The following is a 72,089-nucleotide window of genomic DNA, read 5'->3' on the forward strand; positions in this document are numbered from 1 at the left end:
TGGCTTTCGATTTAGCCGAAGAAGTTGGTGACAGTGATGAGATACCTGTAAGGCTGTCACCACCCAAATTCAGAGACAGACTCGTCTCAGGAGTTCATTATTTTTTAGATGAATTGAAAGCGTGTTGTATGGTAACAGATACTGATAATTTTCGTTGCATAGTCGAGATAGTACCCACAGTATCGAGCTCTTTCATTTGGTTCTGAAGAGCTTGGTCTTTATTCCCAAGCCAATGAGCCATGTATGTGGAGGTAAAGCGAACAGAAGCACAGTGAACAGCTAAATAAACTCAATCTAGTATACCTTTTGATGAACACTGAGAATTCAAGGGCATTCAAGACCACTGAAAGTATAGCAAAACCACAAAACGCCGGTTCAGACTTCAGACTTCAGACTGCGTTATCTTTAAGAAAGTAAAACTGAATATAGTATATCTCCTTCCTTAGTTCCTTTTCTGTACCTGCTTCCTTGAAATTTGTCTGCAATATCAACAACTTCCTTAGGGCCTTTCTGAACCACTTATGTGAATTAATAGAGAATTAAACATGACCTGTACGTATCTGCCATCTGCCGAAGAAGAAAAGTAAATGGTTGATACAAACTCACCGCAGCCATTGTTCACCGGAGCAGTTACAGAGAATAGTAATCTTACACTGGAAGATTCGTGACTTATTCATTGAAGGCAAATAGATTTCATTCATGTCTAGTACCTGGTCCGTTGATTGGTACCACTTGCACATTGCAAATTTTAGAGCTAGAGCTACTTCTACGAAGTTAACGAGCATGTCTTGGACATCACTCATCAGCCGTTTATAACATTTACATTGAATAGGTTTGATTTTACTATAGATTTGTATAAAAGGGTCCCATGCGGTCTTCTTGAATATGATGTGTAGTAAGCATGCTTTTGTTCTATGTACTTGTTTCTTCGTTGTTGATTCATAATTTGCAGTAGAGTGAGATGAATATGATTCTTAACTTTATTATGATTAGTAGTTTATAAATTGCGTATGTTACAAATATCTCTCATTGCAGATGAAGAGTTAAAATCATACCGATAACAAAGAGATTTTCTAAATATTAGGGTTTGAGGACGTGGGATTCAGATGGTGGAAGAGAAGTCAGGAACGATGAATTACTAGGCACAGGCAGGAGCAGCGAGATCATCCTCTTCCTTGTTCTCTTGGCATCGTTTTAGCAGCTGAAGTTGCCGTCGAAGATGCACTACCTGTAATTACCCCAAATTCACCAATGTTACTCATCTGCTTCACATATTTTAGCTGTATCCTAAAGATGAACTCGAAAATAGTAACTCTCAGTATAGACTTAGGTTTAGTTTATTGTTGCTGCTCCTAAAGATTCGTATATATCCTCAGGATTAAAAAGATCTTATACATGTTCCACTAGAGATAGAACCGTGGCTCTTGAACGAAATAGAATTGGTAAATAAGCTACCTCTTCTTGAAGCAGAGTTGGGAGGGAAGCCACGGAAATGAGCTGCTTCATCTCTTGCATCAGAGCTTGGTCTTTGATCCCTGACCATGTCTGTGGAGGTAAAGCCAACAGAAGTGCAGTGAACACATCGTTTCCTGCTGGATAATTTGCTTCCGGACCACATTCACAGTCAGTTTTGGTTGATGGCACCAGTAGATCTACCTTTTGTTCATTCCCGTCACGCACCACAACTCCGGTCACCACGGTGCCTTCATCGTCACCAGGACCTTGATAGGGAAACAAAAATTAACAGCTGAAATTTCATTACTAGTTCAAGTCCGGTCAAGCCTGATCTAACAGGAACGTAAAAGGTCAACTTAGTTTAAGAATCAACATAGCGTGATAGCGACATACCTTTGATCTTCACACACGTTTCCCGACAACAGAACTTCTTTGATGAGCATCCGGATAAGATTTCAGCTCCTTGGCAACAGGCCATTGCAGCAGTATATGTCAGACTGTCTTCATAACACACTGAGGATAAGAACTTATTGATGTGTTTGAACAGTTCAGTTTCGTGAACTTCTTTCAGCACCAATTCCTGCAGTAGATTAACTTAAGATTAGACGATTCAAAGTCCAGAGCATCCAAAGAAGAGGAAAATGAATCAACGATCATATTTTTAGAGGAAAAAGAATGCGTCCTACTTCAAATAATGCGTCACACAAACCAAAAATTCAGAGAGATGAACAAAAGTGCTAATCATCAGTGAGGAAAAGATACACTTTTACTGTAATTGTATCACATATAATAACCAACAGCTCTATGCAAAACAAAGTGCAATGATATACTCTTTTCCATATCGTCATTTTCCCATTAGTCGGTGTTCTTCAAAGGGATGAAGGGTTATTTTCATGCAACTTTGGGTTTATGTGACCTGTACATTGATGAATCTATACTACTGAGTACCTTTAGGTTCAGCCTCGATTTCTCCTCTGCGCTGAGATGTTTGTTTGAGTCCTCTGTAATTCGGATCTCAGCCACCCATCTTATGAATTGGTTGAAATTTGATGGAAGTGACTTGAACACAACTGATATGATTTTCTCCACAGAATCTACATCCTGTGAACTTACAAGACGAGGAACATCTTCCTTCAAATACTTGGCTGTGTCGATCCAGCTTTCATCCTTGCAGCTCTGGTATATATAAGCAAATTTATCACCAATCCACAAGGTTTTTATTACCAATACCCATGATAATACAAAGACACGAAAAAAGAAAAGAAAAACAAACTATTAACAAAACACAAAGAGAACCATATTGAATTCAACATACCAGAGTATACAGTAATCCGGGTTCTCTGTGAGGCCTAGATATGAGCATGAACCTGGGAACAACACACAAAAACATCAGACCAAATTCTATAAAAAAAACAATTACATCCATGAAACAGTTAAAAACTTAAGAAAAAAGATAGGAAATGACTATGTACCCTCTGTGTTTCCCTGTAGACTTATCAATGCTGTCCATAGCTTCCCAAAGAAGTTCAAGAGGAACCCAGTGAGGAGGATACTTGAAACGAGCGGTATCAAGAATCAAAGCCATATCTCTCTCAGCATTATAGCCACCAATAGGTGAAAAGTGACCAGACCCAGTCTGCGAAAAGATTCGTTAGAAATCCTGAATCAACATGGCAAGATCACTAAAAACTGTCACAGAAGTTACCTGCTTAAATACGCCTCTGTGATACGTTGAGATCATATGACAATTCTCAGAACGAGTGCATTTCTCGACCAATTCACGGAATTCGTCAATGCTGCTCTGACTCGTTCGGAAAGCCTCAACTTTAGCTCCAGAACAATGAGCCAAACAGACAACTTTCCCAAACGAGATACCCTTTTCCTTAACTACTTCAAGTGGCTCGCAGCAGTCAAGCATTGATTCATCAAACCACCTCCAAGGCCCTATTCTCCATATCATTAAACTAATGTGAGTCATTTCATCTACCCCTACAACATATCATGCTTTCTCTAATACAAAAACATTACTAGTCTCTATATAGTCATACCTTTCCATTTACGACCAGGATCAATAGAAAGAGCATTCAACACGACTGCAAGGCTAGCCAAACCACAATACGCAGGTTCAGACTGAGTCTGGAAATAAGAAATCAACCTGAAAAACCCTTCCATGGTTCCTTTCTGTAGCGCTTCATTGAATATTAGCTGCCGCCACAAATATAATAATCACAATTTCATAAATCGAGATTGGGGGATATCGTAACTAATCGCGAAAACCCTAAATTTACAATCCGAATCCATGAAATACAATCGATCTCAGTAGACGAACCTTGCCTTCGGCGGAAGAAAAGTCAATAGCCGGAGGAGAAGGAAGTGATCTACGATATAAACTCGCCATAGCCATTTTTGCACGGATTGGTTTAGTCTCTCTCTCTATATATATATATATGTACAGTACTGAGAGAGAGAGAGATATTTACAGAGAACACAAAACACTTTTGTTCTGGAAGATTCGTTTAGTGGATGGATGGATTCGAAAACAACAACAACAACATTACCAACTCTCTCTCTCTCTCTCGTGTTCAAACTTTCGGCGTTGTGATTCGAAATTGGTACGACGATCCTTTTTATATATAATAATAATATTCCAACTCTCGTGTGTCATTTTGATTTTTGATGTCAATGCTCTTTCTCTCTCACTCACTTGGTCAAATCAAAACGTGCAAAAGCCATTAGTGACCCATCAAAACCATCTTGTTCCACTCGGTTCGGTTCAGTTCGGTTCGGTTCAGTTCGATTTCGTATAATTAGTATATTTGTATATATTCGGTTCGGTTCGGTTTGGTTTTTAGTATGAAACCGACATAAGGTATTTCTTCACATTGTATGAATTGGTTTGATCACGCTATTAGTATTTTGAGTGGTATCCATTGCCGTGCTAAGGGTAATTGTGGCTCAAAGCTGTGTGTAACAAAACTAGATTTTAATCTGTTGTACATATTTTTTTATAATAAATAAAAAATATTCATATTTTATATTTTTGAGTTTGCTTTAGTTTGTAGTGATTAAAATTTAGATTCCATCATTTTTGTTGGATTGTACTTTTTGTGTTGGTTTTTGAGTATGTTTTATAATAATTTAGATTGTATAATTTTCGTTTGGTAATAATATGTGAAATAAATAAATAGGTAAATATAACAAAAGAATACATAGATTAATATTATACAAGTAGATTATGACCCGTTATACATCGCGGAATAATTTTTTTTATTTTTTTTGTTAATATACTATTTTAATACTAATTTTGCTAATATAATATTTTGTTAGTTTTAGTGATTTATTATATAAACTTTGGTATACCGCACAATAATCTTTGTTTACTACAATCTTAATTAAATCAGTTTGATTCGACATATTTTATATTGGTGTTGTTAAAACATTAAAATGAGGATTTAACTTGTAATGAAATATCATATTATTGATAGTTTATTTTTTAGTATTATTAATTAAATCATGTAATGTCATATAATCCGTCATGTAATATAACTCGTTTGTGTAATTTTGAAGATTTAATATGTTTAAATATTTCTAATTTTAAACTTTTTACTAAGTTTAGATATATCAGTTATAGATTATAAACTTTTTAAATTTTTATAATTTACTACATACAGTAAATTTACTATATATGTATGTTGAACACACACTTTTTATATTAATTGAGTAATATATGATTGTTTTAAAAAATTTAAATCACAATATATGCAGAAAAAATACACCTTTTTATTAATTTTATGTATTATATGATGATTCACTATATTTAAATTTTAAAATCAAAAAGAGATGATAGGAGAATAATTTTTTTAATCTGGAATAAATCTTCTAAATATCTATATTAATTATAGAACATTATATATATATATGGATATTTAAAATATTTTAATTTTGTTTGGTTATAAGGATAGTAGAGAAAGTTAACTAAACTTGTTTAGATATGAATGTAACCATTAAATAACATTCAATGTAAAAACTTTCCAAAAAATATTTTGAGCAAAAACTGTTGCAAAAATACTAGTATAGATGTATCATTTTCAAAACCTAGAGAATGACCTGTGGACAGTTATTTTATATAATTAAATGGAAGTATATATGATTGTGCATGTACATATAGATAATGTTGTTTATCGTGATTGATTTTGTAAGATTTATAATTTTTTTGGCAAATATCAGTTTCAGAAAATAACTTAACTGTCTTGAAAATATTAGTGAAAAATATACAAACTATCTCAATTGTATGGAAAGTTTATTACCTACAAAGAATTCTCTTCTCAAAATGACTTGGTTATCCTGATGCTACCATAATAAAAGCCAAAAAATATGAATAGAGTATTATAGGAAAATATGACATTAAAACGAAATTATAGGAAACAATTTAGAATTTTATAGAGTTTTCTTAAAATAATTGAATTCTCTAAAATAATTATATTCGTAATCAGGTTATCATTTTGCTTTAATTTCGGGATTTTAGCTATCACATTAACTCTCTTTTGTTATAAATCGTCTAATTTGGAAATTAAGAAGTTATAACCATAAAGATTTTAAGTGTAATTATCGAGATTTTTATAATTAGAGATGTTTCTCACAGCGTGTTCCAAATCACCATATCCTGGTTGCTACGGCGTTGGAAACTTCGGAGGAATGGATAAAGCAACAACATCTGATCGGGTTAGCTGAAATCAATGAAGTTCAGAGAGGGAGAAGTGTCGTACAACGATGGTCTAGACCGGCTCCGGGTCATCTTAAATGCAATCTTCACTCATCTTGGGTGAATGATTCTTCGTTGTGTGGTGGGGCTTGGTTGTTACGGGATCATGAGGGGAATGTGTTATATCATGCTAGGGATGCTTTTTTGCCAAGATCAAACAGGATTTCTGCAGAACTGAGTTGTATCACATGGTGTCTACAAAGCTTACATGCCCTTCATATTACTTCATGTGAGATTTGGTTGGACTATCATGCTGCGTTGGATGCGATTAAAACGCCTGAGGAATGGCCAAGGTACCGTTCTGAACTTGACAACATTTCTAGAGGGATACGGGTGATGGGAGAGCTCTGTTTTAAGCTCTCTTCACCGAAAGCCAATGAGTTGGCTAGGGCGATTGCCTCTAGTGTCACCAAGGATGGACGGTTACAGTCATATCTTGCTCTCGGCGGTCCAGCATGGCTTCATGAGCGAATTTAGGATGAACGACGAAGATGAGTCAGTACTTTAGCTCTTTATGGTTTCATTTGATCTGTACAGTTTGTCGCTATTCTTATTTTTTGGTGATTCTACTGTACTTTCATATTATTTCATTGATTTATTGGAAATAAGTTAAAAAAAAAAAAGAGATGTTTCTTATTGTCAACAAATTAAAATGTATTTTAATATAGATAAATAATTATAATTATTATCAAAAATATAAAATAATTTGAATATTATTTGCATGAATTAAGAAAAAAACAAAAAAAAGTATAAAGACGAAAAGTAAGAGTTCTCTTGTTCATGTTTGTGAACATATGTTTTATACAAACCAAACTATTTGTGATCTTAAAAGCATTAAACAATAAATAAACGATAATTTATTTTGATAAAGTAAAATAAAAAATAAGAACTTAACTGTATAAGAAAACCTTATATTTGAGAACTGAAATGAAAACCATTACAAAAAAAAACTATATTCTAAAATTTCAAGTATATGATATTACAAAATATTGTGCTCTTCAACCAAAAAAAAAAATAGAATAACCACTCCATTGTTTCTCAATCATTATCTTTTTCTTATAAAGATTTCCAAGATTTGGAGACAGATTCACAAGTCAACATATGTTAACGGAGATCTAAAAATGATGAACAAAACAGTGTTTAAGGGTTTTCTTAAGGATTATGTAATTCTGATTGCTGATACATAATCGGGATTTAGGTGTATAGTATTTATTGGGTGAACGTTATGTTGATATTTGATTTAGTAACTAATTAGGGAGTAGATCACTGTAATCTGTTTTTTTTAAGAAACGGTAGGGATATGATATATTTTGGTATTTAAATTTGTTTATTTAATTTGATTGTTACATATATTATAGTGGGAAAATAATCTGAAATCAATGTTTTGAGATCAAATATCTCGGCTAATATTTTAGCAATTAATCGATTATTTATTAGGCAGATTTTTTTGGAAATTTGGTTAAGGTGGAAAGTTTGTTTTAAAAAATCAGAATCTTAATATTATTTAAATTAATTACCAAATTAATATTTAATATTTAATGCCAACAACATTCTTGTAAATAGGTTCCAACTCATAGATTTATTTGCTAAATGTCTCCAAAAACGTATATATATGGATATGGCATATGTTTTTAAAAATATTATTTCAAAGACAACAATTACCATAAGATGAAAAAAATAAAGTCTAAGCCACGATTTTTCTATCTTTTTTTCCTAAAAAAATATAAGCCACAATTCTAAACACACGTTTCCTTTATTCTTAATTATCTCTTTTACTAGAATTTGTACCCGCGCACGCGCGGGATTTTAATTTAAAATATTTGCTATTAATAAAAAATTTTGAGCTCAAACTTTTGAGTATAAATCTATATTAACACATTTAAACTTTTGAGTATAAATCATTTAAACTTTTGAGTATACATCTATATTAACACTAAACTTACTTTACTTGTTATTGTTGAAAATAATGTTTACTTGTTATACCTATTTGCGTGGGAGTTTAGTTTAAATTTTTTATCAGAATCATTGAATATAAATATAGTTATTTGAAAATTAAAAGATAAAATCTATATAAACGTCATACTTATTTTACTAAACTATATATAACAGATATGGTTTACTGTCACAATAATGTTTTTTCTTGCAAATTAACAATATATCACCTGGTAACAAAAAATAACTTAAAAATCTCACTGGAAGAGTAAACAATATTGTCGACAATCTCTGACCTTTTATCCTTAGAAAAGTTCATTCCATATTAATTTCTCATGAAAAGATATTTTTAAAGTTTTAACGACGAATGTAGATCGTTGACCTAATTAAATAGATTTTTAATTTTAAACATATTGATATCCTATAATAAATGCAAATATACAAAGTTTAATGAATAGTTTTATTGCTATGTCGCTACAACGGGGTTGTTCAAGTGCATCACCTGTGATAATAGAATTTTCGACCAACTCAAGAATGCTTAGATGGTGAAACGGTTAAACCCGCCAATGAATATCCGTTCACTAATCCAAATTATATATTATTCTAAAACCTCATATGTTATTTTCATATGTTAAGTTTGTGATGCAATCTCCGCTTCGTCCTCTTAAAATAACATAGTGTACTTTAAATATGTTGTTTCTGCCAATGTTTTGGGTTAAAAACATTTAATAAAATTGATGAAATCGCAAGCTTATATATATATATATATTCAAGTTATAGAATTGTAACTCCAATTGATAATATGCCTTTTGAGATATGATACACACACAACTCATATGTCACTTTTTCTAATGGTTTACATATCACCTTTTATATATTTTGTGACAATTGATTTTTTTTTTAGATGGATTATTTTTTCAAAAATTTCATAGCTTTTCCAAACAAAGTGTGGCCTTTACAATATCTTCGTTTTAGATCAAAACTTTTAAGTTGAGTTGAGTAATTAATCTTTTATTTTTTAGGTGAAATTTAATAATAAATCTTTGTAGTATATGTTTCTTAGAAACTAATGTTTCACTTCAATTTTATTTATATGTTTAGACTTTTATAAATACAATTACATAAATCGTTTTTTTACTCCATCATGCATTAAATTCTTAATTCTATTCTAAAACTCATTAACCCATCATAAATTTTGGAATATGATCATTTTTGGTTAAAATTTGAATAATAACATTATTACTAAAAAAATTCATAGTATTATTTTTACTATTTAAATTTTTATTTTCTTTTACTTACTTCATTTTTGTATAGTTATTATTTTTATTATTTACTAAAAAATTATATTATTGTTTTTACTATCTTAAAATTTAATTAATTTTACTTAATTTGTGTTTTTATTTATATTTTACTATTATTGATTATAAGTAATAAATATGCAATGAATGAATATTTAAAATAGTATTTTTTATGCAAAACAATATACAATATTGTTTAGGTGGATGTTGATTTGGAGGAAAGAGAAGAGAGAAAAGTTAACTTTATATATATAGATAGATTAATTGTCTTCCATTAGTGGATATCGAGAGGGAGCCACGATTACTCTTTTAAAAGCACTTGCTGAAACAAATGAATGGATACATGTTGTCAAACTGACAGACAGAAATTGCAGTCAAACTTTGATGAATGAAAATTCATCATGATCACCACCTACTTCTGCTGTGCTTAAATGTAACTTTGATGCAGCCTACGATCCCATTAGTCATCACACCTCAGGAGGATGGATAATACGAAATACTTGGGCGACGCCATTGTTTGGGGAGCGACTAAACTATCTCTTTCTAACTCAGCCTTGGAGGCGGAAGCAAATGCATTATTATCAAGTATACAACTACTCTGGATTCGAGCTTATGGCTCCAGTTCGATGATCTGCGAAGGTAATTGTGATAATCTGATTAATTTAGTCAGTGGTCGGCTTCATAATGCTTCACTCACAAATCTTCTCCGAGATATACAGTTATGGATTTCAAAATTTCACCATGTTTCTTGTATCTTTACAAATAGGAAAAATAATGTAGCTGTTCATTCTTTTGCTAAGATGGGTTGTCAAACTATGGATTGTTATGTTGAGTCTGTATCAAAGCCAGATTGGCTAATTGAATCTCTTTGTACTAATTTTGGTTAAATTAATATAAATCTATTTGCGTAAAAAAAAATTTGTCTTCCATTAATATTACTATTATTACAATAATTATAAAACGTATTTATTTTATGTGCAGAAATTTTCTTATACATAAAACATATTTATTTTATTATAATGTCATGGACTTCTCAAACAAAACATCCATTTTACATACAGATTTATGTTATCAACTTAACTACATAAGCCTAAATACAAATAAAATGTGGCCTAATAAATTTAAAAATTTTAGTCGCTTAGGGAAAATGCCCATTCCTCTTCACCTTAAGCACGACACAGGTGGTATCCTAGCAATCAAAAGCTAAGGACTCAGCTAGATTTTTCAATCTTTGATTATATGTATCAAGTAGAAATATTGTCCAAATGCATGGACATGAAATCTTTTAGGTTGCATTTTCGGAAAACTATATGAACAATTTTATTGAGAAATTTAATATTTTGCATGTAACTTTATTATTTAGTTGGACAATTCTTGGGTTTACCCCTAGGGGTGAACCTTTCTTATTCACCCCTTCTTAGTTAAGGAAACAACTTATTGATTAAGGAAACAAATTTTGTATATCAATTAATTTTAAAATTATTAATTCTAAACATTATATTATAGTTTTAAATGATAACATCTAAACTCAAATCACTCATTTTATAAGCCCAAATTAAAATACAATTTTCTTTAATTATAAAATCTAAACCCTAACTACTATCTTTATAAACCCAAACCGACATATAATTTTGTTTAATTGTAAAATCTAAGCCCTAAATTCTAACCACTCTTTTGTAAACCCAAACCGACATATAATTTTGATAAATTGTAAAATCTAAGCCCTAAATTCTAACCACTCTTTTGTAAACCCAAACCGACATATAATTTTATTTAATTGTAAAACTAAAACCTAAACTCTAACCACTCTTTTGTAAACCCAAACCGACATATAATTTTGTTTCATTGTAAAAACTAAACCCTAACCACTTTTTTGTAAACCCAAACCGGCATATGATTTCGTTTAATTGTAAAATCTAAACTCTAATCATTATTTTATAAACCTAAACCAACATAATTTCCTTAATGAAAAATCTACGGAATTAGTTTCCTTAATTTGTTTTGTCTTTTTTTTTTTTAATTTTGATTTATTTTATAAATATGAAATAACATGACAGTTTGTTGTATTTTGATTGGTTAACTAAGAGAGGGTGAATAAGAATGGAACCCAATAATTTTTCTTATTAATATTTTGTTTAATATTATTTTAATGAACATTTGTATTTATTCATGAAAGCTGTATCATCATCATAACAAATTAATGTTGATTATTGAACTAACGTGTGAAGAGCTAGGGAGCTAAGATTATAAGTAAAATATAAATCCTTTCAACAGCCCCGGCCCAAAGAAATTGAAAGGCATTTCGGCAAAAAACTTTAGGCCTTCTATCACTATAATTTGTTGTTTACTATTTTTAATTAAATTTTGGTGTTTTATTATGTAAAAAGAAAATAATCATTTCCCATATAAATCATCCTAAAAAAGGAAGATATTTATTGCCACATATATATATTTATTTCCCACATATTGCATCATCTCTGTTTTGCTAAAGAAAAGATGGTTTGTTTTAGATAACCAGAAAACATTAAATCCGCCATGACTTAAAGACATTGTAATTGGTTATATAGATTAGATAGATGATGATTGTATCATCTCTTTAGGCGGAATTGATGAGATTCTTGTGGGAAAAGGAAAAAAATTAGTAACCTGAGACATTTTTGAACTTTCTTCTCATCAAGTTGTAGAAGTTATTGAACATCCTCGTCAGCTTCCCCTATTTTTTCAATTGAAGCTGAGTACCGTAGATTCCCCCGACAATTTTAATAAATAGAAAAATAATGCACACTGAAACACTGCAATGGGAAGATCTCTAGATGAAACGTCTTCTTGGTTACAAGATAAGATCTTGTTAGAAACAAGAATTTGATTACTCATGATTAGGGAAGGTTATCGAGTCGTCGTTGGTTTTAGGACTTTAATGGTTATAAGCTTCTCTGTTTATATATTCCTATTGTGCATCTACTGGTGTTTTCTTGTTTTGCTTCCTTCATGTATTCATTACAAATTCAATTAAATTTTCTTCTAATTTATAAATTTCAAATACTACAATTATGAAGTAAAAATAATATTGTGCATAGACATATATATGTATGTATATTATATACCCAGCCTGCTGTACTTAGAACCCTCTATCCCAACCAATATGGGCCACAATGTTACATATTTGAAATTTGCAGCTGGCTATGCTATAAACGAAAATTTTCAAAAATTACAGATTGAACAAAAATTAAATATAAGAATTTAAAGAACTCACCAAACCTTGAGGAAATGTACTTGGTCGTCAAACATAAATCAGCAACAACCAAAAAAAAAAAAAAACAGAGTATATTTTAACAAAACGTTCAATTAATATGAAAAGCTTGAGTTAGAAAAATCAGTGAAAAACGAATGAAGTAAGTGTTTTTTTTTTTTCGTACAACAATTGAAGTTGAAGAGTCGTTATTAAAACTTTGTTGACCTATAAATCAAAGAAATGGTCAAATGGATAAACAAAATATTAGACCTGACTGGTTTGATGATTGCAGTTAACTTCAATGCCGTGAATTACATACGATGGACACCACAACGATCGAACAGAACCAAACTCATCGCTGAGGTTAATACCAAAAAAACACGAAACGTATTACGTATATAAAATTTCATGTTCTTGATTTTACCCAACCAGTATTCAAGTATTGGCCTTTCAACATCATCATCCTCACCCACCCTGATGCGAGCTTATTGAGATTTGAAGCATCACACACAAATTAACCATTTACTAAAAATGGAAAAAAAAAACAATTAGCAAAAGCAAATGACATTATTACATAAACCACATCTAAAATGTTCATTCTCTTAAATGAAACAGACACAAAAAAAAAAAGGTCTCAAAATTTTCCTAATTCCTGTTTAAGATTTCTCATGAAAAGTCTCAAGTCTTTAACCAAATTAGCAAAGCAGAGATTAACACAGTAATCAAAAACTTTACAAACTCAAAACAGAGATTGCTTTTTTAATCAGTTCATGCAAGAAGAATCAAACTGTGCCAGATATATTACCAAAGGGACTGATGAGAATCTCAACTTCATCTCCTTCTCATTGTCCAAACGAATCGGATCTAAAGATTTTATCATTGATCATGTTTGTTCATCATAATAAAGATCAGTTATAACATCAAAACAAATAAACGAAAATTTCAGAAAAAGAGGTTAAATCTGGATTCAGATTTTCATATTTTAAAGCATAGATTTGGCTAATCAAAACCATAACCAGATTTTACAAAATTCCAATTAAAAACCCTAAACATATTTCTGAGTCAATTTCTTTACATTGAAAAAGAAAAAAAAAAGAAAAAAGAGTGAGAGAGAAGGGGGAACGTTTCTGTGTTAGCCCGTCATGTTATTTAAAAGACAGACCAATCACATAGCTCCACATGGATTTACGGCATCACGATTTAAGGAAACGGGCAAGCTGTGAAGGGTTGACGATACCGGGCAAGTGTGCGCCATCTACCCGGAGTATGTTAGCAACCTCCACATATCTCCTCCGTTTATGATGATGATCACTCGGCTCTACTACATCATCATGGCTCGGCTTAGTTTTTCTCGTCTCAGTTAATTGGGCCGTAAATGAGCCGGCTTGGGCTCGAGCCGGATTCCAGACTTCTCCGAAGAGTGTGCCTTTGTTGAGAAACTCGTGAGCCAAGTATCCGGCTAAAAGCTGGTTCGTACAACCCGGCTCGGCTATGGTTTCGGCTACGGCGGTGGTTGTTGGAAGAGGGCTGACCGGAGTTTTCTTGAGGATAGATTTAATCGGCGGCGGTGGTGGATTTTTCACGGCGGTTACCGTTTGTTGCCCGGCTACGGCGCCGGAGATAGCTCGGCGTGGGGGAAGACGCATCGTTTTTGTATTCATGGCTGTTTCCTATTGGGTGCATGCCACGTCAGCAATGAATTTTAAAAATATACTTTTACTGCGGTGAAACAGTAATTTATTCTTAAATAACAACGACAACCCGAGATAGCTTTTTTATATATTTATCTCTTTTTGTAATTTAAGAAATAAATAAAATTAGAGAAAGAGAGAGAGAGAGAGATTAGACGATTTGAGGGAGAGAAGAAGAAATGAAAGGACAAGGGGATTTGAAGTAGGGTTCGGACAATATATAGAAGCCTGACATTTAAAGTACCCTTTAGAATCTCATAAATTACAGCTAAATACCATCTATATGGAAATGACTTCTTTGTCCTTCCTTCTTTACCATATCTTCTAATTTAGGTTACCAATGGAACAAGTAAGGGAAAAACAAAAAATTAAAGAGCTTTTTGGGGTAGGGAAAAAAAAAAGAATCTCCTTTTTTGAATTTTTTTTCTTTTAATTCTCATAAATATGAGTAGATTAGATTCTGATTTTATAGGTTTTCAATTTCATTACCAAATAGTTAAAGTATATAATTATTACACAAGACCTAATATAAGTCATTTTCCCTGTTTTCAACTGAATATATTATATTGAATTATATTAGAAAAATGTATGAAATTTTAAATAGTATTCCAAATATTAATTTAATATTTTATTGGATTAAAAAAATGAAAGACTGGATTTAGAGTGCATGCACTCCATCTTGCAATACAATTTAATTGTATATTACATCATTAATAAAAATAAAATTTAATCATATACACTTAATACCAATGGGTAAGACTTAATAATTTTCATATCAAAATAATCTATGCATTATATCAATATTATATTACTTAATAGTTAAAAATAACTGAAAAAAAAATAAAATGTAATTCTCAAAGAAAAAATGAAAACTAATATTATCTCATATTTGAAAAACTAAGACAACCTCATAAGAAATTATTTTCTTAAAAAAAAAAGCTTTAACCATAGAACAAAGTTTAATTAATGGTGGTGTAAATGAAGAAACAATTTTGTTAGGAGACAACTCATTCATTTATATAGAGGTAAGTATTTACAATCATTTTTATTTCAGGGTTAATAAATTTATACATATTAGAATCATCTTTATATATTTTACAATCATTTAAAATTCTTTATAGTTATCTTTATAATTTTTAAACTTGTGAATATAAAACTTGTGTATTACACATGACAAAATCTCTAATCTATAAAATTTGACACGTGTCAGGATCACGTGACTTACTAACTTTGAAAATCAAGCTTTATGTAATAAGATAGTTATAGATTTATAGTATGTTAATTGATTTATGTTTAATATATACTATAACAATAAAAAATGAGGATTTAAAATCATCTAGTTGTACTATATGATAGAATATTGACAAAAATTGAAAATATACTAACATTGAAAATATTGACAAACCCATTTCATCTCTCATCGATCAAACATTATAACATTTTAGGAGATAAACATGAATCTTCCTTACCCAATTCTCAAATATACCCACTAGAAGCATCTGCATATACCCAATGTCCCACACAATTTTTGTTTCAAAGAGAATTACCCTTTAAAATACACCTTTTATATGCATTCATGTTTTTAAAAAAAAAAATTTGACATCTTCTCTAACTTGTGCGATAAAAAAAATTATTGTAAAACCACCACTTTAATATTTCGTGATTAGACGACAAAAAAAAAAAAAAAAAAAAAAACACAANCGTGATCATAACGGTTTTCATTGATCGATCGACATGTCAGACATACATGATGCATCCTCAAAAATCAAAATAGCAAAACATCGAACACTTTGACATGCGTAGGATTTGTTGTGCCAGTGAAAATATTGTCAATGATACATTTGAGCGAATGGAACCCCTTATATTTACCATTGTGCCAAGATATGTGGCAAGAGAGTTATGGCTGCACAAAAATATGCAACAAGTCATTATCCACAATAAACCTAGTCGGTTCGCAAAAGCCAAAAGCAATTAAACCTTAACCAAAAAGTGTCATGCGACAAGGTTCGAAAGCATTACACCATTAATCATCAACAAACATCCCTCGAGAATGTTTGAGATGCATAAGGTGTAAACCTAATTAAGCAAAATAACCCGCAATGGCTTTCCATCATATAGTCGACAGAGATATGATTAGATATTGTAAAACCACCACTTTAAAATAATAGTTTTTTCTTTCTTTTCTTTTCTTAATTAACCTCAAAAGAAAAGAAAGAAAAAACTAAACATGACAAAATTTAAAATTTAATATAAGTGTTTTTCAATCAAAAATATAATAATTTTCCCGATAATATATGTCCCTTAAGTAAGTTCTTATATTCACATGACAGTGACACTCAACTGAGAGTTGAGACAATTGAAGATGGAATTAATCAATTCACATATTACTTATTAATATTGGGGCCTGTGGATACACTGATGGACAGTATTTATATGGATTACTTTAATAATATAGAGTATATAGCAAACAAATGTATTGCAAAACTATGATAGCAAATCAAAGGATAGTTTTTAGATTTATACAAGAAATCATTAATCTCGGGTAGTTAGGCGTCAGTTTGCCAACTCAATTAGTTTTAATTTCATCCAATTGATTGATATAATAATAATGTCAATAGTTTTTTTTTTTCCTTTTTCTTTGTGACAGCAAAATAATAATGTCAATAGTTAAATAACAATAAACACGAAAAATGCATGCCTTTAATTTACTTCTAAGTATAGCAACGGACCTACTTTAAGGGACCATAACAATTGGTTTCGCGAATCCCTCATATCAAACACATGTTCAACCAAACCATGAAACACTCAACACTTGGGCTATTACACCAACTGAGATGTTGTGTTCTCGTGTAAAAGTTATTACATGTTAATTAACAATCGGTGTTTATAAAACTTATATCTTGTTCAATGTTTATGAAATGTTTTGTCAAACAAAAGAATAATAAATCAATTTTAAATTAAACAACTAAGAAATTTTTGAGTCTAAGAATATTCTTGAACCGGAAATTCGAACATGTAAAGTAGTCTATATATGTTTCTTGTCAACCACAGATCCACGCGTTGGTGGGTGTGGCTGCACTAAGTAATATACAGTTTCTTTTACACTAGTTAATATAACTAAAATGGTACAATGGTATGAAATGCACCTACTTAGATCATTTCTCGACGATCGTCATTTTCAACATTTTTGCAATATTATACATCAGGTCAAAAAAAAACTTTCGGATCATTAGAGTCTGTCTGTAATCATTCGTTTCTAACTTCTGTAACTACAGTTATAGTATTATTCCATTCGTAATTAATACATTAATTTATATTCATCATATTCAATAGAATTTTTAATATGATTTCTAGTAATACCGTACGTACGTGTGTTTATTTTAAAATATGATTAAAGTGAGCCTCTTCTAAATTTCTAGTTTTGTTATACATATATATATATAGCCGTAGAAAACTTCGATTCATCTATTAAAATCTCAGGAAACTTCCAGTCTATACACATTTTTTTTTCTAAATATGAAATATTGTTTAGCTAAAAGAAGAAGCATATAGTGTTTGTCTTTATTATCTTTTTCGTTATCTATGTAAATGGACTAAGCCAAACTATTATGCGCGTCGAATCTCCATTGGTAGTATTTAGTTAGTTTCTTAGAGTTGCTTAATAATAAATCTGATTAATTTTAATGAAAACAGCAAAAAAATGTTTAACGATCGATGCAAAATATAAGATGTTTTAGAATCGATGGTAACCAGATGTGTGTCAATAGCTGATTGGCTCCGGAATAAAGAAGAAAAAAAAAAGCTTTTTTTTTTTTAGTTCTTCCCTATTCTTCATCGTCTCTCTCTGTTTCGCGATTGTTTTAACGGCGAAGGCTTCGGAGATGTTCCATCGAATCGAGAGGTGAAATCGGATAGTGAATTTGCATGGACGGAATTGACCGATTCAGCGGTTGCATGTGACAGGCGGCGGGTTTGATCACCAACGCTGACTCGATTGTGGTAGGGCGGATTATCGGTGAATTTTTCCGGCGATGAGAGTCACAAGAACAAGTGTTAAAATCTCCCGACAAAAATTTCCCGGTGGTTTTTTTAAGAGAAAGGTTAAGTTTGTCTGTCTCCACTCTTTATCAGCTTCAGAGCTTTCAACTTTGGCTCTATCCATGATCAAACTCATTTTGATATTGGTATCCTTCGCTTTGTGCAGGTTCCATTTGTCATTGTTGAAAAGGATCAACAATCGCAATAACTTTGATTTTCATACATGAATCTACACCTAATTCTGAGCTCGTTAAGCATCACAAGAGTATTATCATGGTAACTTTGAATTTCATACATATTGATTTACATTGTAGTAAAACTTGTTCCAAGAATCTTAAGTTTTATGAATTTGGCTATGTATCATCGTTTCAAGGTGGTCCAATCTCAGTAGCAGAGTACATGGAGGAAGTTTTGACTAATCCTAAAGCAGGATTCTACATGAATCGTGATGTATCTAGAGCTTAAGGTGATTTCATTACTTCTCCAGAAGTTAGTCAAATGTCTGTTCATGTAATTACTTAGCATTTATTGATTATTGATGATAAGTCTAGAACATGTGTTGCTAATGTTTAACTTTCAAGTGGTTAATTTGTTACTTGTTATGCGTAATCTTGTTTATTTGCCACTCATTTAAGATGACACTCATAATGAGTTGACAGTGAATGAGTTTAGTCAAGATGAAGTTATCAGAAACATGATTGTCCCTATGAATAAGTCTTCCTTGCAGGTTGGTTTTAAAAACTGCAGGTTCTGTTTTGAAAACTTTAAGGTTTTGGTTTTTAAAACTGCATGATTTGTGTTTTAAGTTCTATGTATCTATAAGATGTGAAATTGCAGGTTTGGTTTTGAAGTTTCAGATTCTGTTTTAAGATCTAAAGGTTTTGGTTTTGAAACTGCATGATTTGATTTTTAAAATTACAGGTTCTGTTTTTGCTCATGTAGGTTTTGGTTTTAAAAACTGCAGTTAATACTTTCAGATTTTGTTTAGGATCTACCATTGGACTATGAAATTTAGCAGTTTCTTAATAAAATTCTTAACTTCAGTTTTTTCTAAAGTTATAATAAAAAAAAGACTTATTAAGCAACTTTGTTAACCATCTACCAATGGAGATGCTCTTAGGGGCGTTATATGAATAATGCCATCAGAAAAACGCGTCACACTATATAGCTATTTATTTTATAGTATTCTCTCTCTCATATTCTTTGAATTTGTCTGCTTTTTTAAAAAAACTAAAACTGTTTGTTTGTTCTCCACGTATTCAATTCTTTCTTCTTCTGTTAACGTACGTCGAAGTGATTAGTGTGTGGTATTTGAATTTGTCTCATGGGACATGCAAAGTTCTTTCTATTGTTTTCTTTACAAATTCTTTACTATTCTCTTTTGTTATATATTTCTTCCTGACACGTCAATGTCGGAGAAATCACAACACGTTTAGATGTTTAATGAATGGTTCGATGATTTTGGTTTGGTCAAATAAGATACATCTTCAGTTGGTTCTTTTTAGGTTTCCGCAGTTAATCAATTCATATATACATCATAAGTTGGTTATTATTTTTTTTTTCCGGCGAATGATCTTATTTGTTTATAAATTAGTTGGCGGACATAGGATACGAAGAAGTGTACGCGTAATTGATAATTCTTTAATTAACTAGGTTTTGAAATCATGCGCGGTTTATTTGTTATATTTCAGTGAAAATTTTATATGATTGATGAAGTTATGAACTATTTTTTTATAAAAAACTTAAATTACTAATTTACTATTAAGACAATACTTTTACTTCAGATAGTTGTGTTAAAAAAATCAAATCTAGGTTTTGGTCTCTCCTTATTCTCTCATTCTCTCATATTCACCTTCTTTTACTATCTCATTTTCACATTTTCTCATTTTCTTCTACAATACTTCAAATCATTTTTTGTTTATTTATTTATTTTGATTTCTTATTTTTGTTGTATGGGTTGTAAAAAACAAATGAATATCATTGTAAATTTTTAATGCTAAATATTAATTTTAGAGACTACATGATATATATTTTACATTGTTCTTATTTTAAAAGATTCATCTCCATTATCTAATTTGGATTATTATCTTATAAGTAATCATTATCTCCTCCTCTCCCACCAATATCAAATGTTGTTATATCTCATATGTGTTGTAAGAGTTTGATTCTATATTTTAATTTAGAAAGTATTATATATATATATATATATATATTTTACATTGTTCTATTTTTTAAAGATTCATCTCCATTATCTAATTTCGATTATCATCTTATAGTAATCATTATCTCCTCCTCTCCCACCAATATCAAATGTTGTTATATCTCATATGTGTTGTAAGAGTTTGTTTCTATATTTTAATTTATAAAGTATTATATATATTTAACATTGTTTTCAATTTTTATTTTATTTATATAAAAATAAAATATTTCTTTTATATTTCTTGCCTTTCTAATCTATTCATATTTATTTTTTAAATTTGCATAGTTAAATTTAAATTCACATATGTTGGTTTTAACAAAAAAAATAAACTTTATTTGAGAATTAGATGTTCATATTCATTTTTAAACGATCAATGTGTAACATAATATATATAAGCATTTTGTCTTGCTTATATATAATTCAATCATTGTGAGTGTAATTATTACTTTGAAAAACCTTTACATTGAAGTTCATAAAATCATATAAGAAAACTAAAATACTATTTCACTTCAAATTTGGAAGGAAACACTTGGTATTCATTTTAAAAAAAGTCAAGACACATATAAAAATTAATTAATATTTAACTCACTTTAAAGGCATAAAAGATCATTTAACTCAAAAATAACTTCTATGCAATAATTCCATAAAATATATATATATATATATATATATATATATACAAGATATATGTTCAAGATTATATATAAATATTACAGAATTTTTTAGTTAGGTAAACTTATTGTCACATATATACAATATATATATATATATATATATATATAATAATTTATATTACTTATTAACACCATAATTCGATCCATTATTTGCTTAACTCAAAATTGCTCTCAAAGCCAACTAAAGAAAAACAGAAACGATCTTATTGATATTAGACCAAAACATGGGCACACAAACATAGTCACTTACATGGATGATAATTTAAAAATAATTTATTATTGCAACATCAACGTATGAAGGGTTTACAAGAAGTTAATTAGAAAATCTAAAATACCATAAATATTTTGGGAACAATATCAGTCAATGATAAGATTGGATCCTCAAAAGCATACAACAACATCCTCATAATTAAAAAAAAAAATAAACGCCATAATTGTACACATCTAAACGAAATGGTATAAAGATATAGAGTATAAATACAAGTGACTGCGAAGCCCATATATGCCTAATTAAAACGAAATAATATAAAAGAGAAAACGAAAAAAACCAAAAAAATAAAATAAGAAAGTGCCAACTACACCACAACCCACGCGTTGCGTGGGGAAGCACCTAGTACAATCAAAAGAATCATGAATTTTGTAACATCCACGAATCGGAATCCCGGTTTGGGATGTGCATTGATTGATGCAGGTGTTGCATTGGTCGATGAATGGTCGGTTCTCGCATAAGTTAAACGCGTGTTTTGGTTGCGTTTTGGGTTAGGAAACCCTTGAGTTGTGTCTAAAAGGAGGTTTTGTCGTCTTGTGGCCGAGTTTAGCCGTTTTTGAAAGAAAGAAAAGAGAGGAAGCTGTTCTTGAGGATTTTTGGGAGTTTTGTGGCTGTTCTTGGGAGATCTGTAGCTGGGATCATTGTAGGAGCTTGCTAGGAGTGTAGATCTGTCGGTATTGAGTCAGATTTTTATTTGGCAAAGGTGAGTGCAGGACCATGACTTATCTAAGCTTGAGATTTCTCTGATTTTCTTGTTTATGTGTTGTCTGGTTGATTCTTTGACTTGTTAGAACGTTTTGAGTCTCAAGCGGCTTTGAGAGGCTTCTTTGTGGCATTGGATTGTGTTTTGGTGGTTTAGGAACAGAGATCTGGCGAGAGCCTTCGGAGAAGAACAATTCTCGGCATGTGCGTTGATCGATGCACTTTGTGCGTCAATCGATGCAGTGCGAGGATGACGTGTTTTGACCTAGGAGCATCGGTCGATGCCATGTGAAGGTGTCGATCGATGCAATTAGGGATTTCGTGTAATGTCGAACATGCATCTGTCGATGCACTGTTGGTGTCGGTCGATGCAGTTGTCCTGGTTTGTTTGTTGATTGTTGTATGTTGGTTAGAGTTATCTCAATTGCTTGTGTGTATAGCCTAGTAGATGAGAGGATTGCCTCACTGAGTGTTTATAAAGTACTCACGCATCTCATATGTATTGTGGTGCAGGTAAAGACAAAGTGTGATCATGGAATCAATGCGATGAAGAGGAAGATGTTCTAGTGGCTTGTTGTTGTGGTCTGACTTCTGTTAGGTTGCTAGGGTTGAGTCATTAGAATGTTGCTAGGTTGCTGGTTTGATGTTTTTGACTCTGTTGGCTTGAATTATTGGTTTATTGTTTATTGATTATTGGTTACCGGTTAATGTATCTTTTGGTTATTTTCACTGTTTAGTTGATTGTGGTTAGGAGGCTAGTGAGTATGAGACCACTAGTTAATTATTTTATTTAAAGAAATGGCTCGATAGATTCAAATTTAACTGGATTTAACTGGCCATTCAGGCGAGGAGGATCGAACATTCAAACTGGTTACCTTGCATATACTAAACATTTTCTTTGACCACCAGACAAACTAAACATTTTTAGAATCATGAATTATACTCGTTTTCTGTTTGTCAAAAAAAAAAGAATTATACTCGTTTTCTCATATTTAATTGACCACCACTATATATGTTTTCATGTTTTTTTTCCACTGTTTTCTTATCCTTCATATTCTTTCTCGTAATTTTTATTGTCAAATTTTCATGATAATTGCCATCATTACTTTTACCATCCCGTTCTTCGTTATACTCTTATTCTTCCTCTTCTTCGTCAGTTTCTTCACATTCTTTCCACTGAATAATTATTTAAAACTTTTTTTTAGACTATCACATAGCTTGTTAACCCATCAAACTCTAAGACCAAAATCATTGCCTCTTTTCTCGTAAAATTTCATGGATCATAGTCACCACATGCACTCAATTATTGATACTTTCACTCGTATACTTACTCAGTTTAAGATCCACATGTATTGAAACTTCTCGAACCAAAATCTTTACTACTACAAAATTGCAAATTATTTGTAGAGAAGGTAATATGAACACATGTATAGCTAACAAAAAATGTGTTTGTCGTCGATCATTTTTCTTTAAACCTCAAAAATTAATTCAAACGACGTAAAATCAAGGTCTTACGACGTCAATCTTTCTTCCTTAAACCCCAAAATAATTTTTTTTACTGAAAAAAAAATTATAGGTGGACAGCATGCTTATAGCTTCTACTTTATTTTGTATAAATATTTTAATATAGAAATTTTACATAATTTCAAAAAATGATAAATAGTGAGGGTTTTGATTTCAATTGGTTGTTTTAAAAATTTTAATATAGAAAATTCTGAAAATTTTAAAAATGTTAGTCAATGACATGTCAAATCCTGATAGGTTGTTTAAAATCTTATGTAGACGCCTTAAGGAGCTTATAGCTTTAACTTTCTATGAGAGTATTTATAATATTTTTAAACATTCTATAAAGTTTAAATATTTATAATATTTTTGAACCTTTTAAAAGTGTCATTAATTGTAATATTTTAAGCTTTTTAAATTTTTAAATTTTTAAATTTGGACGCCGGATAAATCAAGCTTCCTGGTCATTCGTAGTTGGAATCATATTCGTCTTATTTATAATGGTTTCTAGCCATCGTCTAAAAAATTTCTAACCGATGTGGGACGTTGTGAATACATTTATTTATATGTATTTTAATATAGAAATTTTACATAATTTCAAAGTTGTTAAATATTAAGATGTCTTATTTCGATTAGTCGTTTTTAAAATATTAATATCGGACGTTGGAATCATATTCGTCTTATTTATAATGGTTTCTAGCCATCGTCTAAAAAAATTCTAACCGATGTGGGACGTTGTGAATACATTTATTTATATGTATTTTAATATAGAAATTTTACATAATTTCAAAGTTATTAAATATTAAGATGTCTTATTTCGATTAGTCGTTTTTAAAATATTAATATCGGAAATCCTGAAAATTTATAAAATGTTAATTAATGACAAATCAAATTCCTATTAGTTGTTTAAAATCCTATGTGAACAGGTTTAGGAGCTTATTTATTTAGTATAGATTTTTAGCTTGTTAGATAAAATAAAAATGTTTTTAATTTTCTTAATTTTCATTTACGGATTGAACCAACTACACATCATTAACATCATTAGTACATGAAAACTAAATAAATATCATCATTAGTATAAAAATAATGACATATCGAATTCCTATTAGTTGTTTAAAATCCTATGTGAATAGGTTTAGAAGCTTATTTATTTAGTATAGATTTTTAGCTTGTGAGATAATATAAAAATGTTGTTAATTTTCTTAATTTTCATTTACGGTTTGAACCAACTACACATCATTAGCATCATTAGTACATGAAAACTAAAAAGAAATATCATCATTAGTATAAAAATAAAATAATGACATATCGAATTCCTATTAGTTATTTAAAATCCTATGTGAACAGATTTAGAAGCTTATTTATTTAGTACAGATTTTTAGCTTGTGAGATAATATAAAAATGTTGTTAATTTTCTTAATTTTCATTTACGGTTTGAACCAACTACACATATTTAACATCATTAGTACATGAAAACTAAAAAGAAATATCATCATTAGTATATAGTGTCCGTTGCACTTGCGCAATTAAAAAAAAAAATCTTTAGAAACAAAAACAAAACTTTAAAAATGTGTATTGGAAAATTAAACAAATTCGTTTTATATACAAATAACTAACCAAGTCAATCGATTTAGTTGCCACACACACAAAAAAAAGAGTTAATCCATTGATAGAATGGTTGAGAAAAAAAAGTAAACAAAAGAAGATAAGCAGAATTACCAATTACAGTATTAAAAATTAGAATACGTAAAAAAGTATATAGCTTCAACTTTTCTACGGGAGTATTAATATTTTTAAACATTCTATAAAATTTAAATATTTATAATAATTTTAAACCTTTTAAAAGTGTTATTAATCATAATATTTTAAATTTTTAAAATTTTTCATTTGGACTCTTGATAAATCAAACTCCTATTTATTATTAGTTGGAATCATTTTATAATGGTTACGGGCCATCGTATAAAAAAATTTTAACTGACGTGAGATATTGTACATACATTTATTTATTAAGTATTTTAATAAAGAAATTTTACATAATTTCGAATATGTTTAATATTGAGATCTCTGATTTTGATTGGTCGGTTAAAAAATCTGAATATACAAAATTCTGGAATATAAAATGTTAATAAATTCTGGAAATTCTGATTTTATATAAATAGTACTAAATTACAGTTCTAAATTATCAATTGGATGCTAAATCTTGGTTACATTATGAGGACGAGATTCAGAAGATAAAGTAGTAAGAAAAGTACAGAAAATAAAAGGTAGAACAAGAGGAATAGAGCACAAGCGGTAAGAGAACGAGTTTCCTCACGACAACTAATGTTTTAGCAATGATATCTCTTATTGGCTTTTTTCCTCAAATGTTTTGTATCATTAGATCAAATTATATTACAAAACAAATCGTTTTGTTTCCGGCTCCTCTTGAATTTAGCAGGAGTTCCATAATGTCCAAATTAAAAATGAATAAATGATTTTTTTTGTTAATTCGTCTAACTTTCAAATAGCTGAAATTGGCCCCAAAGAGCATGAGTTTTGGTGGCCTGACGCAAAGAAAAACAAAAAAAAGAAACAGTATTTTTATACATTTTCATGAAAAAAGTGTTACTATAAGTTATATAACTTATAACTAAAATTCAACATATTTTTTTAGTAACAGTTTTTTTTATTATCTGAGAAAATAATATTTTGTTCTATTCATCATTATATATATCATTATGTAATTTTGCTAATTTAGTTTCTTCTTTAATAAATTTTACGTATTTCAAATAACAAAAACACCATATTATAATTGTTATTTTGTAATTTATTTCAAACACTTTTTAATTAATCTAAAAAAAACTCGATACAAAACCAAGAAACTTGATTGACTCAACGATATATATTGGGCCTCGACTATGACCATACAAACCCGTTTAAAATCCTTTTTTTTTTTTTTCAAACTCTTCGACTTCTCTCATCTTCTTCTTCACGTTAGACCATCTCTAGTGCATCTCTATTTTTTTCCTCTATAAATAGAAAAAAATATAGCAATTTATTTTAGAGGCAAATTTGCTCCAACCCATCTCTATTATAACCTCTAAAATAGAGATTGCTATATTTTTCTTTATTTATAGAGAAAAAAATAGAGTTTCTCTAAATATAGAGGAAAAAATAGCAATATCTATTTTAGAGATGATAATAGAAGTGGATTGAAGCAAAAATGCATCTATTATAGAGTTTCTCTATTATAGAGAAAAAAAATAGGGAAAACCATTGGAGATGGTCTTAAGCATCGGGTCTCTTTTACTCTGCTAGGGTTTTGTGGCTGAATCTTTCAAATCAATAATGTTTTGCTAATCCTTTTATTAGTTTTTACAAACCCAATTGAATAGTTTCTAAGCTGAATCTATCTTGTCAGTCGTCACCATGATTATATCTAAGCTCTAGTTGGATTCATGTGCTTGCAATTTGACGGATTTTGTACCAAATTGCTGTCTCTCTGTTCACAAAAACGGAACAAAAATGGTACTCTTCGGTTTCCTTATCTACATTCCCATTATTTTCTTTACACTACTAATCTTTGAACTCCTTTTTAAGTCTTTTAACCCTTTTTTTTTGGCTTTTTACAGCAAAATCGGTGGTGAAGGTTTGAGAAATCGAGGTGTTGTGAACAAGGACAGGATCAGTGAGTTGCCTGAAGCTTTGCTTGTGCACATATTGTCTTCACTTCCAACAGAAACTGCCATAACCACGAGTGTTTTGTCTAAAAGTTGGAAATCTCTTTGGAAGTTGTTACCAAATCTCGAGTTTGATTATGATAATCATCCTCGCCATACATTTTCAGAGGATGTTTTCAGATCTTTGATTTCACATAAAGCTCCTGTTTTTGATAGTCTGCATTTGAGAGTTAAAGATGAGGGTGATGCTTCAGATGTTGGGATATTGATTGGTCTTGCTTTTGCACGCCATGTGCGAGAATTGGTACTCAGTTTTCCATTTGAAGATGAAGGCTCGGTAAGATTTCCGAGTGTTTTGTGGACATATAATGATACACTCGAGATCTTGAAACTCGAGTATTTCAATTGTTTAGACTTTCCTTCTCGTGTTTGTTTAAAAATTATAAGAAAGCTACACCTTTACAATGTATACTTCGAAAACGAATCATCTGTTTCCAACCTTTTATGTGGCTGCCCTTGTCTTGAAGATTTGGTCGTGCATGGAAGAAGCAATATGGAGGTGGAGACTTTCACTATTGCCGTGCCATCATTACAGAGACTAACCATTGAAGATGATTACTATGAAGATAGAGAGGGTGGCTGTGTGATAAATGCTCCTTCTTTGAAATACTTGAACCTTAAAGGGATCCATAGGCTTGAGTTTTGTCTGATTGCGAATGCTTCAGAGCAGGTGGAGGCAAAAATCACTCACGTTTGTGATATAACCAATGAGAACATCATGGAATCTCTAACTGGAGCCAAACGTCTTTCCTTAGACTTATCACCCTTACAGGTAATATTTACATTTAAGTTTTTATCAGGGGGTTTTCTCTACAACTTGGGTTACATTGTTTTGTGTACTACTAATGTTGGGTGATGCACAGATCAAATATCCTACTGGTAAAAGCTTCTATCAGCTTCTATCTTTGTAGCTGCATACAAACGAAGAAGAGTGGTGGAATCTTCTTTCGCTCATGCTTGATAGTGCTCCTAAATTACAAATCCTCAAGCTCATCGATGTAAGTCATTACATTATTCAACTATCTTTTTTTTCTTTTCCCAGTTCTCTTTCAGGTATTTTAGTGATCTTAAATATTACATTCATCTCAGTCAACACGATTTGATAAAGATTATCTGGTGGACCGGAAATGGAATCAGCCAGAGTGTGTACCTGAATGTTTGTTGTCCCATCTTGAGACTTTTTTGTGGAAAAGATACGAATGGCAACGAGACAGTGAGCATGAAGTTGCCACATACATCCTTAAGAACGCAAGATGATTGAAGAAAGCAACTCTCTCCACAAAACCCATCGAATCTAAAGAGCTCGAGAAGTTGGAAAAAGACGTGAGATGCTCAACGAGTTGGTTTAATGTGGTTAGGGTTTCAAATTCATGTCACTTTGTGTGTGAAGCTGATACGTACTCTTGTAATTGGTAGGATAAATGCTATGAAAAATTGCAAAACCGCAAATCAATCTACTTCACATATCCTAGGGTCATTGGCTTAAGTGTCATGAGTTGGGGTTCTTAATAAGGCACCCATATATATTTAGTTAATGAGGTATATAGCAACGGTCAAACCAAAAGATGCATTAGAGTTTCCAAAAATACATTTTGCATTTTCAAAGCAACAATTGATTATGGCCCATGTCTCTGCTTGTGTGTTAGCAACTTAGCATTTAAAATATGTTCACCAAAACTCATTTCTTTTGTGTGTGTTAGATGCAATGTTTTAAAAAGCGGTTTAGGCGGTTCAGTGACGATTGCCTCAACCGCCTAATATCAATATATATAAATATATATATGTATATCACTAACGTGCATATGTTGTTTATTAAAATTGTGTATCTAGTGAGTCTATAAGATCGTAGACACGAATTTGTATATAATGGTCTTTTTTTTCCAAAAGACGATGGTAAAATCGATTGATTTTCTGTGTTAGGCCGTAAGTAGGTGATGATTGAATTATAGATTAAGCGTTTACGACATAAATAATTAGAAATGTGAATTAATGGATAGAACTGTACCATTGTGACTAGCTCTGCACAATTAGACTAAAATGCTTAGCAATCAATCCTTTCTACAAGGGTATTCTCCATAACCCATATTAAAGCTTCTAACTCTGAATGTAGAGGGAATGACTTTTTCACTTGCTTTAAGCTACCAATAAAAATTGCCTGATCATCGATTCGAAAGCACCACCATCTTAGACCTGGACTAAAAGCCGATGATTTCCACGAACCATCAATTCGACATCTAAGATGTGAAAGATTAGGTAATGGTTCCATCGATTCATTTAGCTCATCCGTAAAGTTATGAGCTTTTTCCCATAATGACTGTTCATTTAGAGCTTGATTTATAATATCAAATGCTCTAGAGGTAATTACCTTCTTATTCCTTTCTATAAAAACCAAAGAATCCAAGAGAAACAAGGATGTTTAGCTTGATCATCCAAGTAAGGTAATACTCTCCAAAATAAGAAACCCATATTCAAGTACACCGAGGTGGATGGGAAGCATCATGGGAGCGTTGGAAAGGGAGAGACGTTCCAAATTCCTCGAGAATGTGGACACTCAAAGAGTGAATGATTAATTATTTGTTATCATTAAAATATATATATATATATTAATAATAAATATAAATTATGTTAGAATTGAGCTCATGTAGAAACTTAATGACAAAGTAAATATTATTTATGATAAAATAAAAATTTTAAAATGTAAGTCAATCAAATATGTGATTTTGGTCGAAAATTAATTAAAAACATACAATCATATGAAAATTTTCCAGTGAAACTTATTATAAAAATGACTATTAAGGCACATTATTAAGAAATTGATTACTTAATAAATATGTAGTGCTATTATAAATAAATGAATGGTGTTGACTAAAATTTACCACAAAATCCCAGCTGGTTTGCAGAGATGTTTCTCATGGAGATGAAATTTGTATGAAACGTTTTATAGTAAAAAAAAATTATATAGTCAAATCTTTAGGGGAAATCCCATATAAATAGGTTTTAGTTTGTTTTGAAATTTAAAACAATTATTAGAGTGATTATGAACAATTTTTTTTCATAAACTCTTTATCAGTATCATTAATGATTATGATAAAAATAAAAATAATAATTATAAAAATAGATCTTAAAAAAAGAGAAAAAAATGAAAATAATTAATTTATAAAAATAAAATAGTTCAAATATTTATATAAACTTGTGGAGAACTTTTAAATAGAATGGGGAAAGAACAAAATAATTTTTTTTATGCTTCTTTAATTTTAAAGCCTGGTTTTGAAGCTTTAAAAAATCTGAGAAATCATCAAAGGAAAAAATAAAAGTGGCTTTTAAAACTTAAAAATAAATAAAAGCCAAACAAGTGTGATTGGTAAATAAATGACTATAAAAGCTTTAATATTTTTTAAAGTCTTTAAAGTCACCTACCAATCGGGGCTTTAATTTTGATATATAATAATTTAGTTTTTATAGTTTTTTAGTTTGATATTAAAGTTATATGATTTATATTTTTCCTACTTTCTAAAATTTAATTAGTACATGTGTAGTTAAATAATTAATACTGCAGTACACCGCGACATAATTTTGATTTTTCTAATTAAGTATTTAATTTCTTATAGTTTTAAATTTGATATTAAAATTAAATTTTTTTTTTTATTCAATTTCGATTTTACGATTGATGGTTAGAATTAAAACCGTTTTTTCCTCCTTATCTATTTTTAAAATTATATTATTTGATGAATCAATTTTGTTGCCATATATTAGTTATTGTTTTATTGTGCAATATATTAAGGGTTAATTATGTAAATAATCCCCTATATATTAAAAGAGAAGCATTCTTGAAGAAAAGCTGACGTGTCGTCGCCAGAGAGTTCTCTGCCCAATTTATTATTTGTCCTTAATATTCTATAATATTACATAAAACTGCCATTACTATTCAATTTATTTATATACACAATATTTTGTTCCTATAAATTCTAAAATTAGTAAATATTATTCAAATATTAATAAATATTATCCCTTACATGTTTTCGAAATTATTTTCAAAACCTATGTATTATAATATAATAAAAAAATATAACAAGAGATGTAAAATAAATAAATTTAAATCATTTTCAAAAATATAAATAATCTTATTTCTTATTGTTTAAAATTTTTTGACCAAAAAAAATTGAAATTAATTTTGAATAATAGATATTAGAAAATCTTTTAAAATCAATTTGGCGGCATCTTAAATTTATTTTAAAATATAAATATTTAAACTTATGCAAATCCTAATTTTCAGTTTTCCATATAAAAAATTTCTGATATATAAGACTAACATATATTAAAAATTCCTTAATTTCAAATAACATATTAAAAAATATAAAATCATTTAGATATTTTAATATTATTTCTTAAAAAATTTGAGGGATTAGTTTTTTTATAGATAAAAAAATATTATACCCCTTATGGAGTATGGCTATCGGAACGAGTTTGACCCGCTTAAAAATTTAGGTCATTCATTTCGAGAATTTTAATATTTTTGATGGTTTTTATCCATTTTATAATTTATAAGTTTTATACAATTCTGATTAATCACTAATTTCGTAAACGTTAGATTCGGGTATGTTGTTTTGTGAATCTTAATTTTATGCTGAAACCTTTATTATTTCAAAAATCACAAACTGAATGAAACCAAACTAATATAAGTGACTGTAAATGATATAACAAATAATTATATCTTTTTTTTTGAATAAAACAAATAATTATATCTATAAATGTAACTCTATGTGTACATAATATAAAACAAATCTTATAGTAAATATAGTTTTTGAAATCAATTACGCACGTAGGTGCGGGTCCGTACCTAATTTTTATTATTATTATAACTAAAAAGGTTGAACACAAAATGTATTTCAAAAATGTTAATATAGATGTAAATATTCTTTCAATAAAACACAAATAATGTATTAAACGTCTGGAAAAAAATAAACAAGGTATTTTTTGAGTTTTTTCCCTTTTTTTTTTCAATTTTGGTTAGAATATATTGCGTTATACAATACAACTTCTATAAGTAACTAGTCGACAACATACCCAACTCAACTCAACTCAAACAACTGCTATTTGCCTCCAAATCCATCTCCTTACAAGGTTCTAAAAATATATGTTGTCTATATATTTGTCCTCACTGTTGGATTTCCATTGCTCAACAAGCGACGAAAGGACATAGACAACATGAGTCATTTCTGTCCTCTGCTCTTGTTCCTTGGTGCAACAGTGACATGCGAGTTTTGCTACTTCCTCAATGATGTCGTCATTACCTTTGCCAATGTACTCTTTCTCAACAACCATCTTCCTGAACAAAATCCCAATGTGAGTATCATCTTCGGATCGAGTCTCATCTGTAGATTTTTGCCGGTTATCAGCTCCATTTGAATAACTCCATAGTTGTACACATCAAACATTCTAGTGGTCCTTTTTGTCGCTTTGATCACAGAGTTTTCAGATGATGTTAGTTACAAATCAAACATATGTCTTGTATAATAAAGTAAGATTTCCACAAAATTCAATCTATGAGAAGCTTCCATATGTTTCATAATATTTTGAAATGTATCATTCTATTAAATTTTAATATATTAAGTCTATTAATTTCATTATGTTATTTGAAAATTAACTAAGGATCTACGTTAGAGACATAGAAAAAAAATATACAATATTAGATATAAATCCAATTTGATATTTTTTTAATCTTTTATTCATACTAATAGAGTATTATATGTTGTATTAAATGTTTGAATTGAAGATAAAAAACCAAATATAACTTGAAAACATGTATTAAAATTTATACGAGAAGACTTTTGTAATGAACTAAGAAAATCCTACGTGACAATTAAAAAATAGATGGTATGAGTTCTGAGAGTCTATTTTAATTGTTATAAAAACATATACATAAAAATATTTTACTTATTTTTTGTTTATATTTTGCATATGTTTTACTTATTTTTTGTTTATATTTTGCATATGTTTTACTTATTTTTTATTTATTTTTTATATTAAATTATATGTAAGATGTTACGTAATTGAATACTTAATTATACGTAATACGTTTTTAGTTTTTTGATATGGGAAAAACGTGTGAGGAAATTTTTCTACAGAGAAATGGTGATATTAGATAATTAATATGTAAATTAATTGATACTAAATATTCGTATGAGATACAACCGAATGTTCCAACAAATTTGGTTCTTATTGATTATGTGGCTTCTTATGTAGACCGGACTAAACAGAAATAAGAAACTTTGGCGCGCATATTTTCTAGGAGAAGAATGTCCATTGGTTTTAGGTCCCTGTGAATGTAGCTCTGGCTCTTACGCGCCAAGGTATGGATATACTCTTCTCCTCTAGCCACATCCAAGTATCCAACGCAATCGGGAGGCGTCTTGTCCAATCGAGATTTCTCAATCCTGGGTCCTTCCAGTCAAAAAGATGTCTGCATAGCGTCCCCTGCGCCATGTACTAGTAATCCAACATCCTCTCGTTTCTGTCGAGGCAGTACTCATGAAGAATCACAAGGTTACGGTGATGAACCTTAGTTAGAACTCTAACCTCTGATCTGAACTCATCAGCGCCTTTCCCACCTATGACAGGTTGCTCCATCCTCAAACCCCCTTTCACCACGACCACAAAACAGAGCCAGAATAAAACAGACAGAGTCCTGAACAAAAACCAAGAAAGTAAAGGTCATTAGAATATCTAATACTAACACAAGTATCAGAAGAAAATCAGATATCATTATCACTAATTACCAATCATATAATAACCTGTTAATCTGGTTCAGCTAGATTGATTCACAAGTAAAGTATGCTTTAACTTAAAGCAGATATAACTTATAAGGAAACTAAACCAGAGCTACCCAGTGATCAAGAACTGATCAGCTAACTCTAATGGTCTCTTATCAACATCTTCTTGGCAGCAAAATCAATTGCAATGATTCATTGGTAGAAATATGATTTCTCCATGGTGAGTTAATTATCGAACTACAGATTCCATCTTACGTATATGTGTTTCCCCATTGGACTTTGAGTTACAAAGCTTATTATAAAAGCGTTGCGACTATCCATAGAGTAATACTAATATAGATTACTTGAAAAAAATTTTACAATCCTCTGTCGTTTCAATTCATATATAATATTAAAGAAATTTTCACATATCACACCAAAATAACTTATTCTTACACGGTTAGACAAAGTCGAATAAATCTTTCACAGATTAGCCGCTACCAAAATTAAGACAAAAAATGCCCCTGAATCAACTGTTTTCGTTTGGTTACATTAATCAATTATAGTTTACTAAAAAATTATGAACTAGATAAAATAACATATTTCTCGAAAAAAAAATGATAGAAAGCGGAAGTTGAAAAGATTGTCTATAATGTTAAATTGAAATGATATGTTATATGTTTTCTTCAGTAAAAACGATTCTAATTTACTGATCTTTTTGTTTATTTTATAGTTACAATCTTCAGATTTTTGCGTTTGATACAGAAGACCAATTCTTAACTCGAACACTGGCATTTTGTGCCTACAAAATTTGAAATAGACAATGAAAACAACTGTGAAAAAAAACAAATTTGAAGTAAATCATATAAGCAAACCAAAAGCAACAAACAACAAATTTGAGTTACCTCTTTCTCCCAATCACATCTCATAGTAATAAAAATCAATATCAATGTTTGTACTGCGGTCCCTCCGAATATCATACCCGCCCAAATGCCCTATAAGCATAAATCACAATGTAGGTATATTAACCTTCAAATGTTGCTAATTTTATATCAAAGAACTATAAAAATGTTGGCTTTACCTTGACACCAAACTTGAAAATCCATCCCATGACAAATCCAAGTGGAAGTCCAATACAATAGTAGGATCCCAAATTTATAAATGCTACTAATGATTGCCAACCCGAACCAACCGCAACACCTAATATCAAAGTCAAAAAGTCATCACATGCACAACGGTCGACCCGGTTCATTATGGGATCCAAGAAAAACAAATTAATCTGTTCAAGTAGCTTACCGGAGAGAACTGGTTGGACACTGTTGAGAAGAATCGCAAAAGATAAAAGAACAGAGAGATTGTTGACTGCTTTTAAAACCGCTTCACTTGAAGAGAATATCCAACTGACGTGGTCAAGAAGAAATATTATAAGCACTGTAAATATTGTTCCAATGATTAACGATTGTGTCACTGATATGATCATTGCAAATCTTGCTCTTTTGCCATTTCCAGCTCCTAATTCATTCGCCACTCGGACCCTTCAAAAATAGGTAATCATCATAATAGTTAATGTTATCCATATGCACAACGAAACTAGCAAAAATCAATTTGTATAAAAGTGAATGATAAATTTCGATGATCCATCATTCATGTTTTTCGAGAATACTAGCTGAAAACGACATATTATATATGGATAAGTAATTCTATAAACGATTATTTAGAAGCCATGAAACCATCAACTATTCTAACAAAATCTAATGGGTCTTTTGATCATGAATAACATAAACCAAACTAAGGAAAACTGAAAATAAAATCTGTGCGACAGTTAAAATGAAAGATTAGTTACCCGGCCCCCGCGAAAAAAGCAAGTGGAACCATCATCTCCAAACCATTTATGGACATGCTGTCGATAAAAATGTTGTAGTTGTAAAATGTGTACAAAGTAATGTACAAATAGGAGAATATGATACATATATTTGACGTACCATATAGAGATAGAGTCTACATCAATTCTTGCATTCTCCAAATTTCCAGTCATCACAATTAAAATCCTATAATACCAATTCTCCAAGCTGTACATATCGAAAAAAGTTGTCGTAATGAGAAGTTGTGTTCTCGTCTATAAACCAAAATATATATAAAAAAACGACACTAGTGGCGTTTTACGAATAATACCAAACCATGATTCCGGATGAGGCAGAAAGCTTAGTGAAATCCCATAGTTTAGTGAAAGCTTCGGTTGAGAAACCGGTCCAAGTGAGTGGACAACCACCGCAAGTGGTGTAAGTAAATAATATAAAGACATTTAGCCACCATGACACGTTAGCAGTAGCGATGGTCCCTATGACTCCAAGTTTAAGAACGTACACGAAAAGCCAGCACACGAATATGTGAACTACAAGTGCCACTCCAGACGAGATTGCAACGACCTGTCGGTAATAATACATTTAGCACGTTCAAACTAAGCTAAAACAACACGTTTTTCTATGGTTCTGTGCTAAACGACAAACTAGATAATACTAAGCAAGAAGGCAAATAACCTCAGAATTAAACAACACGATAATCAATTAAAAAACAAAATACAAGCATTTGGATCAAGGGTAAGGCATTGCATTAGAATAGATCAACAATAAATTTATGATACAAAAACAATTATTAAGCTTAATCGTTCGAGATGGAGCACATCAACAAGACTAATCTATTTCCATAATATTAGCACCTCACTATCCAATTATATTAAAATTCAAATTGCAAATTAGAAATTAAAAAAACATTAGAAATAATCTTAATTAGTCAACCAATTATATATTTATTTAACATCAATATAATTTCCATTGGGTAAGGAATCAAAATGAAATAATACATAATCGTAATGAAACATAATTGGATGAAACGATGAGGTCTTCATAACAAACATAGCAGGATCGTCTTTAGACTCTCCCAAACACTTGAACAATTCAAACTTTATAAAAAAAACTGACGTTAGTTTTTTTATTTATTATAAATGTTTATACAGTAAAATGGTTAGGGCCACCTGGATAAACATTTTAGACATTTTAGGACGTCGTCTAAAAGATAAGAATACACATCTCGACGACTAAATGCAGTAAATCATCACAACACACTAAAAAATAATTGCATTAAGTATAAGAAAATTGGTTAAAATAACCTTTTTGTGTCAAAATTACATAACTAGCATCTAGGAGAAGATTAATTTGAGTTTTAAAAGTAAGTTAAAGTGATTTAAATGACAATTTTACCGATCAGTTTTCTAGGAAAAATATTTGCAAACACCATCTACCCCAATGATAAAGCAATCTAGTCAGCAAAAAAACGCCCCACTGAGACCCTTCAAATCTGAAGTTACATACCGAATTCTTAAGTTGGCATTGGAGGTACCGGTTGAGAGGGAAAAAGAAGGCAAATGAGAAATGGGTAGGAATGGCCCAAAGAGAGACGATACCGGAGAGCTCTGCGATGTCGTCAGGCTGACCCATAAACTTAAGAATCGGGGACGCAAAGATGAACATTGGTAGGAGCAAGATGGAGCACAAGAAGAGAACAATCCAAGACCGCTGCAAATACACTCCAAACATGTCATACTTCTTTGCCCCAAACGATTGACCGCACAACGTTTCCAACGCAGTCGCCATTCCAATCTAGTCATATAAACAAATATTTCAAGAATGAACTCAAAATTATAATATAACAGAGAAAGTGTTCGTGGAGAATACGAAGAGGCTATAGTTGAAGCCGATGATGACGTTGTTGACGATGGAGATGGAAGCGAGTTCGAGCTCTCCGAGGTGGCCAGCAAAGGCCTGCGTGATGACAAAGATCAGGTTGGTCGTGACTCTAGTGAATATTGCTGGTCCAACGATACGCCATAGCTTCTTGGTCTCAGTCCATATCTCTCTCTTTATTTCTCCGTCTTCCTCCTCCGCCACATTTTGATCCTTTAATAATAGAGGAATCTTCGCCTTCTCTACAACTTCTGATTGGTCGTCTCTCTCTCCCATCGCTGATTTTTTGTGAACTAAAACAATAAAATGAGTAGAAGAAAGAAACGTGATAATATATTACGATGCGGCAAACCTAGAACATGATATGATCGATTCTGCTTGTTTGTTTTCAACTTTTTTTTTTCCGTCGAAAAGTGATTTATATTGATGAATTGGTATAGTCCAGATACATTTGTTGAATTAGCCAAACGGGTGGTCTAAAACATTCAAAATAGAAAATGCAGTGAAGACATCCAAATTTTGCTAAAAGGTGTGCAACAATATTACAACATCTCTTGGTAAAAACAAATTGAACGAAGTGAAACCGTGCTTCCCACCATCTAATGTCTTGAATAATTCCTTCAATGGAGAGAGATATCTAGGTGTGTATTGTGAAGTATTTTTGTGAGTAGTTGGCAGTCTCCTTCAAAACAAACAGATGTGTGTCCTTTGATCCAAGATTGCTGCATTGCTGCCAATAGAGCTTTTGCCTCAGCTTTTAGAGGAGAAGTTTTTGTACCTAGTTTTTGTGATCCCCAACTTTTTGAAACACCATTTTTGTCACTAACTATCCATCCTCGTATTACATGATTAGTGTATTTATCGAAAGCCGCATCATAGTTACATTTCACTGTTGATGACGTTGGTCTGTTCCAAGTTAACGAGTATTGTCCTTGATTCGAAAGTTCTGTAGTGCCAGGGGGATTGTGAAGAAGCCAGTCTTGAACATCACTCTTAGCTCGAAGTGTTATGATCGTGGGTGGAACTGTAAGGTTTTCGAAAATATATTTGTTTCTCGACTTCCATAGATGCCACATTATCCACAACGGTTGTAAGTGAGTTAGGTAGGTCATTTCAGCCATGTTTTCCATGTCTAATAAAGCCGTGAGTATTTGTTCATTGTCGTAGTTCATTGATAAAAAAAATGTATGGGAATGTTGGACAGATCCCAAACTTGTCTGGCATAATGACAGTAAAACAAAATATGCTCAATTGTTTCATCACCTTGGAAGCACCTGGGGCATACTGGATTGAGATTCATTCCCCGAGTGTTTAGTCGGGTGATAGTTGGTAAAGATTTGGAAATCATTCTCCAAAGAAAATGTTTTATTTTGGGGAGAATCTTCATTTTCCAGACTCTGTTCTTAGAGCAACAGAACCGTGTGGTATTGGACCTTTTGCTATTTCCATATCTTGGTTATGCATGCTTAGCTAGCATCCCGAGCGTACTGTATACTCTCCTGATTTGTTATAGTTCCAAATTAGTCTATCTAGTTTTTCTTGAATGGGAAGGTACAAGGCCTTAAATAGATTTTGATCTTCAGGATGAATGTGTGTTAATATTTTTTCTTCATTCCAAAAACGCTGATGACCAACTTTGGCTATGAATTCCTTAACTAGACTGGGATAAAATTGGCACATCGGATAGGTTTTGGTGGGTTTGATGGTGTGATATTGTCAATGTCTAGACGAGTAGCAGATCCATCACCAATAATATATCTAGTTCCTTACTTGATGAGATTTAATCCTTCTATATGGAAGCCCAACCATACGATATTGGTTCTAGGTTTTGTATCAAGGATTGATTCATCTCTATAATATCTTTCTTTCATTATTTTTGCAAACAGAGAATCTGGAAATTGTATTAAACGCCATGCTTGTTTAGCGAGGAGAGCATCATTGAATTTGGATAAATTTTTGAAACCAAGGCCACCCTCTATCTTTGAGTACCGAAGTCTTTTCCATGCTATCCATGGATTCCTCTTTCACTATTTTTTTTTCCCACCAAAACTTTTGCAAGGCTGAGTCAATCTCTAAAACAACACCAAGTGGTAATTTATAGCATGACATAGAGTAAACAGGCATTGCTAAGGCAACAGACTTCAACATTATTTCTTTTCCCGCAGGTGTCAAGCGTTTTGTACTCCAAGTCGATGTACGTTGTCACACTTTATCAATGATATACTTGAACATCTCTGATTTTTTTCTGTCAAATTGCTCAGGTAGACCTAAATATTTCCCTCCACCACCCTGATTCGGAATAGCTAAGATGTGTTTAAGAAGATTTTGAGTTGTGCCATGTACACATGAACCAAAAGTTATCATTGATTTGGCTGTATTTATTTTCTGCCCTGAATAGTATTCACAAACCTCAAAGGCTTCCTTTATTGCTTTGCAATTTCTAGCATTCGCTTGACAAAAGAAGAGTGAATCATCTGCAAATTGAAGATGAGTAATTGCAGGAACTTCATTACCTATCTTCACACCCTTTATATATCCATCTCGGACTCTAGTGTTTATGAGATGACTCATGATGTCTGCACATAGAATAAATAGATAGGGGGATAGAGGATCCCCTTGTCTAATTCCTCTTTCTAGAATGATCATGCCTGATGGAGATCCATTTATCAAAACAGAGTAACTAACAGACCGGACTGTAGCCATTATCCATGGATATCCATTTATCATTGAAACCAAATAGACTCATTGCAACCTCTAAGAAATTCCATTTGACTATATCATAAGCCTTAGATACATCAGTTTTGCTCGCCATGTAGTTTTTCGAAACTCTTTTCCTGACTTTGAGTGAATGCATTACCTCATGTCCTATCAAACAATTATCCGTTACCAATCGACCTAGTATAAAAGCTGCTTGTGTATCTGAGACAGTGTTGTCTAGATGTTTTTGAGCCTATTAACCAAACACTTTGAGATTATTTTATATAGAACATTGCAAAGTGCTACTGGTCTATAATCTGATAGGGTCGGTGCATTGTTTATCTTTGGTATCATCTAGATGTTGGTATGGTTCAAACCTGATTTCATGTAGGAAGTCTCAAAGAAATCCTTTACCTCTGCCACTACATTTGTTCCAATGATGTTCCAGTAATGCTTGTAAAATCGAGCAGTAAGTCCATCAGGTCTAGAGCTCTATCATCTCCTAAAGAAAGAGCTGATAGGATTTCTTCATTAGTAAAATCTTCTGTTGGGGCAGTGTTGATCTCTGCAATTACTGTCGGTGGGAAATCTCCAAAATTGATCGGTGAGACCGGGATCCGGCTAGAAGTATATATTTTGGAAAAATATTATTGAGCATGAGCATCAATCTCTTTGTCAACCTTGTGGATGTTTTGAAGCTCATCTTGGATAGTCGAAATATGATTTCTTGAATATCTTGTTTTGGTACTTGCATAGAAATAAGTCGTATTATGGTCACCCAAATTTAGTCATTGATTTCGACTCTTATTTTTCCAATAGTATTCCTCATCTCTGTATGCTAGTCTGAGTTCTCTCTGCAGTCCTGGAATCTGATTCCTCACATTGCGGTTGAGACTTTCCATAGCTTTATTCAAAGTAGTCTGAAAGTGGTTAATTCTTCTTTCTGCATTTAAATTTGATCTATGTTTCTTTTTTTTCTATTGCTTGACGACACCATACAATTTGATCACAAATAGAGTAGCAAGCTTGTGATTTGCAAGAGTTCCAGCCTTGTTCCACTACTTTGTCAAAATTTTCTATGTGAGTCAAGCGTTTATCAAAACGAATGGGCTTGTGAGGACTCGTTCTCAAAGGTTCAAAGTTGGTTAATATTGGCTTGAGGTAAGAGCCATTAAACTCCAAGAATTCAGCCTCAGCAGCAGGAAAAGTTGCAGACCATTGAGAGTTTATCATTACCTTATCTTGACAACACTTAATGGTATAATTTCTCCTTTTGCCGACCCATGAAAGCGATCACCTTTTGATTTTAGATCTGATAGATCGAAAACCGAAAGCATGGTTTTGAATCTCCTAAAAGTCTATTCTTCCCTTAACGGTCCTCATATTTTTCATTGTTACTTATGATTTCATTAAAATCTTTAGCAAGCATCCAAGGACCATGTCCTGTTTCACTTAGTCTTTCTAAATGTTCCCATAATAAGTGTCTCCGGCTTGGGACCGGATCACCATATAGACTAGAACAGTAGAAACTATTGTTATTAAAGTCAATGTGTACATCGATTATTCTTTCATCCTGATACAAAGAGGATAAAGAAACATCATCTACCCACATGATTTCTAAACCACCACTCCTTCCTTGAGGGGGTTCAGTTATTACATTATTGAATCCTAGTACAGAAGCAAAGTCACACACAATTGAAAAACTATTTAGAGTTTCACATAAAAACAGCAAATGTGGTTTTAAAATACGACATAAATGCTCAAGGCGAGATTGTGTCAGCGGCGAACAGATGCCCTAACAGTTCCATGAGACGACTCTCATGGAGAAATTGGGGGCACCCCCGTGCCTCCGTCCAATGTCGTGCCACTGTAGGATCCTGCAGACTCTATCCTTCCTTTCTTTTTGATCTGACTCAGGACCATCATATCTTATGTTTCTTCACACTGTTGATAGTAGTATTCCATTTCATTGCGGTTTCTTTTTGTGTTGTACATACCTCTGTCTTCGGAGTGTAAGCAGATGGAGGATGCATCATTTGGTCTTTATCTTTCGCATACTTTGTAAACAGGTAGCAAAGTCTCTCTGCTGTCAATTCACTATCTTCGAACACACTCGAAACTGAAGAATCATCTGATTCTGTGATGATGAATTCATGATTTGTGTTTGGTTTCCCCACACCTGGTATCTCACCATCCGGTTCAATCGTTTGCAGAGTATTTGTGTCAGAGTCTTGGTCACCAGGATTGTTATTATCCGGATTATCATAATCATTCGGATCATAGCCATAATTCCCATAATTCACATCTTCATCGTGCTGTAGAGACCCACATTTTGAACATAAGTTGCATAGTCTCTCATACTTGAACTTCAGTATGGTGTTCTCATCACCGCCAAATTGAAAGTTCCTTTGAAAACGTAGCAGCATATCAATGTTCCAATTAACGCAAATCCTTACAAACTCAACCAGATTGGCATTTTCATCAAAATCTACATTAACCACATGACCTATCTGGTTGCCAATGTAGTTAACCATGGCAGAGTTAAGAAACTGAATCAGAATTCCGCGCACTTGAATCCAAAACGGGATGATCTTCATATCAGCCTCGGAGATGTTGGGGTACCAGCGATGGATTGTGAGCATCCAATCATTGAAAGCACAGGGGCCTCGTCGGAGTACCAGATTGAGAGCCTCCTCCGTCTTGAAGATGAACAAGGCTTTTTCATTTCCTAGGATTCTTCCGCGACAAGCATCAGTGAAACCCCATATCCTTGGCATTTGACCAACCACCGCCCGAAGATTTTGTTTCTACGGATTCACAACAGACACAATTAGAGAAAAACGGTTGTCATTAATTGCCCTTCCACATAAGTCAAACGGAAGCACAATTGGGGCATCATGAATCCCTAAATCAAGATTCTGGAGGGAGTTTCGAATGTCACTCATTTTGGGACCGAATTGAGATGTTTGTGAAAGACAGACAGAAAAAGTTGAGTGAAGTTGGGAGAACAAGAAAGAGTTTTCCCCATCATCTTCTTGGATAGAAAACTGCCAACAGATAACTGCCGCATAAAAAACCGCCAAAATTACCAAATAACTGCCTAGTTTTGTCGGAAAATTACACTGAAAGGAAGAAAGGAGTAGAAGAACACGACAACGGTTACGGAACTGGTAATCGCCCTCACAATCGCATCTGGAGAGAAAAGTCGCCATCCTCATTCGTTAATGTTTGTTTTCAAGTTATAAAACATTTAAATACATCAAAATAGTACGATGAACAAATTCTTGAAGCAATTAACACAACATGGCATGTGATGTTTACTTTGTATTTATTGAAATATATTATTTAATCATACTTATTTTTATAGAAAATCTGATTTAAACAATAAAAAATATGAGTGGTGCAAGTTATAGAATATATTGTTTGTTTTATAATACAAATTTAAAAGTATATATTGAAATTTTTTTTGAATATTGTTCAAAGTCAAACTAATTTTTGATATTTTTCTATGAACTTAAAATTAAATTATAACACTTATACTAAATTTACTTCGAACATCTAAACAACACATATTTTGAAACATACAAATAAATTTTAGCGATATTTTCTCTATAAAACAGAACGAATATAATTAAATAAATGTTAGAAAGAAAAAAATTATACCACAGAAAAACATTTATATATCTCTCAAATGATATAAAGTCAAAATTTGATAGTGGTAGACAACAACAACTACAAACTATAAAAGAAAAAGAAAAAAAATTAAAAGAAACTACAGCTTTCCTTTTTAATGGTACAATATATATGACTTCTATAAATTAATATTTGGATATCATTTCAACTTTGAATTAATGTTTTCATGTCATTTAATATATCGATAAACTAATAGTTTTTTTTTGTCAATCATTGGACTACAACAAGCCGCCCTAATGTTTTAGAAATCGCTAGGCGCTAGTCGGGTGGTCGGGGTGGGCCTAGTGTCTAACAAGAAAATCGAATATTAAATGGGGATTAATCGGAGAATAGTTTAAGGTTATTTTATTAAATTAATAATAAAATAAAATATATAGTATTAAATATATGTAAATTCTGTTCATGTTAAAAGAAAAACAATCAAATAAAATATAGAACTATAGTATTGTCTTTAAAACTATGGTAAACACATAAAAACGTAATTTTGAAAGAAAATTTTATGATTTTCATTAAAGTTTGTACATTAGTTATTGTAAAACATCATAAACTCTTATTTTATATGTCTAAATAATAAAAAAATATATATATTTGATTTATATTTGGCTCCAAAACTAATAAGTATAATCGATGCTAGGCTGGGATGTAATCTGATTAGACGTATTATAATCAAATTAAATATATATAATTGGATAATTGATGCTAGACGGGGATTAGTCATTAATCGTGGCGGAGATGGTGGGCCTAACGATTTTACGGGGCGTAATCGGTGGTAGGCGGAGATTTTTAAAACAGGGTGCCGCCCCATTCAGCAAATCCCTATATTTGTAAGGAGCAAGACTCGATCCCTGGTGTGATGGTACCTTGTGCATTAAGGACTTACCGTTGACCACTGCACTAAGATCACTTCACAATCAACTAATATTTTTATAAATTCAATGATTGAACAAGGACAGTGTGTAAAATGCATTCTTTTCTAAGTTCAACAAAATTGAGATTTCATGCACTTTGAAAAGCAGTACGGGAACATTGAATAATGACAATGTGTAAAATGCATTCTTTTATTTTCTGAAGTCTATTTAGCTCATTGTCAGGATTCAGTTAAATGATGAAACAGAAATGTCTCTATCAAATTAACTTTAATTGGGTAAGTTAGTGTAATTTTATAAAGATAAAATAGAACAATATATTTTTGCACACAAAAATATATATACAAAAATAGAACAATATATTACGTAATTAGTAAAATAAAAACAAAACAAATTAAAGAAACCATGATAGGGGTTGGATCATTGTAAACCCAGACATGGGAACTATACGACAACCCTTAATTCATCAACTCTCATTTTTTTCCGCTAATCAATCCCACCCCCATTTTATCTCGTCCGTATATGTGTCTCATCAACCTCGTCGAAGTTAGTAAACGGGTTTACGACGGCCCATTATCCCCAATTTTAAAAATACTTTTCTTCTTTATTTATAAAGCAGTGGCCCACATAATAACGGTCCAATTTCACAGTCTAAAATGCGTGGGGTCAGACTTTGTAACGGTCATCTACTTTTCCTTTTTTTTTTTTTACCCCCACAAAATTAATACATTAATAAACTCAAAAAAAAAAAAAAAAAAATTAAAAAAAGGGAAATCTCAAATCTAAATCCCTAAATCCAACAAGTGAGTCTCTTCAGCTCTTCTTCTAAGTTGTAAGCTCAGTTAAAAAAAAAAAAAATCATCCATCTCTTTTGTGATGTTGACTCTTTAATCAAGCAATATCTTCAAAGGAATCTGTTATCTTCAAACTCTCTCGCTAGCTCTTTTGAGGTTTTTGGAAGAGAATGGGTTGCTTACTAGGTTGCTTCGGTCGTCGGAAGAATCATCGTCGCCGTCAGAGACGTCGTGAATCTTTCCAACCACGTTTAAACGTAAGTTTTTAACTTTCTCATGGAAAAAAGTCGATTTTTGTTTAGTGTTGAGTTGGTTTAATTAAGCTAGATTTAGCTTTGATTTTGTTGGGTTTTTGCTTGATTTGTAGTTATTTATTTCGTTTTATGTAGAGAATCTCTGAAGGGTCTGCAGAAGATGTTGATGTGAATCTTAGGGTTCCTATTGTTGATGAAGTTCCAAAGTCTGTAAAAGATGATCATCTGAATTTTAAGGTTGCTGGTGTTGTGGAAGAGTCTCCAAAGGATGATCATGTGAGTGTTGTGGAAGTCTCTAAAGTCTCTGTGATTCCAATCACTGATGACATCTGGTAAGTATTGTGTGTTTTGTTCTTTTCGTACACAGACTCATGTTTTTGTGTTTTGTGTTAGCTTAACAGATTTGATTCTGTCATTTAAATTGCAGTGACAAAGTTGAGGAGAAGAAACCGAGTCCGAGTCCGAGTCCGACTAGGAAGAAAGTGACTTTTGACACGAATGTCAAAACATATGAACACATTGTAGTAGATGAATCTGTTGAGTTCTCTGAAGAGAAGAAAGAAGAGGTGAAGACGTCGAGGCAGGCATCTGAGGGGAGTGATGTTACATCTAACTCGTCAGGGTCTTATCCTTCAAACCATAGATACCAGAATTGTAGAGAAAGTGATGATGAAGAGGAGGATGTAACAGATTGTGACGAAAGCGATCTAGATGATGATGATGGTGGGCTGCTTGATGAAGACTATTATGATGATGATGATGGTTATGATGATAAGCTGCACAACTGGGATAAACAAGTTTACACTGAGGAGATTGCGGGTAACGTTGTGGACATTGAGAAGATAGGAGAAAAGAGTAATGCGAATGCTAGAGACAGAAGCGGATATGTCAACGCAGTGCTGAACCCGATCGAGAATCTCAACCAATGGAAAGCTGTGAAATCCAAAGGAAGAAGAACACAAACACATTCTCGAAAGGAGAACGCGGTTAATGCTTCCTTCAGCTTGGAGCCTCAACAGGTTGGTGAATTGTCATCATCATTCAGCTTGAACCGGAGATCAAGAGATGAAACTAAAAAACAGAGAACTCAGGAAGTAGCTGTTGACGCTAGTCTCGCAACTTGGTTATCCACATCTCCGACAACAACCAGCGGATGCAGCAGTGTTGAAACCGCAATGTCAGAGAAGAAGAAATACTCGAAACTGGTTCAAAGCCACGACGAAAGACCTATATTGGGGGCATTGACTGCAGAGGAGATAAAACAGTTCTCAGCCACGAACTCGCCGAGGAAATCGCCAAGTAGGAGCCCTGAATCACCGATCATCGGAACAGTTGGTGGTTACTGGAACAATCACTCAACGGTCACCAGCAAGTACAGTCGAAGCTCTTAAAACTCGAATTCCACACATGTTTTGGTTTACACTGATACTGTGAGTATAATTTCATTTATTTATTACTAAGTTGCCTTTGTAAAATTATTTCCATCACTCTGTTTGTTTTTGTGTGTGTGTGTGTGTGTCTTTGGTTGATTACCAAATCGTTTTGTGTGTTGTGTAATGTGATTTGGTTTATTATTATTCATTCTATTTGTTTGTATTTTACTCTATTATTTAACATTTGATTCAAAGTATGAATTGTTTTTCTCCTTACAAAACCCATATGATCAAACAAAGGAACACCCAAATCGAAAAATAGCCCAAAAGCAAAATGGCTCATAAGGGCGACTAATCAACAGTCGACGCCACACTGTTTCAGTAACGGACCAGTCTGTTTCGGCAAGAACGGATCAATCCTTACCCAAACCAACGAGAAGATAGACGCGAGAAGGATAGACCAAAGCACAACGATCGTCGGCGTTCTGTTTTGTCGACCCATCAAACCTTTGAGGAAAGGGTAGAGATGAACAATGACCCAAAACGCGAAGAACAGTTTCCCAAAGAGCGGTCCCCAAGAACCATATCCATTGTTAATAGCGTCAGAGACTCCGGCTACAACACCGACCATGTTGAGGATGATGAGTGTGGTCGGAGGGATGAGAAGAGTGGTCCATTTGAAGAGGTAAAGATCTCCAAACTCATCAGCTTCGTCACTGGCTCCTTTTGACGTGACGGTGAAGTTAGTGTCAACACCAAAGAGGACTTTGAGAAGACCTTGAAAGACGGCGAAGAGATGAGCTGAGACACCACCGATGACCCAAAATTGCTCGTTACGCCAGAGGTCGTTGATGCTCACGCCGCTCCACCGGAGTTCTAAGATCGCTGTCGCAATGATTGATAAGAACAGTGCCAAAAACCATATGCTTGCGAAATTGTTGATCTGAATCAAAAGAGAGCTAATGTGTGTTAAAAAGTTTGATTTTGTGACAAATCAATAAATATTTAGGGTAAAAATGTGATTTTTATAATTTATGGATAAAAGTGTAAACCTTTAGGAGTTTAAGGTGTACAAAAAGATCATGAGACTTACCGTTGGAATGATGAATTTGCCGGTGAGAAGACAAACGGCCGGGATTGTACAATAGGCAAGTAGAGGAATAGAAGTGAAAGGATAGACAATGGTGTTGATGTAAGCAAGACGTTCTAGAATCTTAAGCTTGCCTCCCCAAGCATACCACAAAGGACAATGACGGCTAAAGAAGATTTCAACTGAACCGAGTGCCCATCTAAGCACTTGGTGCAACCGATCCGACAGATTGATAGGAGCTGATCCTTTAAATGCTGGTCTTTTAGGCATACAGTAAACTGATTTCCATCCTCTACAATGCATTCTGAATCCTGTTAGGATATCTTCTGTCACTGATCCATAAATCCATCCAATCTGAACAAAAAATTCAAATACCAAATGTAAAATATTAGAGTTCACACTCAAATCATTATAATTACCATAAAACTACATCATGTTGATATTCCCTAACATATTTTTCATACTTTATTTTACAACCTCACACATATTCAACTATCTAGCAGCCATATTATTTTGTCTTTTATTTATCACATATGTTTTTATTATCTATCACACATTTGTGTCACACTTATTTATCATTATAGTCTGTTTTTGCAATTTTTTTTTAAAAAATTATGCAACCCTGCACTTTCAAAAATAAATAAAAGGTTTGGTTTATAATTTATGTAATACTGTAAAATCATATAATACTGATTTATCAAATATATAAATCCAGATTATTGTGAAAAAATTATGACTAGTAAAATTCGGTTTAGTTGATGAATTCCGCTCTTTAATTCTCTAATCATATTTTTTAAAAAATATAAATGAAAGAAAAGTATTTTTGTTTGAGTTAATTTTTGGAATTGAAAATAAAATTTTGCAAACTAATTTTTTTACTTGAAATTATTGTGTTCATTGTTTTAGCAATTCTGTAATATTACCATTAGAGCCTATAATTAATTGATAATTTACCTCTTTGCCCCATTCAGTCTTCTCTTCGTAGCCACAGCTAATAACATGAATGGCTTCTTTGATCAACGAGCTCGTGTTCGTCGCCTCCGGCAAACCTCCCTTCTCCATCAACGTCGAAGCAATAAACACAGGTGACATCCCAAACCTCTTCTCAAAGTTCTTCTGCGACATCAACGACGATTTCTCAAGCTCATCGTATCCTTCAAGCCCTTCTTCAATGTCTTCCAAATCAAATATCGCCTCCGTCGATCGCTTTCTGGTATAGCTGCTCATCGTAGTGTCATCACTCTTCTTCTTACTCTTCTTCCTCAGTTTAGATAACAAGCTCTTGATTCCTGATTTCTTCTTTGACGGATCTGATGATTTCGATTTGTGATGGTGACGGTTACCTCCGCCGCAGCAACAGCATAGCCACGACGGCCAACAGTCGCAGGTCATTTTCTTGCGTTTTTCCGATACCGGAGGTTCGTATCCGTATAACGCTGGTCTATTGAATACACATCCTGTTCCTACATAGACTGGTCCTTGGATCCCATCTAAGCCTCTCATGTTTATCTACAAGATTGACACAGATGTATATTAGGGTTTTGAATTTGAATTTGAATTTGAATTTGGGGGTTTTAGGGTTTTGAATTTGAATTTGAATTTGGGGGTTTTTGTTGTGGTGATGAAGATGAAGAAGAGACTTACATCGAAGAAGACGATGTTTCTGTTGGCGTATCGATCGTTGTGATCGATTCCATCGAATCTTTGAGGGAATTGAACATAACAAAGCTTTTTACCAAGCTGTGGATCCATTAGGAAGCACATTGATTCTCTTATGGCTTTACTGTTGTTGATGTAGTGATCACAATCCAGATTGAGCATGAATGGAGCATTTGTGAGCACTGCAGAGACTCGCACCTGCAACATTTCCCCAAAAGTTAGATTTGGTTTCTGACAGAGCTTTTTATGGCTGGTTTGGTTTGGTTTGCTTACCATTGCATTCATGGCTCCAGCTTTCTTGTGGTGTGCATAGCCAGGACGCTTCTCTCTTGATACATACACAAGACGTGGCAGTTCGTTACCGTCGATGTCGAATGCTCCTTCTTTTCCTAGATACACCTGAAACTCAAAAGTAGTTTTTTTAGTTTCGAAGGTTGAATCTTTGATTGTATATCGGAAGCGTTGGGTTTTGAGGTTTTTTGTAGTGACCTGAATCATCCCAGGATGATCACGAGTGTTGTTCCCTGGCCATGGTGTACCATCTTGCATCACCCATCCTTCTTCAGGCTTTTTCTGAGCTTTAGCTACTAAAGCATTGATCCTCACTTTGAATTCTTCATATTCTCTCTGCAAAACATTTAGACGTCAGTACAGATCTTTTGTGTGGTTTAAAAGTAGAGATGTTTCTTCACTGACCTTCATTGCTCTGCGATCTTTGACGAATGTAGTTTGGACTTTATCCTTCAAGTAATCAATCTTCTCTGAGAAGTAAAACTCTGGAGCTCTTGGCTCGACATTGTACTTCTTGCAAAACGGAACCCATCTCCTTGCAAACTCTGAAGTTTCAGACAATGTATCGAACAGGAGCATTGATGCACCATCATCAGACACATAACAGCTCACCTTATTCACTGGGTAATCAACTGCTAAGATCGAGAGAATAGTGTTGGCTGTGATTATCGGAGGTTCCTTAAGCGGATCCACCGTACTGACAAACACATCAACTGGTGCAAGCTTGTTCTTTTCACCATCCCGTTCGAATCTCATTGAGAGGCGGTCAAGGTATGTCTCTCGGTTAATCGGAAACCATTTGGGGAACTGATCGAGAATCCAAGAGAGTGCGAACCAGATCTCGCAGATGACTGAGATAAGCCAGAGAGGGTATGCATCTTTGGCTGGTGTCAAGATACGGAAACGGAAGAAGAAAACTAAGATAACAAGACGAAGAACTATCACGATTCGGTATGGACTGATTTTGCTAGACGAGATTGGGACTTTTCTCCATAGAGGTTGTCTTGCTTCAGCATCTCTGTAATCAACAAGAACTCAGTTACTTACGCTTCAAACCTTTATTACTTGAGATTAAAGAAAGATCAGTGTTTTCTTATTGTTACAAGTATTCGTCTTCTTCATCATCTTCTTTGTCTTGATCATTTGTTTGATCTCCCTTTACCACTAAACCTCTCTTCTCTTGCCTCGCTTTCCATTTATCTACTCGCTCTTTCCACTCAGCATCTGTGTAGCCATCTCTCTCTGCTTCAAAGTCTTTCCCCAACACTTCAAATCAAATCACATAGAAACAGGCCTCAAAATTTGCTCTTATACATCTCTATGCATATAAAAATAACACATAGCTAGATATATTTTCTATATACCACTTCCAGTTGAAGAAAAGGCTCGACCATTTGGACGCCATTGCTGCGTACTATTGTATTCTCCATTTTCCTGCAATACCCATAAACTACTCAGAATCTTGATCTTGAATGGGAATGGGAGATTTCGAAGAAAAGAGAAAACAATCGATCCAAGTCATTTAGGTACCGATCCATAAGCAAAATTCTGGTGAATGGAGGAAGCATCCTGGCGGTTCTTGATATTCAACTCATCATGTGAACCATCAAGACCATTGTTTTCTTCTTCATCTCCATCTATTTTTGGAGAGCCTACAGAAAAATCATTTCACCAATATGAGATGAGAGTCAAGCAAGGGTTATCGATTTGTAAAGACCAAAACAGGGTTTTGGTGTAATTTACCTTTGTGGCGTTTGTAAAGAGTGTTGCATTGAGGGCAACATTTGTTACCGTTGCTACGCTCATATTCAAAGCAAGGTTTGCAAACCGGGTAAGCGCACACGTGGCATGCCACAAAAGTCTGGCCATTGTCGTCGTCTTTGACCTCATCGCCACAGACTCTGCAGATCTTAGCTGAGAAGGAGGAATGACGATGCTGCATCCATAAAAAGTACATAACGTTTAAGTTTTTAATGCAAACCCAGCTGAATAATTTGTAACAAAACACATGAAACAAGTTTGGTTTTGTTCAGTTCTTTCTCTCTTACCTCATCGTCGAAACTAGCCATGGTGTTTGGTTCCATGGCTGAGGCAAGCTGTGCTCAAAAGCAGACCAGAAGGTGATATAGAGAAATGTATGTGACTATGTGTTTTTGATTACTGAAAAGATAAAGAGGTAATAATATAAGGGGAAAAGGTTAGAATTTGTTGTGAAGAAAACTGAGGTTGTACCAAACTGTGAGGTGAAATTGGGTCTGAGGTTTGTGTCATAAGAAAGCTTCAAGAGACAGCAACAAGATTTGGTGGTAGACGGAGACAGCTAAGTGTAGTCAAAGTATTATTTAATTGCTTGAGCTTCCAACTTCTGCTGTTTGTTGTTCTTTTTAGTTCTTTAGAATTTGTATAACTTAGAGTAGCTTTCAAGTTATTATGTATTTCTACTTTAGTCTTACACTCTTACTTAATCCAGCAATGTTCTTGGAACTAAATTAGGTATATAGAGAGACTAGAGAGAGAGAGAGGATATTATATAACAAAAGCCCATAATCAATAATTTCAAAAAGGCCCAAAATGGTGATACAAAAGAAAACATCCGAATGCAACACAAGCAAAAGATGATCATGGTTCATGGATCATAAGCATTTGAATTGGTTATAAAACCAGAAGTGGAGAAAGGAAGAGACATAAATACTCAAGAATCAGATTAAAACATCTGATCTTATTGTTTTGGTTAGGACAGTAAAAATGGTTTGATTATGCGACATAGTAGATGGAGTTAGGGAGCTTGAAGGTTCTCTTGGGAACTGGACAACCTGCGAAGCTGTTCCATTGTGCACCCATTACTCCCCAAACTCTGTACCCAAGACTTGTAAGCCATGACCTCAAATCTGCTTTGTATTGGCTCACACTCTTCTTCTCATCTGCCTCTCCCCTGCAATTTTCCGATTTGTTAAAAAAGTTATTATACCATAAAAATGATCTTACAACTTAACCGGTAAAGTTTTTTTTACATATCGGTTTAACTCGATTATTAAATATGAATCGAACCGGGAAATCTATATAATATACCTGAGAAGGAGGTTAGACCAGCCGTGGTAACCGGCTTCGATAAGGTTTTCGACGGTGGCGGATCTGAGATACTCTTTACGAGAAGATACCAAAAAGATCTTGAAACCTCTCTCTCTGATCTCATGATACAGCTTAACCATGTTTGGAAGGGCTGGTGCTTTGCCCATATTTTGCCATTCCTCGAACTTGGTCTGGTTCAGTTGCTCACCACTGATTCAAACCAATGTAATGTAACATTTCAATCCCGGTTTTACGTCTTAACCGGATTAAAGATTTTTTTTTTGGTTTAAAATATAAAATGGAAATTTAATTTATTATTTTATCCAAAATCGAACCAAAAACCAAACTAATATTTGGTCAACCCAACCCGATCGAGCCTAAATGTATGTAGAGGGTTAAGTTTAGTGTATTTACCCGAAACAGCCGTTGCTCTTGTGGTAAGGGATGGTGGAAAGAAGAGTGTCATCAATGTCAAAGATCCAAGCATCCATGCCATCGCATGTCTTCTTCTCGCAACAGGTTTTTCCTAGGTAAAGGACAGCTTCATCAATGGCTCTCTCCACATCCTCCTCGTATTGAGATGAGGTCATGTACTTTTGGACGAACCACACACATTCCTGTGGCACCACCAAAAAGTTCCTAATGTTGTTAAGCTCCACGTTGACCCTCCAGCTCTCGCAGTATCCGTTTAGGTTTGGTCCTTTCAAAGACACGACGGCGGTTTCGCTAGTCTTTGTGGTGGTTGTGGTTCCTTTGAGCTGGTTCAGGATGTTCCAGTCACGAGCTGAGACAACTCCGATGAAGAGGACAGTGAGGGTCACCGAGAGAAGCAAGGATCTAGCCATGATGATGATGATGATTGATGAAGGAGTAGTAGTTATTGCGATCTGTCTGCGATGTGGTTGGGTGTTTTTTATATAGAGTATGTAGAAATGCAAGTCAACGTCAGAAAAAAATAATAATAATAATAAGTAACAAAGTTTTTTCACCTCGCATAATCGGCCTCTTAACAGTAAAACGTTTTAACAAATTAACCCATTTAACAGTAAACCAAAAAAAAATTATTTAACCCATAAAATCGAAACTTAAATAATTATCTCATTTTGTTCAAAAAAAAATTAATTATTATCTCATAGGTTCTTATAAAATACATAATTATATGACATAAAAAGCGGATACAGAAAAACGAAACGTTTGAAAAAATGGAAATGATTTTTACAAAAGATAGCGAAGCTGATTCAGATCGATCTAAATGAGACTAATTAAAGAAAACCACATGGAGCAGGGCCATGTTCACGTTATAGGATCGAATACACAAGTTAATTTTTATTACGTAGAGTACAATTTAATTTCACAAAAGACATTAAATATATAAAGTACAAATTCAACAAAAAACAAGGTAAACTTATGTAGTATTTTTTTTAATATTTTTTTTGTCAACAACTATTGATTGATTGGCTTTAAATAAGCCAATGATGAGGAATATATAATTTTCTTTTAAACTACTAGTTTTGTTTCTTACATTTAAAGATAGAATGTCGGTACATTTTTATACATTCATTGTTTATCAACTGATTTGTTTTCACGTAATGTTACCGTAAAACATTCGAATTAAACTTCTCATTAGTTTCTCTTTGGTTAAGATGATTTTAACGTTAATCGCACCACTTTTAGTTTGTCTATATATAGCTACCAAAATGATTACCTTCACTTTATCAACAGAAACAAAAAGAAAAAGTAAGAACATATATTGTAGTTCTATTTAACATTTTTGTCCAACTAGTGTTTAACATCCACAGATGAATCTTATCATTTTCATGTGAGCAAATATACACATTAAAATAATAATACTATAGGGAGATGAATGTGAACGACAGCACATTTCACTTAGATATATCATATATAATAAATCTAGAGTGGGATGAGGAAGGTGGGTACCATGTCTTGATGTGAAATAGATAGGACCAAATATATAGGTGAGGATATGATCATCCCCATTACAGCTAATGCAAATTTAATTTAATCAACCGTTTTTGGGGTCTGTGAATAAATGTGTTCTTAGCTTATATATATATACTCAGGATATAAACATTTTCTTAAAGATATATATAGATATGTGCGCAGAACAAACCATTTCAAACCAACAAAAAATGTTGTAGACCATAATCGTCCAAAACATGTTAGAAATGGAGGCAGATAAACACAAGTGAATAAAACGGATTATTATATAATATAATAAATTAGTAATAATAGTAATAATCTTTTAAAAAGTACAAAATCATTTCTATATCAGTTATTATATGTGATGTGTAATTGAATAATAATAACTGGAGATCACCCACCCACTAAATTGTGACACAAATAAATTATCTTAAATTCATCTTAATAAATTAAGACAACGAACTATTTGACTTCACGGGGTTTTGGAAGTCATTGTAAGTGGCCTCGCCTCCTAAACGATTTTTGATACTTGTACTATGATCACATAAATAAAACTGACCAAACATTTAATACACTCATACTTATTAACTATATCATATAATTGACATATATTCTTACTTCTTATAAAGATGTTAAGAAAATTTTATGAAAAGGGTTCTAAAATATCTACTACTAAAATAAAATTGCGGAAGTTTAGTCTTGTATTGTTTTGTCATAAAACTGATTTATCTTTCAACCGGTGTTGATTTTATAGACCAATCTATATGGCTGATCCTTACACATGGCACTCGTATTAGATATTCATGGTATGTCGGAATCTCATTTTAAACAATTCTTATATCTTTTTTTTTCTTTCAAATTGTAATGACCTGATTGAGTATGCTTGGATCAAACATTATAAGCATTTCTCTCTATTTGTTGTTTCTCGTATCAACAGATATCTTATTCTTTTGGAACAGGTTAAGATGGATTACAGATATGAAGAAACTTTATAGATATGTATTACAGGTCTCTTAGTTTATTCACCGAGAAATAAAAAAAATTGTGAATAGCTGATTCATGTGTGTAAAATTGTTAGCCTAACTCCTTAGTCGTCTAACAACATTTCCCACGTTCTAATGTGTTTTTCTTAATTTGTTTAATATGGTGTGACTTTAAGAGGCATGCTTTTTTGTACCAAATCAAATTGTTGACAATAATTCATTCAGTTCTTAATCAGGCTGTATTCACACTAACCCGAAATCTGGATGCTTCTCATGAATTGTTCTTTTCCAACATTTCTCTTAAGTAGTATATTTTAGAATAAATATTAATATTTTTTTTTTTGTTAATAATTGATATATTACTATGCTCTCTCATTCTCTCTCCTTGTGTGAAATTAATCGGCTAGATTGGCTTTATGATTTATGTTGGGCTGAACATATATAAGACACAAAAGCTTCTCTTTTTTTTTGCTTCAAGGATATCATTAATTAATTATCAGAAATATTTGAGCTTACAATGTGATGATGTATTGGAGATCACAGCTCATCCCATATGACATGTTAACTACTCCATAAACAGACCATTAATCAAAGTTACAAATTCAGTAGTATACAAATAATATATATAATAAAAAACTGGATTTCTTTTTTGAGTTGGAAGCCATTTTGGCAGATGTTATACGAAACTAAAATTCTGTAAGAAAGTTATTGATGTAATAATTAGTTATTACTATTCTTTCCGTTTCAAAATAGTTGTCATTGTAGACTTAGTTTTCTTTCTAATTTAATTGTCTTATTTTCAGTATTTTTCTTTAAAAAATTATTTTATTTGTCCCTTATAAAATATATAAAATAGAAAATATTTTGGAATTCTAATAGTCAAACAAGATATAATAAAACATTTTTTTATTTTCGCTAATTTGTGTAAAACAATCTAAAATGACAATTAATTTATAACGGAAAAATATTATGTTGTAACAATTTATTTTTTGGACAAACAAACTTTCATTAAACTTAAAACATTAAATGAGAGAGGTTCTTACAACTTAAAAGTAGAGGATTACAAGAAAAATAAAAATAAAGACTAGATGAGTTTTCTAAGAGGATGAGTCTTCCAAAGAATGCACAACCTTGATGAGTTTGCAAAGAGTGAAAGATCTTTTGATGTCTTGTAGGATTTCAGCTTGAAGGCGCGCTTCAGAAAATCCATAATCAACAAGTGATCATATTCAGCTCGTGCGCATAGACGCATAGGGAGCGTTTCGTCAGCGCCGGAGAACATGTTTCAAAAATTGTCCTCGATAATAGTGTCTGGGAGCGTTTCCTCTTCTAATAGTTATATTATTTTGTAACAATTACTCGTGTTTTTATCAATCCAAAAGTTAGGGATATATACAATATTGACGAAACATGATTTTAAATTTAAAAAACAGATAATTAAAAATTAAACATTTAAGTAACTATATGAATTCAAAAATTTAGATAGCCAAATTTAACATTCTAAACTTTTATTAATATGGACAAGGGTCAAATTAACCCTTTCGCTCGAAGGAATTGGCTCTCGCATGCTTCATATTGGCCTCCTACTTATGATGACATAGTCCAATGATGATGTTATCTCATTCTATCGATCAAAAAGTTTAGTTCTTATAAAAGGAGAAAACCATTGTCACAAACCGGCAAAGACGCATACAACATTTCAAAACACATGATCCATAACAACTATTACCATTTCAAGCAACATATCAGTGAATTGGTTTAATCAAAGTGATGTGGAAAGCATTTGAGAGTTTTATCTATATGATATATTAGTTTTGTACGAGTATATAAGAAGTGGACTTAACAGATTTCATTTGTTGTCTTTAAAGCTTACGTTAAGAAAGCATGGTCACTTTCCCTTCTTCATCAAATTACATTAAGTTTCTTTTATTTGTTTCAATCGTTATGAATGTATCATATATTAGGGAACAATTATATAATAATATAATTGATTTTTGTTTAAAAAAATGGATAGGATCAGATGAAAATTTTAGGAAATTCACATAATTTCAGGATTATTTACTAAAAATGAATATTAAACTTTTCAATTTTTTTAAAGTATAAACAAATAAATGAATGATTTATAGTATCTTAACTCAAACTCAAATATGTTCCAAATAAGCCTTTATTTAAACAAGAATATATATGAAATGAGAAAATTCAAGATGGATATATGAGAATCATGGGACGCCTAAACTTTTTTTTGTTTTTGAACAAAGACTTGATTTCATTCATTATAAAGCCAAGTACAGAGGAAAAGATGCAAAGATCCAAAGATTTAAGATAAGGGCATTCCCCAATGCCAAACAAAGGTAGATAAAGAAGAACGACATAGAGACTGTGAGAGCTTTGAGGCAAAGGCAATGAAGCAGTTTGACACAAGTGATATCAAGGATTGTCGAACAGTCTTCCATGAGTAGCTCAATGGTAGACAATTTGGTCATTGTCACAAGACAAAATGACGTTGATAAAGTGGTGATGGCTATGAGTCTCGCCGGCACGAGAGGATCTACTTGAAATAGAGCATAAGCCATACCATGAGAGATTATGGTTTTATAAACGGGTGGAGCATGTTTTGAAACACTAACTGGAGAAACTGGATCTTCCTTAGGGCGAGCTAACGCTGCTAGAATCCAGATCGTAGAAGTGATGGCAGCAAGGTGATGGCTGAAGTAGGTAGCTAGAACTGTCAAGGGACGTCGCCTAAACTAATTCTCAAATTTATTGAATGGCAAATATTTTTACCATCTATCGTGTGACCTGAATTAAAATTATACTAAAAACTCATATTAGTCTTATAATTCAACTATTAGATCACCGTAATTCTCACACATGCAGTCGAATCTCTTATAGTCATGATAAATATTGGTATGCATAGTCTCATTTTATACTATTGAATTTATTATCCATTTTCTTATCTGTTTTATTTCAAATTGCACTATATTTGATTGAGTTTCTCGGATCACACATATTAGTTGTTAGCATATGTCTTGTTCCATTAATTTTAAGATATTATATTTTTGGAATAGATCAAGATGCATTGTATAATAGATATACCTCGAAAGTCCCTAAATTATTGACCGGAAACAATTTTGTGAATAGCTGAACTCATGACTGTTAACCTAATCCTTATTCGTTTACATAATCACATCGTTAACAACATTTAATTAACAACATTTTCCACGTTCAAATTTAATATGTATGGTGCGACTCTAAGAGATATATTATTTTGTACCAAATGCAATCCAAGTGTTGACAATTCATTCAGTTCTTGATCAGTCTGGTTGGATTCACACTATCGGGACATTAGGATGCTTCTCATGAATTATGTTTTCAACTTTTCTAATCAATTTTTTCAATTTTATTATCGCTAATTATATGTCACGAACTAAATATTCTAGACATATTTTCGTTGCTATAACCCTTCTTGACAAATTTTAGAATAAATTAATAACTTTCGTTAGTATTTGATGGGCTTCTTCACTATGNATTTCTTTATTGAAAAATCTACAGAATTGGTTTCCATAACTTGTTTTGTCTTTTTATTTTAGTTTTGATTTATTTTATAAATATGNCTTTTATCCATGGATGAGTTCAATCGATGAGATTGGCTTTTCTGGATAAATATAGAAGTATATACAGAATCTGATTTGCTTCCAAAGATTTCATTATTTATTAGAAATCATGTTCACAGCTCATAGCCTCACCTCATATCATGTCATGTTAACTACTCCTTAAACATAACGTTAATCAACTTATTAATTAAGTTCAGTTGACAAAACAAATAAAACAAAATTCACATACTTCTAATATATATATATATATATATATATATATATATATATATATATNTGCTATGTTTTGATTGGTTAATTAAGAGGGGGTGAATAAGAGTGATTCACCCCTAGGGGTAAAGCCAAGAATTTTTCTTTTGATTTTTAGAATTTATAATTCCATATGGATTTAGAAATCACCTCTCTAATAACAGCCCCTAAATTTTGTTCTTTACCAATTAAAACTAAAAAAGTTTAATTTCTTTCACACAATGTTATACCAAAAAAATGAAGACGTAATTAATCAATCATGTTACTTAATAATGGGCTTAGATTCATCTAATCAGATGATCAACCTACCAATTTACAACAAGTTTTTATTTCAAATATTAATTTAATACTCGAATATTACTTTAGTAATTAGATTTTAACTCGCGGTATACCGCGTGCATATAATTTTATTATTAATTATATTTTATATTCTAGTTGTTTGTAAAATATTGGATGTTTTATAAATAGAGAAATAACCTAATTTTCCGACCGCTTGTATGACCAAATGTTTATATTAATTTTTTAACCTGTAATATACTATATGACCATTTGNATCCATTGTATAGTAAATTATCGTCAACTAGCATTGAGCCCGTTCTTCGTAGCGGACAAAACTTTACCAATTTACATATGAATATTAGTGGAAATATTTATCAAAATTATGTGTTATTGGTTGTATAATTTACAAATACTTGTTAAAATCTCATGTTATTCATTTAATTATTTGTTTGATTTCAAAATTTACATTATGTTTTAAATGAACAATTTTTGGGTTCACCCCTAGGGGTGAACTTTTCTTATTCATTATTTTGTAAACTCAAACCGACATATGATTTCGTTTAATTGTAAAATATAAACTCTAATCATTATTTTATAAACCTAAACCAACATAATTTCTTTATTGAAAAATCTACAGAATTGGTTTCCATAACTTGTTTTGTCTTTTTATTTTAGTTTTGATTTATTTTATAAATATGACATGACATGACAGTTTGCTATGTTTTGATTGGTTAATTAAGAGGGGGTGAATAAGAGTGATTCACCCCTAGGGGTAAAGCCAAGAATTTTTCTTTTGATTTTTAGAATTTATAATTCCATATGGATTTAGAAATCACCTCTCTAATAACAGCCCCTAAATTTTGTTCTTTACCAATTAAAACTAAAAAAGTTTAATTTCTTTCACACAATGTTATACCAAAAAAATGAAGACGTAATTAATCAATCATGTTACTTAATAATGGGCTTAGATTCATCTAATCAGATGATCAACCTACCAATTTACAACAAGTTTTTATTTCAAATATTAATTTAATACTCGAATATTACTTTAGTAATTAGATTTTAACTCGCGGTATACCGCGTGCATATAATTTTATTATTAATTATATTTTATATTCTAGTTGTTTGTAAAATATTGGATGTTTTATAAATAGAGAAATAACCTAATTTTCCGACCGCTTGTATGACCAAATGTTTATATTAATTTTTTAACCTGTAATATACTATATGACCATTTGTTTATTATATTTATTTTGTTTTGTTTAGTGTTTGTGATTCTGTTTCGATTTTTAATTATTATAACAAAAAATAAGGGATCGAAATACATAATAAATCATTTATATGATGTGATTAAGTCACATTTTTCCCTAATAAATTAATTATTTTACACAATCTTAGATAAAACAAATTGATTTTCTATGTCAGATATTATAATATTTCTATTGTTGGCAAATAATAAAATGAGGATTTAAACCGTGTTAGCACATATTTAATAATATTTTATTAATTCCAACATGTCTTTTTTATAACCACATTATATAGTATTTTAAATTTTTTAAATTTTACATATTCATAATATTTTACATTTTATTAAATATATATATTAATTATAATATTTAAATAATTAGGAATCAAAGTTCTTTTGATGTTAAGAATCAAAACTCACAGATTTGGAAAATAAAATGGAAAATATATCATAGTTTATGTCTCTATATAATATTGATTGCTGTTTTTTTTTTGGTTGGAATGAAATGTAAAATATCTAGGAAACAAGATGTTATTTTTGGAAAGTTTTTAGAGATTAAATTTGTAAATAAGTTTTTAAATACATATAACTTCAAGGGTAAAACACCAAATGTACTTCAAAAATGTTAATATAGATTTAGGAAACAAAGTGTGTCCTGATACTTTTTTTGGAAATTTTTAAGGGGTTAATATTGTAAATTAAAATTTAAGTAAGTAAAACTAAAAGGGCATAACACAATACTTACAAAATGTTAATATAGATCGAAGCAAACCTATATTGAAGCAAAAACTGTGCGGTAATATAGATTGAAGCAAACCACGGTGAAACAACGGTAATATAGGCGATTTTCTAAAGCCACCGTTTCAAGCAAAACCTTCCTTCTCTACTTTTTTCCGGCCGGCGTCGGCCATCGTGGTTTTCTTTGTACAATTGCTTTTACATCTCCTAATTACCGCACAGTTTTTAAATTTTCAGTAACTAAAAATGGCAAATCGAGATTATCAAACCCACGCAACTTGCCTCTTCACGACAACGGTGTTTCAGAAAGTGAATCCGTCATTTCCATATCAGACTATGGTCACTCCATCGGATCGATCCTTGATTTGGATTATCTATCAAATCGTTAGGATTTAGCTAATCAATATGAGAGATTCATCTCATCTCCATTGTCGCTCCTTTCACATAATGTCAATTCGAAGGAATTGTGATATCTTTCTTTGTAGAAAGTTTTTTTCCGGTGTGTGCGGTCACTGTCGGTGGAATTTCCGGGTTTCAACCGGTGAATATTCTCCTACCCAAAGGTATGGAGTTTCAACATGGTTTTTTGATCCTGGAATCAATGGAAGAATCAATCTACTTGATGAAATCAGAATCCGAAATAGATGTGGGTATGTTCCTCAAACTGAGTTGGGATTAATTATCCTTATATGTGCAAGATTTGAGGCTGGGTACTCTTCTGTTGGATCTGTTGATATTTTTCTTGTGACGTTAACATTGTATGATGATGGTGATGTTCTCCCATTACCTTGGTTGGAATATTTCATCTTGTTGATTGATTATATGGGATGTGGAGTGTATGGTTCTAAAATGAAGGCGATGATTTTCGATGATGACGATGGTGATAACTTTTCCAGGTCGAAAGCCTTTCTTTTGCTAGAACTGGTTCATCGTTTTATTCAATTGATATGTCCTTCGTATTATCCAAAACAAGACACGAGCGTGATGGGAAGAAATCGTGGTGAGTGACTGTGATGATGATGATTTCTCTTTCCATTGGTCGGAAGATTCTACTGCTATGAAAAGGAAAATAATGGTCAATAATCGGTAACGATGCGTTAGACATTTCCAGCATATCGTTTTGAGTTTCAAAAGACAATATTCAGAATCATTCCAAGCAACACTTCAGTTTTTTCTTTTAACAAAAAAATGCATTTTGGAGTTTCATCTATAAGATGATAGCCAATTACGAGTATGTGAAAGGGGACGTAAGAGAGTCACTTCCACTCTTTCATTGAAATTGTATTCAATTTCCTATATTTGTGTCATTGGTTGTATATGAGTGATTTATGTATCATGTAAAACTTTTTATAATATAATATATTTGATTTGTTGGGAAAAAAAAAAGATTGAAGCAAACCAACAGAGAATAATAAATAAAATGTAGTAATAGCTTACTATTTCATGATAAGTTACTTTCAGACTAACAAAAAAGATTGAAGCAAACTCTTTATCGCCTTTGGCCACCATAAACCTTGGCAAGACTCTGCTAATCGCTTCAGTCGCTAGCTTACGTACTGTATGTTTTTAACTACATTTTCACTGTTCTCCCTATAACGCGAGCATAGTGGTTCTTACTCCGCTGAAACAGCCGTCGACGTCGATGTTGTAGGTGGAAATGTTAAAGAATCCCCCAAACCTTCCGGTGGAGTTAACCCTCACGACTCGACAAGTAACGAATCCGTTCACAGCAGAAATGCTGTAGAATCAACTAGCGGAAAGGCGAAAGATCCGTCAATGGCCACTGGTACTACCGGCGGAGACAGCGGCGATGATAAGACTGCGTCGCGGTGCTGTATTTGGAAGAAGACCCGATCGAACCACATCAATCAAGAGTCAGGTACTAAATCCGCCGATGCTCGGGCTGGTGTTAAGTCTCCGGCTACAATCAGCAAACAAACCAACTCGAAGATCAGCGCAACGAACTCCAATCGTCCGGTCAATTCTCTGGTAGGATTCACGGAAGTTCAATTAACCGGTCTCAACCCTTCGGTTACCACAACAAGGGGAAAACGGCCAAAACCAACCTCAACTATCTGCTAAACATTTGTTCATATCTAAACTTCAATACCATGTAAATAACATGAATTGTGTTAAAATTTAAATTTGCTACTTGAACTATATGAAATGTTCTCAATTTTAACATATGTTCGAACGATATTAAGTCGAAGTTTAACGATGTTGAGTCAGACGACCTATGGCATCCACGTGGCACTAAAATTGACTAAAACGATGTCGTCTTAGTCATTTCATATCAATCACAACACACCGAAAATGACCAAAACGAAGTCGTTTTAGTCAATTACAATGCCACATGGACGATACTAGTTGTCTGACTCAGCGTTGTTAAACTTTGACTTAACACCGTTCGAATATATGTTGAAATTGACAACATTTCTTATAGTTCAGGTAGTAAATCTGAATTTTAATATTTCATATAATTGGCACTGAACATATATAGCCAATTTGAATATTAACACGGTTCAGGTTGTTATTTGTAGGGTAGTGAAATTTAGGTATGAAAAAGGGTTTGGCAAATAGTTGGGGTTGATTTTGGCCATTTACCCCCACAACAAGAGCCCAATCTTTGAGGCCAAGTAAACCAAAGTCTGGTTTAGTGAATTATCTGGTTACGACAGACCCTAATCCGGGAGAGAGGAGGGGGACTTTGAGCCAATCTACTCGCTGGAATGAAACAGTAGACCAATCAAGGGCTCGGAGAAATGGTAAGGTATCACATATAAAGAAGGTACCAGTGGAAACCAAAATCTCGGAGATCAACCTATATCGGGAAGCCATAACTATGGAGAGGGAACCAGCAATAGAGCCACCGGTTCATGTTTTGGTTATCTCAACAACTTATGATGTGGCTCTTCTTCTACCTAAAATCCTCCTAACCCGAATGGAGAGGACGAGCGATCTAGATCGGGCAATGCTGCAGACCTAAACCCCCGAGAGCAACGTAACCAGAACCCTAGAGCCGTCGGTTCATGTTTTGGCCATTTCAAGAACTTTCTTCGGTTCTTCTTCTACCCAAAATCCTCCTAACCCGAACAAAGAGGAAGATGAATACGTCAGATCTTGGTGTGCTAGAACCCTCATCGAGCATGTGTTCCCCGCAGGTACCATGATTGGGATATTTGCCCAACTGTGATACTCAGCGTAGAGGAGCATAAGTACAATGGCAAGAAAGAGGAAGGTCAAATCGACCCAATTACAGCAATGAGAGACAAGTTCTTACAGATTTTACTGATCTACTGCATTCTTGTACACCTTCATTTTGGAGCGAATCTCGTGATTGATAAATTTGTTATCAAAGCTTATCAAGGACAATTTTATTAATGATGTGAATCTCCATATATGGATTATGATAATCAGATTAAAATATGATCATCTTCTATACAATAGAAGATTCCTAACGCATCAACCTACCAAATATACATAATGTATTAACACGTATATCTAACGATGTGGTATTTATACGGTGGTTAAGGATTAAATATGCAAAAATACCTTACAATACAAAAATCAATAAATCAAAGTTTGAAAGAATTTTACCGCAAATGAGAAAGAAATAATGTTCAAAATATACGTAGAACAAGAAAAAAAATTATCAAATAATGTCCATGTAATTATTATGTTGACAACAATTTTTTTTAAATCAATAATGTTAAATAATCCATCTAATACATTTGTACCATATGACCGAACGGTATGTTGGCTCAATTGGATTCTCTATCATACATTTGTCTGAGAGTTCTTAAGCTCAGAGTCTAGAAAATCCATTAGATCCTTAAGAAAATAAGAAATTTCTTATATATTCATTGTTAATTTGTACAACAGTTGTGCAATTTTATTTGAGACTATCTAAAATTGATATTTGCAAAATAAAAGTTTTTTCGTCCACCACTACCAATAAGTTTTTTAAAATATGTTGAATTGTGTTTTGATAGCTGATAGTTTTATTTTTAAAATATTATCTATCCATATTAAGAAAAAATGAATCCAGTTTAGGATTATTAGAGATTAATTGATATAAATCATTTATGTTTTAAACTTTGGTGTTATACTGTTATTTTTAAAAATCTTCCTATTTATAATTATAGATTTATCTCTTATTATCCAATTGAGGTTTTAAATACTTCATTAAAATCTGGTGTTATTCAATGCTTAATTAAATGAACTCAATGATCAATGTGCCATTCACCATTACCATGTGATGTGTTTATGCAGAATTTTTATTGCCTATATTTCTCTTGGAAAACCAGTAGCTTTTAAAGGCTAGACTACCTATCTCGTAGTAAACAACAACACTATCTTGTAATAGCTATATAGAGGCTATCTTCTGATGATATATTGTAATGATTTTGATATAATCAATGTAAAAAAGCACTTACAATTCATTATCACTTGGCTTTAGTAAACTTTACTAAGTATTGATTATGGTACACTAGTGATGTTTCTTGAGTGAGCACAAGCTTGCTTCTCTGTAAGATGCTCAATTTCTGAGTATTTTCTGCAACGTGTGTATTTGTATTACTTCTAGGTAGATGTCTGGTTTATTGGTCCCTCTGCTTAGTAAGTTCTTCTAATTTTCCCGGCAAAAGTATTCTCCTTTTTGAGTCTCATCATGATCTACTAGCTCTACTAGTTCTCTGGAAATTTTAGTGTAGAACCTTCTCACCCTTTATGATAAAAAGTGGGAATTGTTCCCTGAAGACAGGGTTCTTGCTGAAGCTAAATTCGATAGCCAAGATGCTGAGGTACTTTTTGTTGTCTCTTTAATCTATTGATGTCATTGTCTTTGTTATTACCTTGACCTTACATATTGATATGACATATAAAGACTCACGAAGTTAAAGAAGATGAAGGCTGCGTATGTTCTTTCCTCACAATCTTCCATTTTGTTTGTTCAAATAATATATTTTTTATTGCTTTGTTATCATACTTAGTGTTGTTGTTGATTTAGTTTTCAGGCCTCAGAAGTTCCATGAAGTATCAAACTGAATATATTTGCTGTGTTAGAGTAATGTTGCTTGATGTTATTGCATTTATTCAGTTTCTGCTGTGTAATATCAGACTATCGAGGAAGATGATGAAGCGTTGGCTGGTGTGATCGCCCTTTAAAGAGGCTGCGACACAGAGGTGAAGGAGACTCTGCTTTGAAAAGCCATAGCTTAGACAGTCCGACTATAGACGAGACTCCTGCTTATGGCAAAAAGAGTGCTCTGATCTTGTTGCTATTTCATCTAAAACTGATCCTGATGAAGGAAATCCAATGTTCTGATGGACGTAAATTGGTGTCTGTTGAAGAAATAAAAACTGAGGCAGTGAGACATTTCCGGGAGTTTTTGCAGTTCATCCCTAATGATTATGCAAGGGTTACGGTTGAGGGGTTGCAGCATCTGTGGCAGTTTCGGTGCTATGATTTGGATCAGGAGTTACTAACTCGCACAATTATTGGTGAAGAAATTCAGAAGGTCTTATTTTCCATGCCAAACAATAAGTCTCTTGGGCCTTATGGCTAAACCTATGACTTCTATAAGGCAACATGGGATATCATTGGGAATGAGTTTTGTCTTTTCCGTTCAATCTTTCTTTGCCAAAGGGTTCCTACCTAAGGGTATCAACTCTACCATTCTTGCTCTCATTCCTAAGAAGCTAGGAGCCTCTAAAATGAAAGATTACCGGCCCATTTCTTGCTGCAATGTTCTTTACAAAGTAATCTCGAAGATTATTGCTAACCGGCTAAAGAGGGTACTCCCTAAGTTTGTTTCCGTAAACCAATCTGCGTTTGTGCAAGACCACCTCTTAATCGAGAATGTACTCTTAGCAGCAGAGTTGGTGAAGAATTATCATAAAGCAACCATTTCGGGACAATGTGCGATTAAAATAGACATATCTAAGGTTTTTTACTCTGTCCAGTGGTCTTTTTTAACAAAGGTACTTATGACTACGCACTTCCCTCCTCATTTTATTTACTGGATCTCTCTGTGCGTTACCACGACGTCCTTCTCGGTTCAAGTCAATGGGGAGTTAGCAGGCTATTTCCTTAGCTCACGTGGCTTACGCCAAGGTTTCTCACTGTTGCCTTATCTGTTTGTAATTTGCATGCATGTGCTTTCTAAGATTCTTGATTGGGCTGCGGGAGCGAGATATTTTAGCTATCACCCGCGGTGTAAAAATCTCGGCTTAACTCACCTAAGTTTTGCTGATGACCTTATGGTACTTTCCGATGGTAAGGTTCGATCAATTGATGGCATTGTTAACATGTTCTTTGAATTTGCTCGTTGCTCTGACTTGCAAATCAGTATGGAGAAATCGACCCTGTTTTTGGTGGGAACCACCTATGCAGTTGCTCAACAGCTCAGCAACCGTTTCCCTTTTGCGATTGGACAGTTACCAGTGCGTTACCTGGGACTCCCTCTGGTCTCCAAAAAACTCTCTATTGCTGATTGCTCCCCTTTGATTGAACAGCTGCAAAATAGAATCCGGTTCTGGAATGCGAGATACTTATCCTTTGCAGGGCAGCTAAGTCTCATTAGTTCGGTACTTTGGAGCACTTGCAACTTTTGGCTAGGTGCTTTTCGACTCCCGCGAGTCTGCATTCAGGAAATTGAAAAGCTCTGCTCCACTTTCCTCTGGTCAGGCACGAATATGATTTCTCATAAAGCTAAGGTTTCCTGGTGATACGCCCAAATTCGAGGATCACTCAGCCGGATTAGAAATGATAGAAACTCGCCAATGTGCAAGGTGCAACGAGAGAGATTTAATGGATTGAGGGGTCACACAGAAGTTTCGAAAGGCTGCTGATATTCCCAACTCCGATCGCTGCTAGATATGACACACTAGTCCAGGAAGAGGAGGCTGTTGCTTGGATATTACACACAAAAAACAAAGAGATAGACTCATAAAATGAAAAGGAAATTGATTGATGATTCTCAAAAGAGATTCCATGTGTTTATATAGGGATAAGAAACTTGGTAACAAAGGCAAGTATTAATTATTCTTGAAAATAAAAGACAATAAATATAGATAGTTGAATGGAGACCCAACTCTTGAAGTTTTCCTTCTCAAGGTGTCATTCCCAAGGTGAGTTGAACTCCATTTTCGTCATCGCTCTTTAACCACAAAATAAAGTGATTATTTTGGGCTTTCTTGGGCTTGTATTAGGCTCAAAGTGGACTTCCAGACAAAAGAGTAGACCATTAGTGAAATGTGTGTCCATTGGTTCATTATAACCTTTCCTGGAAAACCCATTAAGACAAAACCAAGGATAAGGAAAAAGAGTACAATGTCCACACACCCTTCTGTCCACTTAGCTCTTCATTGTGTTCGGATCAAGGTTAGGGTGTTGTGTTGTACTTGGTTGTCTTCTTTGATCCAAATATCGTCAAACATCAATTGGACAGCTCCAGCAAGTTGTTTGGTCCTCGCCCTTGTCATTGGTCCAACTAGTACAAGCATAACATCTTGCAGAACAAGCTCAACTTACACTTGATTATTCTCAGTGCTGCCCATTATCATATCACCTGGACTAGTCTTGGTCTGCGGTCGTTGGCTGAGGCTAATACGGTGAGTTGTTTGAATTTGATTTGGTGAATTGTCTCACACAGTGAGTAACTTTGGGTTAAGTGGGTCGACACAAATCTCCTTAAGTATGGGCTGTAAAAAAGATTTCGAGTCAGGGCTCCTAGATATGGACTAAACTACTCAAATATAGGGAGATCACTAAAGATTTTTGCAAGGTTAAGGTGGGTAATGGTGAACATACGTCTTTTTGGTATGATCAGTGGTCCGCCTTAGGTACTCTAGCTGATCTCACGGGGATAGAGGGGTTGGTGACACAAGTATTGGTTGGGGTAGCACGGTAGCTGAAGCCTTTGTCAATCATCGTCGGCGGCGGCATCCTGCAGATCATCTTAACCAGATTGAAGACGTTTTGAACCTCCATCTTCGAAGCCAATTTGATAAGGCAGATGAGGTGGTTTAGCAGGGAAGGAACAATGTCTTTAAACCGCGTTTCTTGACAAAGGATACCTGGAATCATATCCGGACTACATCCTCAACCGTGAGTTTGCATAAGAGGGTGTAGTTTGCGCACGCTACACCGAAATTTTCTTTCTGTGTTTGGCTGGCGGTACATGATAGACTATCCACAGGTGCATGTATGGCTAAGTGGAATCGAGCCTTGTCAGGTTCCTGCGGTTTTTGCAGTGGTCACTTAGAAACCCGGGATCATCTGTTTTTCGATTGTGCTTATGGTTCAGCTATCTGGGCTAGCCTTGCTCGCGGCCTTCTCAAGTCCAACTACACTACATACTGGAGAACTCTTGTCACTCATGTATTGCAACATCCAAATGACCGTTTTGATGAATTTATAATTTTGTATATTTTCCAAGCAGTGGTCCAAACCATATGGCGGGATCGAAATGGCTGACTCCACGGAGAACCACCGCATTCTGCTTCCCAGGTTACTGTGTGGGTTGATAAAAAATTGAAGAATCAGTTAACAATGATTCAACGAGTGGGGGATCAACGCAACGCTGACGGATACCAATGATGGCTTCATTCTCGTTTTTAACCTTAGTTATCCTTCTTTTTAAGCTTTTTCTTTTGATTTTATAATCAGCAAAACATGCACTAGTTGTACAAACAAACTTTTTCATTGAATATAATTTAACTTTACATTCAAAAAAAAAACGAGTGAGCTCGTTATCCCAAAATACGAGCCCATTACAGATATGACTTCCAGTTCTATTCATTCTGGTACTTTTTTGAAAATAGGAGTAACTAAATATTCTTTGCATTGCTCATTTTGTTGGTATAATGTGTTGACGCTATTTTCTTCAAAACTGATGTGTTTTGTACGTTTTTTGTAGATTCAGTAGATAGAGGGGACTCTTCAGTTCTCATGCTTGAGATGAGAACTGTAGCTGCTACTTGGACCTGGCAACATAGGGAAATATTCATCTAACCATATGCTAAAACCCTTGCCATTGGCCACAACGAACATTGATGCATTGAAGAAATCTGCAGCAAGCATGGCTTTTACTTCTCAGGGCAGTAATGATAATATGGGATTTGTTGAAAACGGTTCAGTTGATGATTCCATGGGTATGGTAGTTGTCCCTAAATGCCAACTTTCTGCGGATGAGTGGAGATTGGTGAGCAGCATCGGGGACTGTTGAAGCATAATCAAATCTCGTATCACAACATATTTGCATATCATAACATATTTACATAACAAA

At 32.9% G+C, this 72,089-nt stretch overlaps 6 protein-coding genes, 1 long non-coding RNA gene and 3 pseudogenes across 7 annotated transcripts; 4 read left to right on the forward strand and 6 right to left on the reverse strand.

Moving 5' to 3' along the window:
• LOC104760541 (glutathione gamma-glutamylcysteinyltransferase 1-like) lies at positions 958–4,054 on the reverse strand. The gene is made up of 9 exons (XM_010483480.2): positions 3,785–4,054; positions 3,504–3,660; positions 3,161–3,399; positions 2,928–3,091; positions 2,771–2,822; positions 2,404–2,631; positions 1,849–2,035; positions 1,456–1,721; positions 958–1,228 (listed from the first exon to the last, which is right to left on the reverse strand). The coding sequence occupies exons 1-9, from the start codon at positions 3,857–3,859 to the stop codon at positions 1,139–1,141; spliced, it is 1,458 nt and encodes a 485-aa protein (XP_010481782.1). The 5' UTR covers positions 3,860–4,054; the 3' UTR covers positions 958–1,138.
• Positions 13,630–14,537, reverse strand: LOC104760542. The gene has a single exon (XM_010483481.1). The coding sequence runs from the start codon at positions 14,338–14,340 to the stop codon at positions 13,873–13,875; it is 468 nt and encodes a 155-aa protein (XP_010481783.1). The 5' UTR covers positions 14,341–14,537; the 3' UTR covers positions 13,630–13,872.
• Positions 18,157–19,033, forward strand: LOC104760543. Its single transcript, XR_762963.1, has 3 exons — positions 18,157–18,470; positions 18,575–18,684; positions 18,782–19,033. It is a non-coding gene; the product is annotated as an uncharacterized LOC104760543 (long non-coding RNA).
• LOC104763138 lies at positions 27,017–28,983 on the forward strand (annotated as a pseudogene).
• On the reverse strand, positions 32,599–34,183 carry LOC109130467 (annotated as a pseudogene).
• On the reverse strand, positions 34,966–38,239 carry LOC104763139 (protein DETOXIFICATION 28). Its single transcript, XM_010486555.1, has 9 exons — positions 37,955–38,239; positions 37,592–37,879; positions 36,396–36,649; positions 36,206–36,292; positions 36,067–36,123; positions 35,520–35,758; positions 35,305–35,423; positions 35,129–35,218; positions 34,966–35,025 (listed from the first exon to the last, which is right to left on the reverse strand). Exons 1-9 carry the CDS (start codon positions 38,237–38,239, stop codon positions 34,966–34,968), a joined length of 1,479 nt encoding a protein of 492 aa, XP_010484857.1.
• On the forward strand, positions 45,974–47,897 carry LOC104760544. Its single transcript, XM_010483482.2, has 3 exons — positions 45,974–46,270; positions 46,403–46,599; positions 46,695–47,897. The coding sequence occupies exons 1-3, from the start codon at positions 46,184–46,186 to the stop codon at positions 47,656–47,658; spliced, it is 1,248 nt and encodes a 415-aa protein (XP_010481784.1). The 5' UTR covers positions 45,974–46,183; the 3' UTR covers positions 47,659–47,897.
• Positions 47,996–52,843, reverse strand: LOC104760545 (cellulose synthase A catalytic subunit 4 [UDP-forming]). The gene is made up of 12 exons (XM_010483483.2): positions 52,729–52,843; positions 52,424–52,616; positions 52,211–52,332; positions 52,045–52,114; positions 51,784–51,946; positions 51,086–51,698; positions 50,879–51,016; positions 50,663–50,788; positions 50,375–50,587; positions 49,685–50,239; positions 48,734–49,084; positions 47,996–48,583 (listed from the first exon to the last, which is right to left on the reverse strand). Exons 1-12 carry the CDS (start codon positions 52,762–52,764, stop codon positions 47,996–47,998), a joined length of 3,168 nt encoding a protein of 1,055 aa, XP_010481785.1. The 5' UTR covers positions 52,765–52,843.
• LOC104760546 (acid phosphatase 1) lies at positions 53,207–54,644 on the reverse strand. The gene is made up of 3 exons (XM_010483484.2): positions 54,164–54,644; positions 53,750–53,959; positions 53,207–53,612 (listed from the first exon to the last, which is right to left on the reverse strand). Exons 1-3 carry the CDS (start codon positions 54,592–54,594, stop codon positions 53,435–53,437), a joined length of 819 nt encoding a protein of 272 aa, XP_010481786.1. The 5' UTR covers positions 54,595–54,644; the 3' UTR covers positions 53,207–53,434.
• On the forward strand, positions 63,046–67,965 carry LOC104763140 (annotated as a pseudogene).

This window comes from Camelina sativa, chromosome 18 (assembly GCF_000633955.1).
Source record: "Camelina sativa cultivar DH55 chromosome 18, Cs, whole genome shotgun sequence".
Lineage (NCBI taxonomy): Eukaryota > Viridiplantae > Streptophyta > Magnoliopsida > Brassicales > Brassicaceae > Camelina > Camelina sativa.

Bases quoted from the DNA above. Each gene is read 5' to 3' on its own strand.
- LOC104760545 (XM_010483483.2), bottom strand. From the start codon at position 52,764: ATGGAACCAAACACCATGGCTAGTTTCGACGATGAG. The intron at 51,017-51,085 runs GTCAGTGAAGAA...AATGTTTTGCAG, and splicing joins AAGATCGCAGAGCAATGAAG to AGAGAATATGAAGAATTCAA. The intron at 48,584-48,733 runs GTAAGTCTCATG...CTTTTGATTCAG, and splicing joins GCAAATTCATCATTCCAACG to ATCAACAATTTCGCAAGCAT.
- LOC104760546 (XM_010483484.2), bottom strand. From the start codon at position 54,594: ATGGCTAGATCCTTGCTTCTCTCGGTGACCCTCACTGTCCTCTTCATC. The intron at 53,960-54,163 runs GTAAATACACTA...GGTTTGAATCAG, and splicing joins AAGAGCAACGGCTGTTTCGG to TGGTGAGCAACTGAACCAGA. The intron at 53,613-53,749 runs GTATATTATATA...GGAAAATTGCAG, and splicing joins TGGTCTAACCTCCTTCTCAG to GGGAGAGGCAGATGAGAAGA.
- LOC104760541 (XM_010483480.2), bottom strand. From the start codon at position 3,859: ATGGCTATGGCGAGTTTATATCGTAGATCACTTCCTTCTCCTCCGGCT. The intron at 3,092-3,160 runs GTAACTTCTGTG...ATCTTTTCGCAG, and splicing joins ACAGAGGCGTATTTAAGCAG to ACTGGGTCTGGTCACTTTTC. The intron at 1,229-1,455 runs GTAGCTTATTTA...GGGTAATTACAG, and splicing joins CAACTCTGCTTCAAGAAGAG to GTAGTGCATCTTCGACGGCA.
- LOC104760544 (XM_010483482.2), top strand. From the start codon at position 46,184: ATGGGTTGCTTACTAGGTTGCTTCGGTCGTCGGAAGAATCATCGTCGC. The intron at 46,271-46,402 runs GTAAGTTTTTAA...CGTTTTATGTAG, and splicing joins CTTTCCAACCACGTTTAAAC to AGAATCTCTGAAGGGTCTGC. The intron at 46,600-46,694 runs GTAAGTATTGTG...TTTAAATTGCAG, and splicing joins CCAATCACTGATGACATCTG to TGACAAAGTTGAGGAGAAGA.
- LOC104763139 (XM_010486555.1), bottom strand. From the start codon at position 38,239: ATGGGAGAGAGAGACGACCAATCAGAAGTTGTAGAGAAGGCGAAGATT. The intron at 36,124-36,205 runs GTACGTCAAATA...TTTTATCGACAG, and splicing joins GTAGACTCTATCTCTATATG to CATGTCCATAAATGGTTTGG. The intron at 35,026-35,128 runs GTAACTCAAATT...CAAATTTTGTAG, and splicing joins GATGTGATTGGGAGAAAGAG to GCACAAAATGCCAGTGTTCG.
- LOC104760542 (XM_010483481.1), bottom strand. From the start codon at position 14,340: ATGAATACAAAAACGATGCGTCTTCCCCCACGCCGAGCTATCTCCGGC.